The following is a 60,948-nucleotide window of genomic DNA, read 5'->3' on the forward strand; positions in this document are numbered from 1 at the left end:
ACGACATCCCGCAGCTGCCCCCGACTGGGCTGGAGCATACCGGATACCAGTAAGTGTCAAGGGGGGTACTCACCAAGCGTTGGTGGACACCGACTGTAATCAAATCACTATCCACCAACACTTGGTTCAACCCGAAGCTTTGGGCACAGCTTAAATGGTGAGGGTGAAGTGTGTGCACGGGGATATTCACAAGTATCCTGTGGTGACACTTACGATTAAATTCCAGGGGAAAAAGCATAGAGTGGAGGCCATGGTTAGTTCCCGCTTCAACCATCCACTGATTTTGGGGACGGATTGGCCTGATTTTAGAAATTTATTGAAGGGAATTTGTGCGGATGGGTCCTGCACTAAATTAAGGAGATGTGAAATATGTGATGCTCTGGCAGGGGAGGCGGAGCCAGGGCCGTCCTCGACAGCTCCACATCATGATGATGAGAGAGGGGGAGAGGCTGTAGCCCCTCTCCTTATCAGGGAACTCCCTGAGGGTAATTTCCCTTTGGAGCAGTCGCAAGATGAAACCCTCAAACACACCTTTGACCAAGTGAGAGTGATTGATGGTCAACAACTCCAGTCAGACATCGCCCTTTCATATCCCTATTTTGCAATTATAAATGAGTGGTTGTATAGAGTGATGCAGGACACTCAGACAAAAGAAGATACAACCCAGCTTTTGATACCACGGAGCCGTCGGGAAGTGGTATTCCAGGCAGCTCATTATAATCCCATGGCAGGTCACTTAGGAGAAAGGAAAACACTGAACCGTCTAATAGCCCGTTTTTATTGGCCGGCATTGGCGGCAATGTCCACAAGTAGTGTGCGGCATGCCGCGAATGTCAGCTGGTTAACCCACCGGCCACCCCAAAAGCGCCATTGCGCCCCCTTCCATTGATCGAGGTCCCCTTTGAAAGAATTGGAATGGACCTCGTCGAGCCATTAGAGTGGTCAGCACGCGGACATCGCTTTGTATTGTCCTAGTGGACTATGCAACGCGATATCCAGAAGCAGTGCCTCTTTTCAACATCTCAGCACACAGTGTTGCGGAGGCACTTTTCAAAATAATCTCCCGGGTGGGGATTCCAAAAGAAATCCTCACTGATCAAGTTACAACATTTATGTCACGGACACTATGCGAGCTGTACGAATTATTGGGCATTAAATCGATTCGCATCAGCGTGTACCATCCACAAACAGATGGCCTGGTGAAACGATTTAATAAAACCCTTAAAAACATGATTCGTAAGTTCGTGCACGACGATGCTAGAAATTGGGATAAATGGCTCGACCCCCTGTTATTCGCAGTACGAGAGGTCCCACAAGCCTCCACTGGCTTCTCCCCATTTGAGCTGCTGTATGGTCGGCGCCCACGCGGTGTGCTTGATGTCTTGCGAGAAGCCTGTGAGGAGGGACCTTCAAATAGTAAGAATGAAATTCAATACGTTCTTGATCTTAGAGCAAAACTCCACACTTTGGGTCAACTAACACAGGAGAATTTGCACCGGGAGATAAAGTGCTTGTATTGCTTCCCACATCGAGCTCTAAATTACTCGCCAAGTGACAAGGACCCTTTGAGGTCACACGACGAGTGGGGGATCTCGATTATGAGGTTAAACGAACCGATAGAGGGGGCGCATGTCAAATATACCACCTCAACCTCCTGAAATTGTGAAGGGAGGCGGTCCCTGTGATGTTGGCTACGGTAGTTCCGGAGAGGGTGGAGCTCGGGCCTGAGGTGAATTCAAAACATAAACAGTTCACCCCGGTCACTTGCGTAGACCACCTCTCACCGAGTCAACTCGCATAGGTTGCCAGGTTTCAACAGGAGTTTGCGGATGTGTTCTCCCCTCTACCAGGTTGTACGAACCTCATTCAGCACCACATCGAGACCGAGCTGAGGGTCGTGGTACGTAGCCGCCCCTACCGATTACCCGAGCACAAAAAGAAAATTGTTCGGGAAGAATTGGATGCAATGCTCGATATGGGGTTAATAGAAGAATCCCACAGCGACTGGTCCATCCCAGTTGTTCTAGTGCCTAAAAGCGAAGGGTCTGTACAGTTCTGTGTGGATTATAGAAAAGTCAACGCGGTGCCTAAATTTGACGCATACCCAATGCCTCACGTTGATGAGTTGCTCTATCGGTTGGGCACTGCTCGATTTTATTCGACATTGGATTTGATGAAGGGTTATTGGCAGATCCCCTTGATACCAATTTCCCATGAAAAAACAGCCTTCTCCACACCATTTGGATTACACCAGTTTGTGACACTTCTGTTCGGTTTGTTTGGGGCCCCGGCTACATTTCAGCGTCTCATGGACCGAATCCTCAGACCGCATTCAGCTTACGCCGCTGCCTATTTAGATGACATCATCATTTATAGCAATGATTGGCAGCGGCACATGCAGCTCTGAGGCGGTTCTGAGATCACTGCATCGAGCGGGACTCACAGCGAACCCAAAGAAGTGTGCGATTGGGCGGGTGGAGGTACGGTATCTGGGGTTCCACTTGGGCCACAGGCAGGTGCATCCCCAAATTGATAAGATGGCAGCGATTGTGACCTGCCCGAGGCCCAAGACCAAAAAGGGGGTGAGACAGTCCTGGGGCTGGCTGGCTATTACAGAAGATTCATACCTAACTATTCAGATGTCACCAGCCCGCTGACTGATCTCACTAAAAAGGGAGCTCCAGACCCGGTCCAGTGGATGGAGCAGTGTCAGCAGGCGTTCATGCAAGTTAAAGCCGCACTTTGCGGGGGGCTGCTTTACATTCACCCGATTTCTCTCTCCCTTTTGTTTTACAGATGGACGCTTCAGACAGAGGGCTGGGGGCCGTACTCTCACAGGTGGTGGAGGGGGAGGAGTGCTGTACATTAGCCGCAAGCTCTCATTGAGGGAAACTAAGTACAGCACCATAGAAAAAGAATGTCTTGCCATCAAGTGGGTGGTCCTCACTCTCCGATACTACCTGTTGGTGTGGGCCTTCACCCTCTGTTCAGATCATGCCCCACTCCAATGGCTCCACCGCATGAAAGACACCAACACGCGGATCACCCATTGGTATCTGGATCTTCAGCCATTTAAATTCAAGGTGGTCCACAGCCCGGGAGCGCAGATGGCTGCCGCCGATTTCCTTTCCAGAAACGGGGGGGGGGAGTGGTAGGCAGGCCGGATGCCTCCCCGGCCTGAGTTGGGCGGTGGGGATATGTGGCAGTAGGGGCGTGGTCAAGCGTTTGTCTGGAGAGAGAGAAAGCGGTAAGGGCACTTGCACCTGAGCTAAATTATGTCTAACACCTGTCTCTAATTCAGTGAGCACGGGGAGAGCGGCGTAAAAGAGCCACACCACCAGCAGGACTGGAGAGAGAGTCTGGGTCGTGAAGGTCTTCTAATACTAAAGAGTATTGTGGAGCTAAAGAGTATTGTGAAGCTAAAGAGTATTGTGGAGCTAAAGAGTACTGTGAAGCTAAAGAGTACTGTGAAGCTAAAGAGTATTGTGAAGTTAGAGAATACTGTGAAAGTGTGAAGCTGACGTGTTGTGGCAACCCTGTAAAAACCCCAAGCTACGTTATTAAAAACTCTCCTACCTGAGGTGAAGAAACCTGGTTCCCCGTGTCCTCCTTGAGTAAATCTTCTACATGACATTTTGTTTTAATCTTTGTCTTAGATCAAGGATGAGTTCAGGAGGATAATCACAATTCACCTGGAGCAAACCTTTTTGGGAAAACTGAACTTCTACACTCCAAAACGCCTGGCCATGTTTGAGATGAATGGTTGTGAAGGGATTTTTTTTTTTTTTTTTTTACATTTATTCCTTTTTCTTCTATGATTTCAGATGATTGTTGTGTACATTCTAAACAGGATGTGTGTGGGAACTGTTAAATAGTCACTTCCACCCACAGAATTACTTCATTTATAATCGAAGACAACATGCAACTAAATATCTGTGCAGTATTTTGATCACTTCTCACTGATTTGTGTATTTGACAGAATGTCAGCGAAGACATGATTAAAGATAGCTTCACTGAGCATGTGATGAAGATCATTGTACTGGGCAGCACGGCTGCAGAGGAAGATGCCACCCCTGCCACATCTCCAAAAGTTCATTCTTTGTGCGATGGGTGTTATTTTGGCTTAACCTTACCGTTTTTGTTCTTTTAACCAAACTGTATTTTTTCATCAATGGTGAAAACATTGAATAAAAAATACTGTTAATACTGTTGACCAATAAACACGTATAATTTTACATCTTGCGGGTATACTTATGAAAATGTGTATATTTTAATGATTATGAACTGGCCCCGTTCACTTTCATTTTAAGTGCCTTTATGTAACTGTTTTTTTTTATTTATTTTTTTTATAAATGCTATCAATTGAGCTTAATGTTTACTGAAACTGGAATCTTTCTTTAATTCAAATTGCATTCAAATGTATCCAAATAATTTTGAAAACTACAAGGTTAAATGTGACATTTCAAAATGTTCACAATTCCTATACACTGAAAAGACGAATGATGAATGTTAGAACCTGATTTCACTGAAGTCAGAGAATTAAATGAAGAACCCTCTGTTATGATATATGAGTGGACTGGCCTCAAAGCTGGGTGTGTACTGGCTATTAAATTGCATCTTATATGCTTTTAAGTTCAACACCCAACAGGGATGTGACTAAAACAATGGAAACAGCAGAAGAATTTCAATTTAAAGAGATGTACATTTGTGTGAGAACTTCCAAACCAAAGTTATTAAAACCAGGTTTTCATTCACTGTGAGAAAGTTTTTCATGTCATATTCACTTAGTTCAATCGGCCAACTCACTTCCTGTGAGCATAATTCGTTTTTGAATTCAATGTATCTAGGGGCCTCTGAACTGTAGGGATGGACCCCATATCAAGGTTTTTTTATCTACTGGGTTTGATTTTCTTTTGTAGCTTTTCTTTTTGTCTGCGGAGAAACTAAAAGAGAAAAAAGAAGAAACGTCACCCTCTCATTTTTGTCACATATTTATTCTGCTTCTCATTTTCAATGTCTACAATACAACTGCCTAATTTTTTCTTATGCAAATAACTGAGGCACTTTGTATTTCTAGAGCAAAACAGATTGTGAATGAATGACTCAAGAAAGGAGTCTGAAACAACTATTGAGGTAAGTAATTTTGATGACTAACAGGACTAGCGAAATGTCAAGAACTGAATGGGTGATATGGGCCAAGCAAATCATGACAGTGAATCATCCCCCTCAGCAGGACCTAAACAAAGCTCCACTTTTCACTGTTAGTCTCAGCGCCGTGCAAAGGATTGTGCAGCCTATAGATGCAAGGAGGGAAAGGAGGGGCAGGAAGGGAGGGAAAGGGGAGGCACTAGGACCTGTTGGCTCCTGCAGTGGAGATCAGGGGAGTAGCTGTGGGACTCCAACTTTTACAACAATCAATTTCCCTTAAGAGGGAGTGGGAGCAGGGCTGAAGTGGATGGCATAGGACCTGTATACTAACATTTTTAAACACTGAACAGCACTGGGCTTTGGGGATAAACCTTTGCAGTGTGAGAGCTGGAATACAACCAATTTTTTAGTTTGGGACAATTCACAGACTTGTGAGGAGAGCAGCCTTGAGGTAAGTTTGGAATTATAAGTTTCGTGGAATGCTCGTGAATGGTCTCATAACCTGTCAACATGCAAAAGAGAAGCTTTTTATCTGAAATGAGCCCGTATCCAATGACAGGAAGACTCAAGGTGCTGTTGACAAGAAGAGTAATGCACGCATTGAAAAGAAAAAAAAAACTTGACTGATATACTAGATGGTATCTAGAAGGGAGAGAGACAAACAAGAGTAGGGCTCACTTTATCAGATTGAAAAACTTGAGGGGAATTTGGAAAATTATTGTTCGAAAAGCAGAAAGATTGAGAGAAAAAAGAGACAAGAAGGGAAAAAATCCAAGTTGTTTCTGTAAGTCTACTAATTTTTTGGACAAGAATATCATGTGGTATTATGAGATCTCAAGTGTTTGTTGTTGTGGTGTGAGATGATATGTAGTAGGCATAGACAATATGAAGGTCTACTAGGTGATGTGGATCTTCAGACTTAAGAGAACTATTCTTCCCCTACATTTCCCAAGGTAGAGACCCCTAAAACATCAAACTTTTTCTTTCCCTCTTTCTCATGACTTGGCTTTCCCCCTTTCTGTTTCTTTCCATCTATCCATCAAGCCACTCATGTTACACAACCAGAGGGGTCTCACTATCTTTGCCTCATTCCTCTTTGAGACATGGAACATGTTACACATTTTTATCATTTTCATCTGGGCAGAATAGGTGGTTAACCTGTCACCCGGCTTCAGAAACGCAGTTCAAGCCAAAACGTGCAAACAGTAGGGTTAAATCAACACCAGCGTGCTGCACAGGGAGAAGGAAAGTTAGAAATGTATGAATATTTGGCAAAGTGATGTAATAGATTGGGACATATTTTTTTTTTTTTTTTTTTCTGGGAATAATTAAAATACAGCATGTCTTTTAATACTCAAGGGACTCAAAACCATACCATGCAGAATGGGCCAGGCAATTTTAGTCAACATCTATAAAAGATAAAGCTCCACTAGAAGCATGCACAGGGATACAAAACTTAAATCATAGGTGCGATTACATATCCTACATAATGCATCTTTGAAATTCCCACAGAACTGTGTATGTGTGCAAGGGTCTGCTTGTACCCAGGTTAACGGCCCCCCTTGATGTCCTTAGTTTGGATAGAACCCAAACTCTACTTGACACTGAGTGAGTGAAGCCTTTCAAATTCCCAGATGCTCTTGTCCTAAAGCAGATGGACAGTGCTATTTTCCATCCATACAATGATGTCGGCTATTATTATTCATGAGCAGGGTCAGGTTACCCATTGAGCCTGAATTAAAGGTTCCTCTCTGTAGATCTGTGCTCACGTAGCGTAGCATGCCGCTGTGGTAATGAGAGGTAATGAGGGCTTCTAATGAGGCAGGTGGGCCACTGCCAGCAACTCCCATGGGTGTTTAAGTTACCCAAACCGACAACTCAAGCCTATAGTGTTTATTACCTTTAAATGGCATATATTAAATGACTGTATGCCCTGATCAGGGTGAGACAATACTGGCCATCTGGTCAAACAAATTAATGGGGCAAGATGAGGTAGGTCTCATTCTACTCACCCAAAATTCCATGTTCACAAACAGAATACTTTTGCAGACCAATAGCTACTCAAGAACACAAGTGCTCGACCTGGAAACCTAACACAAACATGGACTCCAGGGTGTCGTTTGACTCCACCTGGCACCCATCTGAAATGATCAGGAATATTTAGTATCTTCTGATGGATTTCAGAGGTTGAACAGCCAGAGAGCTCTCGTGTGCACTGCCAAGACACACTTGATTTGGAGCGCTTCTGTTTAGGATAAGCTTTGTTTGTTTGTTCAGAGAAGACTGACCTTCGACAGAAGGAATAATTTAATGCCCCACAAGAGCTTGAATATCGTTCCCACGGTGATTCATGCAACATTTGAGTAGGAAAGTGAAAGTGATAAATTAATAGAATGACTGTTAAATGAGGTAGTGCTTTGGAATCATTCAATGTCAGTAAAGACCCAGGTAAAGAAGTGCTTATGGATAACTAAAACATGTGTTTGCAATACATGACTGTTGGTAATCTAATGGTTACAGTCTCTATGCTGTTAATGCAGAGTTTGCTGATTATTACCTATTATTGTCAATTGGAACTGGTGGGTTGCTACACAAAAATTTGTTGCAGGTCTGCTCTGATTGGGATGTCGACAGCAGGCAAAATATCAATGTTAATGCAAATAGTAAAATGCTACTAACCATCTAATCTTGCATAGTTAGGATAGCAAAAATAAGGCTTATAAACTTGTAATAGAGGAGAAAATGACACAATTTTGACAGATTTACCTAACACTAGGTAATATTGCTAATCAAATATATGGATAAGTGTTTATTCCATGAGTTAGTCTGGTAATAACACTTCTGCTGTTGTTTACATAATTGTACAATTTCTCACTCAACCAACCATGCAATATTTTGCATATTGTTGGGATTATTCAGTTCATCGTAATATTAATAAAATAGTTTGATTTTTTTTCTACATTTTTGTTTACTTTTGTTTAATATATAATTTTGGTATTGTATTGGGGGTTGTACTCTGGATGAACGTGTCAGTTGGAGTAAATGAGATCATGCAATTATATCCAGATATTAAAAAAAGGAAAAAATAAAAAATAAAAAAATAAAAAATTCAGGTAGTCTTGAAGGAAATGTTGGTTTACAAGCCCAAACAGATGCTTGGATGTATTCATGAATCCATTCGCAACGTTTTAGTTTGTCAACTTTAAATAATGGGGCCAATAAACCTATAAACACGCTCCAAAAATGTGTGTCTCATTAAAAACCCAAGTGCAATTTCTGTCAAAATGTTTACAGGAAATTGTTCCTCTTTTCCAAATGAACATCATAAAATTATGTATTACAACTTTGAATTTCAAAGCCATGAGTTTCAATTTAGAGAGTTGAACTCTTGCACTTTGTTTGCAGGAATTACACAATTCTGATGTTGCAAATTCGTTTTGTATCACATTTATATAATTAAGAATGCACCAAAGGTGAAGTGTGTAATTTCTCTGCCACTAGTGGCACCAAATGGGATTGCAAAAATAATGTCTGTTTTAAGCAGGTTTCCCAAACACTCCACCCACTTTAAGCAGGTTTCCCGAACACTCCCCCATCCTCAGTGTTAATCTCGTCAAACAAATTACTGATGAAAATGTTTGTTGACAAATGTTTTTTTTTTGTTGTTGTTGTTGTTGTTGTTTTTGTTGTTGTTTTTTCAGCAATCACGAAGATGAGGCAAAAAAAAAAAAAATTGGCTAATACGGTACTTAAGTATATTCTATATAATATATTGTTTCAGGGGCTCAGGTTTTTATGACATTTTTCTTATTTTGTTTAATCTTACATATTATACATATTATTCTTATATATGTTTGAACAATGCCTAGTCTTAGGTCCTAGTCTTTTCGGTGCCCTAATCAAAATTTTATGTGGGGGCCCCCGTCAGTGTGTTCGTAACCCCCTACATTTTATTTAGACTTTTTAAAAAACGATAATGTTTTTATAAACTTTTATAATCTATGAACTATAAAAACTAAAACATAAAACAGATCAAAGATAATAAACCTCTTTACTATCACAGTACACATCATTTCAGAGCAACTTTACAGAAAATTATGTAATTTCTTAAAGTACTCATTGAACAGTTTCACTGAAAAAACTTCATTGAAAATTGTGCCTTAAAAATTATTAAAATTGCCTTAAAAGTAGTACATCACATCATGGCTTTAATGGAGAGAGAAACAACAACAACCTCATCATGCTGCATACTGCCACATATGTGTACATACGTGTATATGTATATACAGGTTTATATAAAACATTGAACATATGTGTACATGTGTGTATATGTATGTATATGTTTACATAAAAACATAGAATCATCCCATTTATCCCTACACCTGTATGTTACATAAAACCCATCGATGTTATTTTATGTTATGTATCGTCTTTGTTCTGTTCACATGTTCTGTCTGTACATCCGATGCTCTTATGTAATCTCCCTGTCATACATCAGCATATTATAAAGTGGTTTAATGAAATGGCTGGTTAAAACACATGATTTTATATGTCAAAACTATAATTTCTTGGTTGGAATGTCAGAGGCATTAACTCACCAGTAAAAAGAGCTAAAGTTCTAAATCACTTACATAAGCTGAATGCAGACATATGCCAACTTCAAGAAACTCATCTATCCAGAACACAGAAAACTACAGACAAGGCAAAATACCCAAGTATACTCAGCCTCAAAGAAAAGAGGGGTCACCATTCTTGTTCATAAAAGAATACCTATTCCCCATAAAACAACTATTACGGACCCGGAAGTATGTTTCGTCATTATCAACGTGTTAGTAAACAACACCAATATAACTTTCACCAACATTTATGGCCCCAACTCAGATGAAGACATTTCCATAACTTCTTCTCAATGCTGTATAACTTTTAAAAATCCCCTATCATTATCGGAGGAGACTTTAATCTAGTTATAAATCTGTCATTGGATAAATCTACCTCTTCATCTTATCAGAAAAAAATGGCACTCTTTCGAAATAATCAAGCAATAAATGTCGGAACTTGGACTAGCGATAACTGCAGACTTAACAACCCCACATCAAGAGAATACACGTTCTTCTCACCAGTCCACCAATCTTATTCACAAAGTGATTTCTTCCTAACTAGCAACTCTTGTGTCAAAGATATATCCAATACTGAAATTCATCCAATCATTATCTCAGATCATGCACCAATTACCTTTACCCTTAATAATAACAATACCATCAAACCTACTCATAGATGGCGGTTCATTACATCACTGCTGAAAGATAATGACTGTAATTGGATTAATATTTTAACAGAGAGAGTGCAACTTTCATGGAAATAAATGACACACTGGGTATGTCTGCTTCTACATTTTGGGAAACAGCCAAAGCTGTACTAAGAGGGAAAATAATTTCATATTCCACACACAAATGTAAGAAAAAACTACAGCTACAAAATGACTTGAATATTTTTTGAATATTACAAAATACTCATGCAAACAATGCGAATGAAAATACACTTGACTGCAATAACAAGGCTGGGAACTATTTAGCAAACCAATGTAAAGGTAATAAGGAATAATCACTTATATCAGCCATTAGAAATTCAGACGGGGATATGGTTCATACTCCCCAAGCAATAAACAAAACTTTCCTCACATTTTACAAAGAATTATACACTAGTGACAAAGTAGATCACTGTAAAGAAATTGAAACATTTCTGAGTAATATAAATCTCCCCAGATTAAATAAAACCTAAGCAGAGACACTAGATGTGCCACTGACAGCGGATGAATTCAGCAAAGTAGTTCACTTATTATCAAATAATAAAGCCCAAGGAATGGAAGGATACACATCAGAGTTCTTCAAACACTTTTGGACAACTATTTCTCCTCTATTTATCAGAATGGTAATAGAAATAGAACACACATCCGTTATCCCAATCTGCATGAACCTGAATTTCAGTCCTTCTCAAACAAAACAAAGATCCTACTGAATGTTTGAACTATCTCTTCTTCACACAGACTTAAAAATAATTAGTAAGACACTTGCTAACTGATAAGAATCAGTCATCCCACATCTCATTCACCAGACCAAACCAGTTTCATCAAAGGATGGCACTCTTCCAGTAATACTCAACGCTTACTCAATAGTAGATATTTGCAAATGGAAAAATAACAAAACAGTGATAGTATCATTAGATGCTGAGAAAGAATTTGACAAAGTAAACTGGAAATTCTTATTTGCAACATTTGAGGGACCAGGCAAGGATGCCCACTATCTACTCTACTATTTGCATTGTTCACCGAACCACTAGCTGCCGCTGTCAGACAAAATGAGAACATAACCGGTATCTTGATTAATAAAATAAGCCACAAAATCTCATTGTACACCAATGATATTCTTCTTTTTCTACAGAACCCAAACATTTCACTTCAAGAAACCTGCAAGCATATTAATCACTTTTCAAAGATATCCAACTACACTATAAATTGGTCTAAATCTACAATATTACCCATAAATGGAATGTATTGTAATAATATGAAACAAACCTCCCCATTCAAAATAGGCAACATTACATACCTAGGAATACACATCTCCTCAAACTTACCTGATCTATTTACTCTAAACTTCATACCACTCATAAAACAATAGAGGATGATTTAAAGCATTGGATGAACTTGCCACTCTCCCTCGCAGGATGGATCGCTACAGTTAAAATGTCTATTTATATCTACCCATTATCTCCTCATCTATTAAACATCACACTCTATATGAAAACTCTATAATTAAAACAACACTATTAGCATGGTGGAAAGTTAATAAATTGGCAGGCCACACTACAACTCCAAACTCACCTTTATGCAATAATCCTGAATTCACTATTAAAAAAATGACCTCTCCTTAGTTTAAAATGGAAAGAAAATGGTATTGCACATTTACACCATCTATTCAGAGACAACACATTCATCAGCTTCTCAGAACTAACTAAGAAATATAATATAGGTAAAGAGCAATACTTATAATATCACTAAATTAAAAGTGTAATAAATTCCAAAATTAAAATACGGAATCTGCCGAACCTACCTCCAATTGTTGCAAACATAAAAAACATAAAGAGTTCATCAAAACTAGTCAAAATTATATTCCCTAATATTGTCCACTAACTCTAAATATTCAGTACCTATAATTTAATGGGAAAAGGACCTTAACATTAACACAGACAGTAAATTCTGCGAAATTATTTGCGAAAACACATTTAGAATGACTAGAAACACAAACATACAATTAATCCAGAATAGAGTCATACAAAGATGTCATATCACAGAGCACATCATGTTCAAAATGGGTTTTTCTTTTGAAAAAATTGAAAAATTGGAAAAACAAAAACCAGCTGTCTATTGCAAATTGGCTATCCCTTCTTTCAGACCACATTATGAATGAAAAAAATGCAGCAATACTTAGAAACCAAAATAATGACTTTCAAGAAAAATTTCTCCCCCTACTCAATGCCTTGAACTTACCACTATCCTGAAGGTTGAGTTATGCAACTCAAACTAAGCAACAACTATATAACAAATTATCTTTATATATAGACTATACATTAAGAAATAATTTTCTGCTTTTTCGGAACCTCCAATTTTTTTTTTTTTTATTTTTTTTTATCTCTATAAAGATGAATGTAGGTACTTTACTATTATCATCATTATTATTATTATTACTATTATTATCATTGTTGTTGTTATTATTTTTCATTCTACAATCCCTATCTCCCACTTCTCCTCCATATTTTAAATCCAAATTTCCCACCCTTATTATTAATATAAAAACAATGGTATAACTATTATTATTATAATGATTGGTATTGGTTTTATTGTTCTCTCCTCTCTCTCCCTCCGCTTCCCCGGCCTGGCGCCCAGGTTTTTTATTTATTTATTGTTTTCATTCCAGTGGAGGGTGGCGCACCCCTTGGGTTGGCTGTTGTGGTGGCCACGGGTTACATATTATGCTATCTAGTTGTATATGTCTTTGTCCGCATTTTTTTTATTTATTTATTTTTTTTTATTATTATTTATTTGGTTAAATGTTTATTTTGTGAATTGTATTTGTTTTTGGTTTTTTGTGAGTTGAATATAGCAATAAAATGTAAAAAAAAAAAAAAAAAAAAAATACTACATTCCTTCATGCTCTCTTATTTCACATTCCTGACACATTATTTTTCCTTTATTCTGCTCGTAATGGACAGGTTGCTTCACTTCAAATCCATAGCCATATCTACTTCTATGTTATGTATCTTTACCTGGGCTATTTTGAACATATTTGACAGCATAGAGGCCCCCTGGCTTAGGCATAGGGACCAAACAGGTAGCGGGGAGTAAGAATCTGGCAGGGAGTCAGATTTTGACAAATATATATATATATATATATATATATATATATATATATATATATATATATATATATATATAAACTTAGGTCTGTTACAGTTTGATACATGTTTTTATTAATTTGCACATTATTGTCAACAAAATTTTATTTTGTCGACTAAATTATATGGCAGTAAAATTGACTAAAATTAATGTATATAACATACTGACTAAATTTAAAGGACATTTTCATCAAAAGACAAAAATTAGGACTGAAAAAATATAATTAACACTAGTCAGAATGCCGGGCTGGTTGGTATGCTTAAAACGTTTTTTTGGTTTTGACATAATTGTCCATTCTAGAGAAGCTGATCAAAATATGTCTATGTAATTTGTCTTTTTATATTTTAATATATAACTGAATATTTTACAAACACTGGTATTTTCTACTTAAGGCCAAATCCATACAGTATCTCTCATTAATTTCAACCAGCCAACACACAAACTTGTTTCGTCTAATCACAGAGACCGAAGGCAATTCAGAAACAAAGTCTTAAGTACACAAGTGAGGATGACTAATGACTCATTTTCGGGTCGGCAATCGCCACCAAAATAACAATTGGGAGACGTTTGTTTAGCAGATATTATATGTTCTAACTAATTCCAACTCAACCAAGGAGCATGAAGCCATCACCAGTTCCCCACCCACTATATCGGTGCTTTCATTTCGTTGACAGATGACATGTTATTGCAGTGCTTGTCTCTGCATGAGGTTGTCTCCAAAACATACACACAGAACAGACAGCAGAACAACACATACAATCACCTGACTTTGAACTTGCTGCTTTCCTCTTTTGGGCCCTGACTTTGCGTTACTAGCTTGTCTGTTGCTACTGCAGGTGGGTGAGTCGACATGTAATTTCATGTTTGAGATTAACAGATGATTCAGACAGTTCTGAGAATATTTAACTGTTATTGTATGGCTTAATGTATGGCCCGTTTACAAATCTTTCCAGTGATTACCAACATGTTCAAAACAGTTCTAGATGCAAATAATATCTATCTGTGGAACTGGATGAAATAAGATGATATCTACTTCCTATACAAAAATGGCCATTGTTTTTTTATATTGCGTATGACTCATTTCCTCACATTTTACTCATTCATAGACTGAAGATTAAGTAGATTTTGTTTTGAAGATTAAGCGTATACTTTCTGCACTAATAGCATCACAAACCAGAATTGCAAAAATGATGTTTATTATAGCACGGCCATTGGTCTGACAAACAGATAGTCCCTCCCCAAACTCACACCATTTTACACACCAGTCAGGATGCTCAAACAATCATTGGAATGTTTTGATAGCACCGCCTATAAAGGGCTTATCTAGGCTTGTTAATCTCGGATAGAAGAAAGTATTTTAACATCGAAAACATTACATACATACCATTAACAAACAATATTCAAAACATGAAGATTAAGCTCTATTCATAAATGGAAACATTAGTGAAAGATTTTTATCAGTTAAAAGGCAGAAATCATTTTTGTTTGTACTGACGTAGCATGACTTTGAAACCAGCCATAGCGGCCATTTTGACAAATGGAAACCGAGTGTCTGTCCATGCGCTGATATAAAACAATGCGAGCGACTTCTTAGAAACTTCTCAGAAAATAAATTAGACAGAGTATTTACGACATTGTGATCTATGGGATCTACTCCAACCCCTCACATTTCCGCTGTGTGTGGCCTCGGAAGAATTATCACGCACCTTTAAAACGTATGTCTGACCAATCGTGTCTGCTTGAACCTCATAGCCTGAGTCATGTTAATGGCACTCACAGCTGCTCAGCATGAATGGTTGTATGGCTATAGAGCCCATTTCCTGCAGTCATAAACGCTCACTAGCAGAGACCTGTAGACACTGGCGTGTTGCCTTCTTGCCTACATTTAACTCTATACAATTCAGTGAAGGTTTGATGTTTGCTCTCATGCAAATACTGTAGATTCTGTAATGATGAGCTTGTTTTTTTTTTTTGTTTTGTTTTTTAAGACCTGAATGAATGATGTTAGCTCACTAGCTTTGAACACCTTATTCCAAGAACCATTAGTCTGTGTTGTCAGACAGTGATGTGATTTTCCTCGTAGATAAAATCATTTTTAAAACAGTGTTATCTAGGATTAGAAAATCATTTAGTGCTTAACCTTTTAGGGCAGGTCTCTGATGCATGCTAAAAAAATATAACCGCAACCCAGAGAGATCATCATTTGCTCTTTTTTTTCTTGACTTTAAGTGGCACTAAAGATCCCTGATTGGAGTCTTGAGCTTCAAAATCAACAAATGTTTGTTTATTACATGGCTCTCTGGAATATTTGATTCTGATTGGTCAATCACTGCATTATGTGGTGAAATAATTTTGTATAAAGATCATTAAACTGTATAATTGACCACTGTCCCAGGCGATCGATTTCCTACTGTACATAGTGCTAATGCTAGTTTCATGTATCTTGTATCACTCTGTGGTCTCTTTCTTCTCAATTGAAAAGTCTGAAACTAAAACCAATACTTTGTCAATGTATTTATTTGTTTGGTAAGTAGCCAAATGTAAGACGGGTAATAATCTCCATAATAAACAGAATAATTGCCTCCATTTTGCATTTTTGTCCTGATCACACTGTCAGGGTTTATTTTGTGGTAATGACAGTCTGACTGTATGTTATCTCTTACTAAACTCATGGAAATTCCCAGTTATCCAGGACCCTGTTCTTAATACATGCTGTATGAAGAGTTGAATTTAATTGTTTGAAGTTTTGGCACAATCTTGGATTTGTCTCTCCACTGAAGCTCAATTTGTGTTTGTTGTCAAAGCAACAGGTCCATAAACTCAAACCTGCTCTGGAGCAGGATTATGTAGCATATGCAGGATTAGATATTGGCTTTTAAATTACGTTCTACCCATTCTAACAGCTGCATTCTAATGATAGCACCCTGTTGAAGTACATAATAATTTAGTAATATAATATAATGGAAAGTAATACTTAAAAAATAAGTATACAAGTAAGTGTGTTAATGTACACTCAGATCAGCAGTTACAGAAATACTTAAACATGCCCATCGAAATCACTGAGATCACATTTTTTTCCCCATTCTGGTGATTGATTTGAACATGAACTGAAGCTCCTGATCCGTATCTGCATGATTGTATGCATTGCACTGCTGCCACACGATTGGTTGATTAGGTAATCGCATAAATAAGTAGGTGTGCAGGTGTTCCTAATAAAGTTTTCAGTGAGAAGTGTTGGGTAACATTACTTTTAAAACTCGTTAGAATATTAATAATAACTTAAATAATTACAAAGTTATTTTTATGGAAAGTGTTACATTACTTTTGCGTTACCTTTGAGTTACTTTTTTCTCACAGCCACTTTCTCTTCTGCTATGCTATGTATTCCATACAAATAAGCCATGCATTGTATACAAGAGACATTACAGGTCATGCTAGCTACTGTACAACACTCATGTCAAAACAACATAGTAAACAAACAGATGTTTAGAAAGTAGGTCTTCACGTCATATTTATAATAAAGAATCAATAACATGAATATGCATGATTTGTTTTTAATGAAGAATAACTACTGTCTTACCTAATGCAGCAAAGTTGAATACTTGAACATGCATCATATCTGCCATCATGTGCTGTGCCCATCGACAATGTCAGAGTCAACTTAAGATGTTTTTCAAAAGTCAGGATAAAATTCAGTGGGGAATACCAGCTTAACATATTCAAGGAATAAGTCTGATGAATAAATGAATATTTTTTCACTTAAATTATCTCAGTGCATGCTTGTTTTGTGTTCATCCACGGTGCATACAGACGCCACGACTTCAAAGGAACATGTTGATACAACTTGAATGGAATCGTTTTTAATGCTACCAAAATGTCATAAAAACGGTTTGTTTCATGACTACTTGTTTATTATAAAACAAAAACGAAGAATATTTTTTAGAAAATAAGACATTTTCTCTGCGTACACAAACCATGTAGAACTTTGCTTGGTGTCACTGATCCAGAGTCAGCTTTTCTCATCCCATTCTCCCAGTTACAGGGAGCTGTAACACGGAGCAGTCCAGCTGCATAAGTCCGTGAATTGAGTGAGTATTTCACTCTGTGTATCATGTCATGGCCAGTGGAAGGCTAGTCTTATAATCCCTTTGCCTAAACGCGTTTACTGATTTTTTTAATGCAGTGTGTATTAACACATGAATCAATCGCATTTCACTCAACTGAATGTTGACTTCATATTATGCTAAAACACGAAATGCGCATGCACGTTAGCGAGTTGATTGGCAGGCGATGTCTGTATTTAAAAGGTGGTTGGCTCTTTTACCCGCAAGATGGGATTTCCTTTCTACATTCATTGACTGTTGGGTGCTAGATCTCCTTGGTTGGGCATTCCAATTTCTCCCATTCATTTAAATATATGCGACTCGTCTCTCTCTGCTAAATAGTCTCTGGTCTCACACTCTATAGAACTACAATACCCATCATGCACTTTGTCTCCTCCCCAAAGTTTGCACTTTTTCTCCTGATTTCTTGCAATACAGGGACAGAAGAGGTGTACAAAAGCAATGCGTTATTTTATTTAAAAAGTAACTCCGATATTATGGTCTAAAATAAAATATATTGCGCTACTTTACTCGTTACTCAAAAAAGTAATCTGATTACATGACATGCGTCACTTTTATCATGTTACCCCTAACACTGTCAGTGAGTGTATATTAAACATTTAAATACATAGGAATATAATTATTTAAATTACATTTATTTTTAAAGGTGTATAGAATGTCATCACATTGCTATTTCTCGTTGCAAACCAATCGCTGCATTTTGATCATAATACTATATATTCAGTTCCCTATATATTTTTCTAATCAACATGAAAATATTCAATCATCTCAGACCAGAAAATCTGGCACATGTACCTTTATCTCATATTTGTTGAGTAATGTATGAAAAAATGTGCCCAGGTCATCATACAGTGCATTTTGGGAAATTTGTTTAGAAGCTTCGGTTTTTGGTTTTTCGAATGTATAACATGTTTATATCTCAGCTCCATATGGCATTACGCAAGTTGTCACGTGAGCCTAAAGTGTCATAGAAGCACCACAAAATGACTTGGTTGCATCAGCAATTGACTGTTTCATGTCTAACTTTATTTTTTATGACACTATCATTTAGTTTTAGGTTTAAGGTTTAGAGGTAGGTAGGTTTTTTTTATTTTTATTTTTTTATTTAAAACTCGACAGAACATTAACTTTCAAAACCTTATCTATTTGGGAGCAAATTTAACTTAGGTGCCACTTAGGTGGCATTTCAACTTGGAACTGTTACGATACGTGAGGATGTAATATAATTTTGAAAAAGAACATGTTTGTTTTTTCATTATATGAATGACCCAGCAGAGGACTGACTCTTGCCAAGGCTGTGAAAGGAAGAATTTACGGTATAGTAGTATTATACCATTCACTTTTACATAATGTATAATTATGCGTCCTAACCGTGTAAAAAGCAATAAAAGTTATCTCCTCAAAGTAATCATTTTTGTCCTAATGAGCCATGGCTGCACAAGTGGCCAGCGTTAGGACATTTTGTGGATCTCTTGGTTTCTATTTCTAAGGCGTTAAGCTGGGTAGCCCATAACATCTCATTGGTCCAAAATCCTGGCCCACATAACTGTACATTAAACATCAAACATGTTCTGATTGGCTGTGATTGTGCATCGTCATGCAGCAGTTTTTATTTCAGTGTGGACAGATGAATTACTTGTCACTGGAAACTTGTCACATGTCACCTGCTTAGAACATAGTACAATTCCACTTTTTTTTATTATTTTTTTTTACCAAAACCAGGAATCATTGTGTTAGCCATCTAGCAGTGTGCTGTGCATGAATCCTTATGTATTTCTTGGCTGTCAGCTATGTTAATTTATGTTATGATGAGTGCAGACACCAAAAGGTCATGTTTAAAGCAACTGTTTTGCATAGGAACAGCCACAATTGAAGATCTTAAACCCATTGAGACTCAGTAAAGAGGAACAAGCATAGCTCCCCTCCCAACAGCGTGACGACAAGCATTCTTGCTTGGCAACCCCATCTCTAATTCCAGAGTGAACAATCAAATTCTCACCAACTGAGGGGAAATATAGCATAGCATTGACTAAAAAATAGCTCTGTGTCATGCAGAAATTGTTGAATGTCAAGGCTGTAAAACTCTAGCATTGTGGAAAAGACATTAGTCTGACGTTCAAGGTCTTCCCACCAACATTCATTCAGGAATAGAAAAAAGAAAAAGAAAAAAGAGTGTAACATTTTGTATGATTGAACAGTAAGCAAAGTGCAAAGTGTTTCCTGGCCAACTTAGCTCTTGAGGCCTGACTGGCTAGCTCGTGCAATGACAGTTTAGGAGAGTTCATTAGAAAGACTTTAAACACCGTCCCACTTCTGAAATTCACAGGCCATTAAGCTGTTATGGGCTTCTTGGGACAAAAGAGATAATCAAATGTATTCCCAAAGAACATGGACCAGGAACTTACTGAAATCTTGAGTTAAGCTGATGGTTCAGGTAACTTTGTGCAGCTAAAGCCGGTGTCATATTAGCAGACTCCAAACAACTTGATTTTGGCCAAGGGTGTCACACATCGATTTTGTGGATTTATATATTTTTTTTTTTTTTTTGTAAAGTGTGCTTTAATAGAGATGGGGGAGTGACTTCCTTGTGTCAAAGATGTCACTTCACTCACATTTGATTGGTTCAGTATCTGTTAGCGATCTGTTACCCAGAACAAAACCTGCCACAGAGCAGGTTAGTATGGAGTTACTATGGCGAACACTGGTAAACAGTCCACCCACCTTCATGGTACCTACAACCAGGGCTCGAGTTGAAGGGGGATGCGAGGTGAGCCATCCCCCTTGTTGCAAGAAATACCAAAAAGCATCCCCATTTTAAAACCACCATCCCCCCTAAACATCCCCTTTAGATCAATTGTGTCATGTATTACTTAGAACTAATCATGCATTTTGTTCTTGATGGTTACACCACATGACAATTTTAAAGTTTAATTTTTATTTTTTTATTTTTTTTAAATGCTATAAGGTTTTCACAAATTTATGAAACCAAATTTGACACAAAGATTACATTTCTAAGAACTTGACACAAATGTTTTAAACTAGATTTTTAAAAGATTTCTCATTTTAACACCTCGGCCAATCTTATTTGTCAATAACCCATAAGCATTAGCTTTCTGATTTCAATAGTAATTTTAGTGTAGGAGAACTTTGGGAAAAACACTTGGTGACAGAATTACCATGGATTACAAACTGCATTTGTGATATGCGACTGAGTGCAATTTGCGAATGAATATGTTCAGATCAGCATGATGTCTTGTCAGTTCTTCAGTAAAAGAAAAAGCTTACTGGTCACTTAACGAGAACACAAGAGCCTCTCCCGGCAACAGAACGATTATTTCTAACAATGTTGATGTGGTTTTCCAGGTGCTGGGACCATTAACTCGGCAGGTAGTCCTGTAGGTCATGGGATTTACAACGTCCCACTGGTAGATGCTAATGCATGCTCTGTCTCTCACCTACTGGCTTCATTTATAACATAATTGGAGGGTAGACCTGAAAATCACCGGAAAAATTGGCTAGTGTGATGCCGGCTTAAACTGCTGACTACAGTGGATTTGCTTCAGGACTCAGATTTTACACTGGACCCAATTCACTACCAATGTTGTTTGTTGTACAACAGTAAAAAAACAAACAAACAAAAAAAAACATTTAAAAGTATTAATATTACCATGAACTGCATATGCCCAACAATTTGCAAAAATTATTAACATGGCTGTGTAGGGAAGTAGAACTGTTTGGTTTCTAAATGTCTTGAATTTTGATGGTTTAATGCTTTCGGAAGGAAATGATTTACCTCACAAAACACATTGTGGTTGGCACAAATCATGTTTATCCTTGCAAGTAATCTCATATTCGATGTAGTCTATGTCATATTTTCTTTGCTGTTGTTCACTGTTTTTGACGATGAGAGCATGTCACGCAACCTGTCCATGTTGGCATCTGACTAATTTGCGCCAAATACAATTTTTAATGAAAGCACAACATTCAATATCGACACATTTTTGAAGGGTTTTCTGGATTTGTGTGCAAAGATCTTTATACACTAAAGCAACTACTAAAGAAATGAATGCCTCTCATTGGGAATTAAAAAGTGGTATTGCAACACACTATAATGGCAATCACGGTTGTTGATTTTCCTGAATGTGCATACAGAAACGAACTGCCATGGCTCATTTGAGATTGAAGTTAATGTTATTAAGTTGAACTGTATGTCGTGAACAATGAGTACAGATGTGTTAACACAGTTGTTTTCAACCGGTCGGCAACGGCAATGCATATAGCAGGGAAAAAAACAGTGCTACTTGCAAATGATAAATGTGTAACTAGCAATGTAATCGTGCTGAATAAGGAGAGCAAAATAAATAGGTTTATAAACTTATAAACTATAAGATAGTATTTTGGCACACTTCATCTGTCATTTGTTATAAGCAAATTAGGGAGATGCCAAAATAGACTGGTTGGGTGACATGCTGTCAGTCTTGAAAACCACAAACAAAACTGTGCGATGTACAAGAAAATACAATATTAAACTTGCAGTAAAGATTATGGGCTCTGTTTTCATGATGCACAATGACATTGCGCTGCGTCTTATCCTATTTTCATGAGAGCTCTAATTCTAAGCACAATTTTGGTGCCATGGCCGTGGGTGGGAGTGCTTGCGCTATCTGTGGGCAAATGCACTCAAACTGTGGGTGTATTGTACATAAATTAAGTGCCGCAAATCGAATTTACAGAAATTACACTTGACCAAACCCATGCACGCTTTGCGCCCACTATTTCGCCAACCAATTAACACATAAGACTTAGCACATGGTTGTCGAAAATACCAAAACTTCATGGTCATGCACACTGTCTTTGCGCAAATTACGTATCGCATAGTACTGCGCTTAAAACATAGCGGTCTTAAAATAGGGCACAAAGATTGTTTGTGCTCCCTTCAGTGTGTTTTATGCAGTGAATTATTGGCTGCCAAAATCTGTATTGTTTAAAGTTTTCTTTTATTTATTTAACTATATATCCATATTAATACATAGAACACTTATGTTTACCTTTGTCCAATAAACAATTTTTGTGCTGTGTTGGGTGAAAACCGATGGGTTAACACTCCTGCAGGGTTCCCAGTCATGAAAAACCTGGAAATAACAGTAAATTTTAAAACTGTGTTTTCCGGGCCTGGAAAAAGTCATGAAATTAATAAAACCTGAAAAGTCTTGAAAAAGTGAAAATTGTAATATTGCTCTTGTATTTAATACAACTTAAGGGCATAAGGTCCAATTTGTGAATGAATTGTTCTTTTTGAGTGGGTTGTTTTGCAATGAATTCACAAATCAGTCTGAATTATTTGTTGGTGCATTGGCCTGAATCAAAAAAATTTTTTAAATATCCAGTAATCACAAACTGAAAAGATCATGGAAATTCATTAGATAAAAAGGCTGGGAACCCTCATCATTGAAATAAACTATTTTAGACCATTGGAATAATCTCTTCAATGGTGTAGTATTCTATTACCTCATCTTCTTTGCATAATGTCGGTGATGTTTATTGAGATGTCTTTGAACAGTTATCCCTACTTCCTCATGCCACCATACAATCTTAACCTAACTCTTGCTTCAATTTGCAATTTAATAGCCTCTTAACAAAACACGCCACAATTTCCTGAAATAGACTGATAAAACATTCGCCTTGGGCTTCAAATGTCTATCATTATGACTTTGAATCAGCTGCTACTGTTCACTCTCATAGTATTTAATAATCTCAGCTTCCTCACACAGCTATTTTGAATTGGAATCATAAGATGTGATAAAGATGTGAACAGGCCGTTTTCTTACCATTGACATCATCTCATTCACGGTATTGCATGAATATAAAGTCAGACATTTTTCGGAACTTTTCTAAAATCCAAATCAGTTCAATAAAGACAAAATCTTGATGTGACAAGATAAATGTCTAAATTGCAACTTCCTCATTTTATTTTCAAATGTCACTCATTTTTAAAGGTGACGCGTGTCACGAGCTCAGCACACAGGCATGTCAGAGCCTGAACTTTATTTCCCCCACCAAATTAGTTGAAGTCTGCGGTGTGGGAATACTTTAGGTACTGTATGTTAAACACCCATGAGGTACCATAAATGTTTCTCAGTTACCCAGTTTGTAAGGTTTAACAGAAGAAAAAAAAAATGTCGACTCCGGCAAGAAACACTTCAAACTAAAGCACCATATATGTGAACATCATCCCATTTGCAAAGAATAATGTAAATGAAAATACAGTATAAACAGTAGGATAACAAATTAGACTAATTTCATTAAAAAATGACCAGATACAGTACAGTTTGACATGATTTGTGATGACTCATTAGATTTATAGGTAGGGTAACTTTATGTTTGTGCTTTCCGCCACACTCAAATTCAGCAAACGGATTCAAGCGCTTATATGCAACGTTATGATGGAAGGACTGCATGTCTGAAGTGCTGCGAAACAGTAGGCCTACAATGTGTTTAATACTATTAATAAAATATTTTTTATTGTAAAGTTTAAATAGGGTTTACAAAATGCTACAGGAGATGGATAGTGATACTGTAGCAGATAATAACACAAACACAAATAAATAAACAGCAAATGAATAATTATTTATTTTTATAATTTATTTACTTATTCAGTAGGTATTGTTGAGAATCAAACTAATTTACAAAAACAACCAATTACTGAATCAAATGCTTATATGAACTGTTAAACTGGTCAGCGATCTTTACAAATTATTAGTTTTGCTTTTGTTATTGTTGTTTTTGCTAAATTCAATTTCAGACATTTTAAAATGATAATTCGAAAATGAAATTTGACAGTATGGCATACAATTTAATTGCACTAGGGAACTTTTAGCTATAACTAAATATTAAACTGCTAATTATATTAGTAATGGACCTTAATACCATGATACTGGTACTTCTAGTGTACACATACATTTTTCATATGTTTGGGTAGATACATATAATTTGAGAGATCTATGAAACCTCTAAAGACTGGTCGGAAATGAAAGCATAATGGTAGTTCTATCTTAGAGACTCGTAGTAGTCTGGTATGTCATTCGCCCATTCATATTTTTGTTTAACCAATCAAATCGAACCTCTCGCTTTATAAGTCTGTAAACAGCCTACCATACTGCTGCCTACAGTGTGCCTTCGTGGCAACCTCCTCCACCCCCTCCACCACCATTTGAGTCCCTGTCCTTCTGTGGGGGGTAGGCTCCTCGCCCCTGCCATCCTCCCGGCAGATTTTAACTCATAATTCTCTCATTGACCATCGGATGAGGGCTTAAGCCAAATAACCTTATTATCATTCTCTGTTTTATCAATTATAATAAACTACTTAAATGCAATGTTGTATCGAGTCTTTTTGGTAGAACTGAAATTGTCTGAACCTTTGTAAGGGTACTGCCACAGTGGACCGAGTTCAATACTAAGACAGAATCCCACAGTGAAGCTCTCATTTATCTGTTAAAATTGGAGAAACTTTGTCCAACAAAGGCAATGGCAGATTCATTTACCGTATAAATGAAATCCAGATGGGACCAACAAAAGTTAAGCCATTTGCACTCTGTTTATGTGGCTGAAATTAATTATCATCAAAGCTCAGTATGAAATAAAGTGAAATACATCCAACTAATTTACTGATTTGTGTTTGTGAATCTTTACAAATCACACAGAACAGAATGAAACAATTATAATGTCAAATTAGGTAAGCTAAATGCATTCACTGTATTAAATATGATGGTGTTAAAAATATTTAATCTCATTCATTATAATATCAATACAAATTACCTATGAATTCCATTATTCTATGAACCTCAGAATATCTGTAAACATTTATACATCTCTAAAGCTAATCAATATGTTGATATTGTTCATTGATATTGTAGTGTAAGTTACTCAAATAAAAATAGTAATCCAGTACAAATGACTCATTACTGCTCTAAAATTGTAATCATATTACTTTACTGATTGATTAATTGGAAAATTAATCACATTACATATTTCTTTACTTTTAAGTTACTCTATAACAATTTTCACAGAATTTGTTTTTGTTTTTCAGCTCAACGATTTCAAAATAATGTCTATATTTCCTCCATTGCCACGGTTCCTTCAGCAGTCACAGAATCACAAACAGACATGCATTACATATGTAACACATGGTAACGTTGTTGGCTGCTGACAATGATGGCAATGACAAAGATGACGTGAAGATGAAGAACACAAGTGCAGTTTATTTACAAAAGTGAATGCCCAAACTATACACGTGAATTAAACAAACTTGACATAAACATCTATACTCACATTCACATTCAATACTTGACAACTAGACAATGAAAACATGAGGGCTTAAATACAAGACATGGGAGAACATAAACCAATGAACAACCAGAACTGATAACAAGACAATAAACCAATGAAAACATGACACATGAACATGGAGGGAAAACAAGACATCACATGACTAGGGAACAGGAACTAAACTTTTCAAAATAAAAGACATGAATCAACAAAATACACCTGACACACATACATTATATCCATACATAACATGATTTTATGTCTTAAATAATATTATTTTAGAAATATGTGTAACCCAAGTAATGCATTTAAAAGTAATTAACCTTACTGAAAGTCAGTAACTGAAATCTGATTACAATAATTTAAAATATAATGTGTTACACTACTTTTTGATTACAAAAGTAATTAGATTAAAATGACTAATTACTTTGTAATTAGATTACACCCAACACTGTATACGTACAAACTGACAATAAAGGAATTAGTGTATTAGTTGTAAATGCAAAAAAAAATAAATATATTTTGAAAAACATAGATGGTTTAGCTTTGGCACAAATCACTACATTTCCACTGAAGGCTAATAGTTCTTGAGAACTCTGTGGAATGCACAGTCAAAAAAAGTCTATTTATTCTAAATGCAAACAAAAAGGCAATTCAGCCTTTGGTACATTGCTCCAGTAAGGGCAATTTGTTTATTCAAGGATTCAAGTGAAGTTGTTGCTTATTGGTATAAACATCAACATTTCCTTAATTCAGAATGATGTCTTTTTTTGTTACTTAACATACACTTGCATATCGAATTTTTAAATGTTCATTTTCCATAACAACCAGAGGTATTGGTAACACAGCACACAGCAAAATCAGAAACACCTCTTTTTTCACAAAACGCAATGGGTCGATTTGGCTGCTGCACTAATATGAAAACAAATGAACTAATGTTCATGTTGGCATCAATCACATGGTACAAAGCCATACCAACTGTAGGGATTGAAAAAGTGGGATTGGCTCTCTGAAACAGTGCTAATGTTTAGATTTAATCAAGAAATGGTTATGTCATTCTAAAGGCAGTACTCTCAATTCTGACCAAGACTTTAGGAACCAAGCATTGTTTATGGTTCAGTTCTCCATCTGTTTAAATTGTCTGGAAAAAAGCCTCTAGATGATCTTAGCTGTCAGCCTGTCCAGGAAGCTTTAAGGTTTGTTTGAGAAACATATGGCTGTCCACCGAGCTATTGGAAAACTCACCTCAAGTGATTTCTCATGCTCGAATGCTTTGACAAAGATAACAGCCTGTACAACCATCACAGTGAATGTGCCATGTACAACAAATATATATATATATACTCCAAAATGAATCCATTATTTTACTGAAAAATATGTCAAATTTGGTTCTACACTGCAAAAAAAAAAAAAAAAAAAAAAGGTAAATAAGTAAATAACATGCGCATATCAGACAAACTAATAAAGGATCATAGTGCAAAATGACACAGAAAATAACACAGATAATTTATGTGTTAGTTCCTATTTTTTTTTCCCCACTCAAATAAAAAAAATTCCAGACAAGTGCAACCATCTAGCGAACGTTCATGCCCTAAAAAAATTTCAGTTACATTTGCACAGAAGCAAGTAAAAAAAAAACGTCTTAGTTACCATTGTAACCTCCGTTCCCTGATGGAGGGAACGAGAAGTTGTGTCGATGTAGTGGCACTAGGGGTCGCTCTTGGGAGCCCCAAACACCTCTGATCTTTGAGAAAAGGCCAATGGGAATTGGCGAGTGGAATTTGCATGCCACTCCCCCGGACATACGGGTATAAAAGGAGCTGGCACGCAACCACTCATTCAGGTTTTGCGTTGAGTAGCCGAGACAAGGTCCCGGCCTTTTCAGCGGGTAGTACAGCGTTGTGGCAAGAGGGACACAACGTCTCGTTCCCTCCATCAGGAAACGGAGGATACAACAGTAACCAAGATGTTCCCTATCTGTCACTCACTCGACATTGTGTTGAAGGCGTATCTACAATGGGAACAGGCTGCGCCAGTCGCAAACTTTTCTCTCTTTTTTTCTCTCCCCACAAAGTGACATTTTATTTTCAGCTGGGGCCATATGTATTCACATCGGGGAAGGTGTTCTTTCCCAAGAGGAAAAGACATCCTGCCCGAAGGGGAGGTTAACATGTGGCGAATACGTCACATAGGCTTACCAGCCGCATGTGGAAGAAGCCCTGTGGTAGGGCGCTGTGCGCAATGGTACACCTGGCCAGCTGCCCACACACTTACCTGCTCGTACCTGTCAACACACAGGACGAAACCGGCTCAACCTGGAGATTATAAAATCTCGCAAAGGTATTGGGTGTTGCCCAGCCCACTACTTTACAGATGTCTGCTAGAGAGGTGCCATTGGCTATTACCCATGAGGATGTCACACTCCTCGTGGAGTGTGCTTGTAATCCCAAAGGGGAGGGCACGCCCTGGGCTTGGTATGCCAAAGCGATGGCATCCACGATCCAGTGGGCAATCCTCTGTTTGGAGACAGCGTTCCCTTTCTGCTGTCCCCCAAAGCAGACAAAGAGCTGCTCAGAGCATCTAAAGCTCTGCGTGTGGTCCAAGTAGATGCACAAAGCATGCACCGGACACAGCGATGACAAGGCTGGGTCTGCCTCCTCCCGGGGCAGCGCTTGCAGGCTCACCACCTGATCCCTAAAAGGGGTCGTGGGAACCTTGGGCACATAGCCAGGTCGGGGTCTCAGGACCACGTGAGAGAACTCCGGACCGAACTCCAGGAAGGTGTCACTGACAGAGAACGCCTGCAGGTCCCCAACCCTCTTGACGGATGTGAGCGCAGTCGGAAGGGCAGTCTTCAACAAGAGAGCCTTTAGCTCAACTGACTCTAGGGGCTCAAGCGGGGCTCTACGCGGGCCCGGCAGGACCACGGAAAGATCCGACGAGGGAATGAGGTGCGGCCTAGGAGGATTCAACCTCCCAGCACCTCTAAGGAACCTGATGATCAGGTCGTGCTTCCACAGGGACTTACTGTCCACCACATTGTGGTGCACTGCTATAGCGGCCACATATACCTCCAAGGTGGAGGGGGACAGCCGCCCCTCCAGCCACTCCTGCAGGAAGGAAAGCACCGGCCTGACTGTGCATCTCTGGGGGTCTTCACCTCGGGAAGAACAAAAATTTGCGAACAAACGGCACTTCAAGGCATACAGCTGCCTTGTAGAGGGAGCCCTGGCCTGAGTGATCGTGTCTACCACCGCCGGTGGGCCAGACGTGGAGATTCCAGAGGTCTGTGCATGGGTGCCAGATGGTGCCCCATCCCTGAGAGAGGAGGTCCTCCCTCAGGGGAACTTGCCAGGGAGGGACTGTTGCGAGGAGCGTGAGTTCCGAGAACCAAGTTTAGGTGGGCCAGTACAGCGCCACTAGGATGACCTGTTCCTCGTCCTCCCTGACCTTGCACAAGGTCTGTGCAAGCAGGCTCACTGGGGGGAACGCATACTCGCGCAGCCCCCGGGGCCAGTCGTGTGCCAGCACGTCTGTGCCAAGGGGAACCTTGGCCAGGGAGTACCAGAGCGGGTAGTGGGAGGATTCCTGGGAAGCAAACAGGTCTACCTGTGCTTCGCCGAATCGACTCCAGATCAGCTGGACCACCTGGGGGTGGAGTCTCCAATATCCCCTGAGCAACACCTGCTGTGACAGCGCGTCCGCTGTACGGTTGAGGTTGCCGGGGATGTGAGTAGCCCACAACGACTTCATTCGCTGCTGACTCCAGAGGAGGAGACGGCAGGCGAGTTGCGACATGCCTTGGTAGTTATATACACTACCGTCGCTATGTTGTCCATCCGGACCAACACATGCTTGCCCTGTATAAACGGCCGGAGCCTCCACAGGGCCAGCAATACTGCCAGCAACTCGAGGCAGTTGATATGCCAATGCAGTCCGGGAGCCTGCGGCTGCGTGCCCGTAGCACACGGTGCCCCAGCCTAACTTGGAGGCATCTGTCGTAACAACGACAAGCCTGGAAACTTGCTCTAAGGGGACCCCTGCCCGTAGAAATGCAAGGTCTGTCCAAGGGCTGAACATGCAGCAGCAAATCGCCGTGATGGCCATGTGATACGTGCCGCGGTGCCATGCCCATCTCGGGACTCGAGTCTGAAGCCAGTGCTGGAGCGGTCTCATATGCATCAACCCGAATGGCATGATTGCTGCCGAGGATGCCATATGCCCCAGGAGCCTCTGAAACTGTTTCAGTGGGACCACAGTTCTCCACCTGAACAACTTCAGGCAGTTCAGCACCGACTGCGCATGCTCGTCCGAGAGGCGTGCTATCATAGAGACTGAGTCTAACTCCATAGCGAGAAAAGATATGCTCTGAACCGGGGAGAGCTTGCTCTTTTCCCAGTTGACCCGAAGCCCCAACCGGTTGAGGTGCCTGAGCACCAGCTCCCTGTGTGCACACAACAGGTCTCGAGAGTGTGCTAGAATCAGCAAGTCTTTGCGATATTGAGGATGCAAACTCCCAATTCCCTTTGCGGGGCAAGGGCTGCCTCTGCGACTTTCATAAAGACGCGAGGCGACAGGGACAGACTGAAGGGGAGGACCTTGTACTGATACGCCCGGCCATCGAAAGCGAACTGCAGAAAGGGTCTGTGCCGAGGTAAAACCGAGACATGGAAATACGCATCCTTTAGTTCTACTGCCGCGAACCAATCTCGATGCCGAACGCCTGACAGGATGCGATTATGAGTCAGCATCTTGAACGGGAATCTGTGCAGGGCCTGGTTCAGTACTTGCAGGTCCAAGATTGGCCGCAACCCACCGCCTTTCTTTGGCATGATGAAGTAGGGGCTGTAGAACCCCTTCATCTCGGCTGGAGGGACAGTCTCTATCACGTCCTTCTGTAGAAGGATCGCAATCTCCGCACGCAGGGCAGCGGCATTCTCGCCCCTAACTGAGGTGAAACTGATGCCGCTGAACGCGGGCGAGGAGCCTCGCATCCCGAGCTCCTGGCTGTGCTGAGGGAAACATCAAAGCACTTACCTTGCTCTGCATACCCACCAAAGGACCGGTCAGTGACGGGGGAGGAGGCTGAGCTCCCTCGCGGGTCATCACGACCACCTGGCCATGGGTGTGTGTGTGTCGCGGCCGGGTGCGTGAAGGCGGGGAGCCCGCGTTCGTAGCGCCCTGGCTGCGAGTGTTTGATGTACGGCGATATGTGTCTGACTGCATCAACCCGCTCTCCGATGTAGCGACTGAGAGTTCATCCTGCTCTCGAGCCCTGAACGAGACATTAAACTCTCCCTGAGGTGAGCTGCCTGTCTCATCCCTGAACTTGACCGGGGAAAACGAGCATACTGGGGAATGGGAGGTCCGTGGGGGATTACCCAGCAGAACCACTACCACTGGGGTCCCCAAATCGCCGCCAGCGCTAACCGTCCCGGCCTCGTACCCATAGGAAGAAGGACCGGGGAGCGGCTGGAGTGGCTTTCCCCAGGAAGAAGGAAAGCCGTGACTGCAACATTGCCATGGTCATGTTCTTGCAGTGAGAACATGAACCATCCACAAATGCTGCCTCAACGTGATTATGGCCCAGACACGTGAGACAGTGGTCGTGGCCGTCAGAGGCAGAGAGATAGCGACCGCATCCAGGAACTACACACAGACGGAAAGGCATCTTTAAAAAGATGCTCTCCGTCAGTGCACACTCTTTTTTATATACTCTTTTTTGCAAGAATATACACTCTCTTAGCTGTCGAAGCACCCAGGGGCATACTCTGCACTAGTCGTGCACGAGGGGGAGAAAGCCACTGAAATGTGCCGTATATCCAACAGCATATGCTTCTCTTTGTGAGGTGAATGGAACGGCAGTGGAACTCCCTGCTCAACACTGCTCGGCTCCGAAGAAAAAATCTGAATGCGTGGTTGCGAGCCAGCTCCTTTTATACCCGTATGTCCGGAGGAGTGGCATGCAAATTCCACTCACTAATTCCCATTGACTTTTTCTCAAAGATCAGATGTGTTTGGGGCTCCCAAGAGCGACCCCTAGTGTCACTACATCGACACAACGTCGAGTGAGTGACAGATAGGGAATCACTGTTTTTGAAATTCAGAAAGCATAGATTTTAGCAGACAAATCATTCGACTTCCTGTTGCCGATTTTCTCATGAAATCAAGTCTGCATAGTGCAATATCTTTTTGTCAGTTAATGCATAGGCTGATTTCACTGAAGAGTTGGTCTGCATGTGCTGATTTTCAATAAATTAGAATTTTTGAGTAGAAGTGGCAGCATGTTGGCCGAAAATCTGACGAGTCTGTTTTAACCGAGATGCTCTCACATCCTAAACCTATTTCATGCTACTTCCTGTTCACTGATGTACTTTCTACAAAGCAGCAGCTGTGTTTAAAATACGATTTCACAGTTCTCCCAATGGTGGGCTTTGTCTTCAACCTAATTTATGATGTACAGACAGCCATGTGTGTGTGTCTGTATATGGATACAGTATGCAGTGTATCCATATGTGTTTGTGCAACTCATCATTAACATAATGATGTTGGTATTGCATCTGGAAGGTTTTATGCTGCTCATCTCTCCAAGAGAAAAAAATACAATAATTCCTCAGGCCGTATGTATCTTGTGGACATTTCCTTTCCTGAGTTCTGTGTGCGGAGGTCACATTTTCATGCATATTCCCCAAAGATTACCATGAAAGATTTACTTTATGTAAACTTTGACTAACACACGGATGTCTCAGATCATGGTGCAGACATAGGTCAGGGCTTTTCTCTCAGGTATTTACACAGCTCCTTCTGCTTTAATAGTTATTACTATGTATTCAGTTTGATTTTTGGAGTTAAACCTGACCAAGTGATTTCAAAACGTTTTGATGTTTAAAAAATTATAATAAAATAAAAGTAGAATTATTAGCTAAGCTCAGACTGAGTTGGCTAGTGATACTCATTTTACTGTTGGAGCTGGATGTTTACAGTTATGTGTTGACCTTTCTCTGTAAAACTATTGGCATTATGTGGAAAAGAGCTGGGTGAAGATAAACAATTATTCTTTGTGTAGAATCAAGGCTGATCTTTTCTGCAGGATGCAGAAAATCACACATACACTGCTACTTTAATGAATGAGCGCTTTCTCAGCCCTTGATGTACGACAGAGTGGCCTCTGGAGGGTGAATTGTTGGCAATTCCAAGTATTCACGAATGTAAACTTTCAGACATGCTGTTATTCAGATGAATATGCAGGTTTGTTTTACAAACGTGTCTAAGAATTACACGTGTATGAAGTATTAAGTTGCGCATTTTCTAGAGTCAATACGGAAGTTACCAGTGTGTCACAATGACCTTTTGATATTGACAACAGAACTATTAATAACCGTTTTCAATTCAAATAAATGTTAGCAATTCACAATTAATATAATTTTGGTAACACTTAATAAAATATTTCATTTATTTAACATTAGTTAATGCATTTGGTATCATGAACAAATATTTAACAATATATTTGTACAGCCTTTATTAATTATAATGTTAGTTAATAAAATGACAATTGTTCATTGTTAGTTCATGTTAGTTTATAGTGCATTAATGTTAACTAATACAACTTTTGATTTTAAAAATGTATTAGTATATGTTGTAACTAACATTAAGTTCATTAGTTCATGTTAACTACAGTAATGTTGTTAAATAATGTTAACAAATGAAACCTTTTTGTAAAGTGTTACAAAAATTTTACTGTGTGGGACATAAACAAATAACTGCACAATATAACTTGCAAAAGTGTGGCAAAGGGCACTTTTTTATAAATCAGTATTGGCCGATCTTAGTGTTAAAAAAATCGCAGACTGGTATCGGCCTCAAATTTCCTGATCGGTGCACCACTAGCAAAAACTCTTTGTGAATAAAAAACAGTTTTCATCCAATGTGTTTCAGAGAAAAAAATCGTCACTTCCACGGAAATTGGTGCAAAATGGAAATGAAAGTGGTAGCCACTGGGGAAGCCACTGGGACTATTTTATTTACTGCGTTTATAATGTGTAGACAAACCTAACCCTAGGGTTACCCTAGCCCTAACCTTAACCTAACCCTAACCTAACCCTAACCTGAACTCTGTGAATTATTCAGTCATGTGACTTTTTGACACGCATCTGTATTTATTCGGTAAATGTGTTTCTGTAGTAGTTTATTCGCATGTCTCTAAAAAAAAAATAAAAAATTAAATAAAAAGCGAGCGTTTTAGGCGTATTTTGGAAATGTTTTTTGCATCTTGGTTTTCATCCTGCATTTTTATGTGATATTCCAAAATTACAATATGTGGATGGAAGCCATATTGAGAAGGGTTGTCATACTAAATTAAGAGTAGCATCATGCAGTTTCAAGTCTGTTTGTGTACATGAATGCACATATGTGTGTGTGTGTGTGTGTATGTGTGTGGTTAATGCAATTGCAAATGGTTTCATTAATCCTTTTAGTTAAAACTAGGGCTGTCAATCAATAAACATTTTTAATCGAATTAATTACATGGTATGCCGATAAATTAATCGAATTAATCGCAATTAATCGCATTCATACATTTTTGCTGAGAAAGCCCCTCAAATAACAATAATTCAATATTTAATGATTAAATAATTATAGTTATTTTTAAATAATTATATATATATATATATATATATATATATATATATATATATATATATATATATATATATATTATAAAAAATAATAATTAGATCATTAAAATGACATTATTTTGGCACACAAGTTAAGTATTAAAAAGGCCAATACAAAAAGTGGCTTTAGAATGCAATATATTGTTTATTTCTATATTATTGAACATACTGTAAGCCAATTATTGGTCTACAGTTCACAGCAATCCATTTTGAAATTGAATTCATCAATGAGTCCGAGATTTATTATAAGGGCTTGTCTAAGGACGCGTCAATGTAAACTTGTGTCAGACGGACACTTTGGAGAGTCTCGGTTGCATTTTGTCATAAACATACCGTTTTTTAAGTCTCTGTGTCAAGTTAAATGAAGTTTGAAACTTAGAAAAATATGTCTTGAGATCCCTGTCTTCAGATTAGCGATCCATCAAGATGTGTTTGAAAGCAAGAACGTGTTTTTGTCTGCTGTTGGAAAGTGCAGTTTGTTCTCTGTCTGTTTGAGCTGTGCATTGCCTATACAGTGAGTTTCGCTTACTGCCCCCTGGAGAAAACAGGTGGTACTCCATGCTTGAAATGCTTATATTTATATTATGGTCTTTTTTTATAATTTTATTTATTTATCACACATTATACACTTGCACATATACAGTGAAATTCTTTTTTTCACATATCCCAGCTAGGCTGGGGTCAGAGTACAGGGTCAGCCATGATACAGTGCCCCTGGAGCAGATAGGGTCAAGGGCCTTGCTCAAGGGCCCAACAGTGGCATCTTGGTGGTGCTGGGGCTTGAACCCCCAACCTTCTGATCAGTAACCCAGAGCCTTAACCGCTGAGCCACCGTACATTATTATATATTTTGTTATATATAATTAATCACACATGTTAAATCTACAGCAGCATGTCAGGACTGTTACTACTAGTACATGTGCAACATTTACTACAAATATAAATTAAAATCATTTCATATTTTAGAGCCATTATGGTGTGTATCAGACTCTGTTCATGGTTATAACTGTCCAGTATAGCTCTGAAACACTCTTACAGTGATTACAAAAGATGAAAAGAGTAAGATGCATAAAAGCAGAGTAATCAGATGTATTTATGTCCATTTAGATGAGTGTAGTTTAGTAAGAGTATCCCAACAATGACAATGTGTTTAGATGCATTATTTCGTCTAAGAGAGTAATTTCATTGGGTTTTATTTATTTATTTATTTTTAATTAAGGACTATAGACAACAGGCAATTGTGAAACTTTTGCGAAATTCCATCTGCAATCAGTGACTGGTTTAGCACACACTTTTGATGGATACTTGGATGGATAACCAATTACTCTTTATTTAATTTCTTAGTGTGTCATTAGAGAGTATGTTTATAATTTGGTGCCAACAGCAGCAGCTCCAAAATTTTGTTTGTTTTGTTAGAGACCAACTCTAATGCTTAATTTATTTTTCTCTCTCTCATTCTCCATTTCTCTGCCTCACTCTGTCTCTCGCCCGCTCTCTTCTTGTCATTTGTTGATAAAAAGAGGCCATCTGTCTTTAGCACTGCTTCATTATCCGTTGTCAGCACCTCACAAGAGCTGTATGCTTTTCACAAAAGACACTGTTGACACTCACAACCAAATCTTTTAACAGGCCGCTAAACGTACTGACATGTGTAGCATTCAGTAAAGAAATGAAATTGAATGTGCCTGTTTTAACCTTGATTGATGTTAAATCATTTGAAGTGGTCTAGTTTACAAGATATGAACTGTATGTTCTTTCTAAAGAAAAGGTTTTTTTTTTTTTTTTTTTGGTGCAAATTTATCTGCTTAAATAGTTATTTTACGAGTTTTTTCTTTGTTTCTTATTGTTTTTATATAACCAGAAACATTGAAAAATATATTGATTAAAAAAAACAACAACTAAGCATCACATTGCAACAGGCTTTCTTTAGTTTCCGCTAAAGATGTCACATAATGGAAAACTAGTGTACTGCTTACTGCATACTGCTCAGTATACACTAAATATGGCCTACTTAAAAAAAAAAAAATGGCCGGCACATGTGCCGATAATGTGCACAGACAAGAACCACTTCCGCGGGTCAAGAACATTTTTGTGGCATGCGGTCAGGCCGCACGGCTGTGCTGATGAAGACATTTGCGTCACCCATAATGTGCGCCGAGCAATCAGCAACACGGACAATTGAAGTATACTTTAGCCTTAAAACACTTGCATGTAAATGCAAACAGTATTCGACAAAGGAGTATGTAGTATCATGGGGCAATTTTTTGACATGGTTGTATTATCTGGTGTATTTTCTTTTGTGCGCACTCAAAGTTGCTACTTTCCTATCAATAACAAATTACATACTTTTAGTATTAATACTGTCCACATTTTCAGCAAGTAAAGACCACTTGACTGTAGGGTGAACATGAGCAGTGATCATCTGCGTAAAAATTTTTTTCCAGGGACTGTTAAAAACATTTGATCTGTAAAATAATAATAATAAGGATATATAACTGTAAGACGCTGTTATAATTAGGGGCCAAGCACTGAAGCTGCCTAGACACCTATTGTATCCGTTCCATTGTATCCGAGTCTATGGCAGCCCCATGAAGGGTTTTGAGGAAAGTTATGAAATTTGGCACACTGATAGGGGTGGGTATGCTTAGCCCCCAGACAAAATTTGGAGTCTCCAAGACAAAGTCTATAGCACCACCACCAAAATTTCACTTTTCTTTTGCACATAACTTTTGAACCGTTTGGTCGAGAAACCAAATTAATTTTCCTCTTATTACTCTCCTCATGGAGATTGTAATGGACCCCTTGCATTAAAACTCTATTCATTATAGTGGCTGTCATCTTATGATGTAAATGTTTTTGTATGTTTGTTTGTTTCTTCTCCTACAAATCTTGTAAAAAAAATTTTCTCAAATGATCTACAGACTGACCTGCACAAAAGCTATCAAAAGCATTTTGATTCACGCAACCATTACCACATTACACTGTACAAATTTAAAGAGGTCAGCATACAGCAAGAAGTGAGGTTGTATCTCGGCAATGCTTTGTCCTATTGAAACAAAACTTAGTATGCTTCATTAGGACAATGATCTAAAGATACATGTAAAGTTTGGTGACAACACCACCTATGACTCAAACAATATAAAAAAATTGATGTTTTTCCAGTAACTTGTGAACAGTTTGTCCTAAATCATGAGGTTGGTGTCTATGGATTCCTGAGGTCATGAGAATTTCAACGATACAAATTTTTACAATATCTTCCCTATCAGCTTTCCACCATTTTGATTTTCTTTACAAAGTGGTGTATCTGTTGAATGCTTTGTTTGATCTGAAAGCAAACTGGTATGTGTCTTCGACATCATGTCCTGAGGTTACCTGAGCAGTTTGGAGACAGTGCAACATAGTGATCAAAATGCTTAGTCAGTTTAAACAAAACTTTTTTTGGATCAATGCTTTCTAAGCATTCTATTCTAAGTCTTCCAAAAATGGCACAAAAAAAAAAAAAAAAAAAAAAATCACATTGTTTTTTTTGTTTTGTTTTTTTAATTCAAAACCTGCATGAACAACAGCAATATCTCAGGAACATTTTTGTGTGCTGACTCTCAGCTTGGTATGTCTCTTTAGCAACTGTCAAACTTGTGGCAGTGTGACGCAGAGGTAGGTTTGCGTACCTGTGTGTCATGCAGATCAAAACGACACCAGTTTAAGCCCAGCTTGAGGCAACTTGTGAACCATTGAGAATTTGTAATGTACATCATATCTACTTTATGCTTTCTGTTAGTGTTGGACACATGCTGCACTTTAAAGAAATGTGCTCTTTTAATTTAATGACGTTTAAAGGTGCTGTTTGCATGCCATGATCTTATCTTTGTCCCATCCAGCCTCTATAAAATGATTTACCAAGCCTACCTTAAAAGGAATGTTCCGGGTTCAATACAAGTTAAGCTAAATCGAAAGCATGTGTGGCATAATGTTGATTACCACAAAAAATAATTTAGACTCGTTCCTCATTTTCTTTAAAAAAAGCAAAAATCTTGGTTACAGTGAGGCACTTACAATGGAAATGTATGGGGACAATAAAAGTGAACGTGGCCAATTTTGGGTGGTTTAAACACAGAAACGTGAAGCTTATAATTTTATAAAATAAATTTGCTTTAATTCTTCTGTTAAAACTCATGTATTATTTGAGCTGTAAAGTTGTTTAAATAGTCATTTTTACAGTCGTTTTAGGGTTTGTTGATATTACATCATCATGGTAATGAAGTTGTAAAACTGGTTATAACTTTACGCAGAAAAGGTTTGTAAGTGATTTTGTCACACTAAAATGTTTACACACATATCCTTAATGTCTTGTGGCTATACTTTTGAAAAAGTCAGCATTTTAATGTTAATAAATTGGCCCCATTCACTTCCGTTGTAAGTGCCTCACTGGAACCAACATTTTTGCTTGTATGTGCAGACTATGCCCCTGGGCGCTTCGACAGCGCTATTAAGAGAGTATATATCTCTGCAAAGAGTATATTTTCCTCTATTAGAGCAGCACATTGACTTGAACGTCTTTTTAAAGATGCGTCTTTTTAAAGATGCAGTTCCGTCTTTGTGTAATTCCTGGATGCGGTCGTTATGTCTCCGCCTCCGACGGCCACGGGCGCTGCCTCACGTGTCTGGGCCGCGCTCACACTGAGGCAGCATTTGTGGATGGTTCATGTTCTCATTGCGAGAACATGACCATGGCAACGTTGTAGTCGTGGCTTTCCTTCCTCCCTCCGGGCGACGAAGGTCACGGCACGAGCACTCGGGCAGGTGATGTCCACCTTGGTGGTCCAGGTGGCTCAACCACAGCCCGAGCCCAGTTCTCGGCCCCAGCGTAGAGCCCCACGCAGGAAGCCAACGCCCCCCACCTCACGACCTGAGACAGACGACCCAGGGAGGGAAATGTCTGCTGCTACCATGGAGCTGGTATCCAGACCACTCCATCCCCCAGTGGAGGGCCGGGAGGTAAACCTTGTGTTCCCTTTTGTTTTGTGTTCGCTGCACCCCAAACGGGATGCGGTACAGACATTTTAAAAAAAGAGCGGTTTCCTCACTCCTTGGGTCACACAGTCGGTGTTTACGACCGCCGTTATCACGCGACCGGACACTGAGCACCTGCGACTTGGACGTCGCAAACACGGGCCCCCCGCCTTCGCACACCCGACCGCACCACACTCACACCCACGGCCAGGCGGTTGTGACGAGTTATGAGAAAGGTCAAAAAGTCCCTCCTCCCCCGTCGCTGACCCCATCGACACCGGGTACTTGGAGCAAGGTAAATGCTTTCGATTCAGAGGCATCCGCTTCACCTCAGTGCAGGGCGAGAACGCCCCCACCCTGCGTGCGTAGATCGTGACACTTCTGCGCAAGGGCGCGATAGAGCCTGTCTCTCAAGCTGAGATGAGGAAAGGGTTCTACAGTCCCTACTTCATCGTGCCAAAGAAAGGAGGTGGGATGCGGCCAATCTTGGACCTGCGAGTTTTGAACCGGGCCTTACATAGACTCCCATTCAAGATGCTGACGCAGAAGCACATTATGGCATGCGTCCGGCATCAAGATTGGTTCGCGGTGGTAGACCTGAAGGATGCGTACTTTCACGTCTCGGTTTTACCTCATCACAGACCCTTCCTACGGTTTGCTTTCAACATTGATTTCAACGACTCAATGGCTGATTCTAGTACACTCTCGAGAGTTGCTGTGCGCACACAGGGACCTGGTGCTCAGGCACCTCAGCCGTCTAGGGTTTCGGGTCAGCTGGGAAAAGAGCAAGCTCTCCCTGGTTCAGGGCATCTCTTTTCTCGGCATGGAGTTAGACTCGATCTCGATGATAGCGCGCCTCACAAGTGAGCGCACGCAGTCGGTGCTGAACTGCCTGAAGTCATTCAGGCAGAAGACAGCGGTTCCACTGAAACACTTTCAGAGGTCACGCCGCTCGGGTTGATGCATATGAGACCGCTTCAGCACTGGCTTCAGACTCGAGTCCCGAGATGGGCATGGCGCCGCGGCACACATCGCGTGGCTATCACGCCACTCTGCTGCCACTTATTCAGCCCTTGGGCAGACCTTGCATTTTTGTGGGCAGGAGTCCCCCTACAGCAAGTGTCTAGATGCGTCATGGTCACCACAGACACCTCCAAGTTGGTCTGGGGCGCTGTGTGCAACAGGCACGCAGCCACTGGCTCCTGGACAGGACCACAGCTGTGTTGGCACATCAACTGCCTCGAGTTTCTGGCTGTACTGCTCGCCCTGTGGAGGCTATTGCCGTTGATCGCAAGCATGTGTTGGTCCGGTCGGACAACACAGCGACAGTAGCATATATAAATTGGCAAGGTGGCCTACGCTATCATCGCATGTCACAACTCGCCTGCCTTCTCCTCCTCTGGAGTCAGCAGCGGCTGAGGTCACTGCGGGCTACTCATATCCCGGGCAGCCTCAATGCCACAGCGGACGCGCTGTCACAGCAGGCGACGCTCAGCGGAGAGTGGAGTCTCCACCCCCAGGTGGTCCAGCTGATTTGGAGTCGATTCGGCAAAGCACAGGTAGACCTGTTCGCTTCCCGGGAATCCTCCCACTGCCCGCTCTGGTATTCCCTGATGGGAGCCCCCCTAGAGACAGATGCGCTGGCACACAGCTGGCCCCGGGGGCTGCGCAAATACGTGTTCCCCCCAGTGAGCCTACTTGCACAGACCCTGTGCAAGGTCAGGGAGGACGAGGAACAGGTCACCCTTGTGGTGCCGTACTGGCCCACTCAGACTTGGTTCTCAGATCTCATGCTCCTCCCTGGCAGATTCCCCTGAGGATGAACCTCCTCTCTCAGGGACGGGGCACCATCTGGCACCTGCGCCCAGACCTCTGGAACCTCCACGTCTGGCCCATTGACGGTACGTGGAAGACCTAAGTGGCCTACCACCAGCAGTGGTAGACATGATCACTCAGGCCAGGGCTCCCTATACAAGGCAGCTTTATGCCCTGAGGTGGCGTTTGTTCACGAGTTGGTGTTCTTCCCGAGGTGAAGACCCCCAGAGATGTGCAGTCGGGTCAGTGATTTACTTCCTGCAGGAGAGGCTGGAGGGGCAGCTGTCCCCCTCCACCCTGAAGGTGTATGTGGCTGCCATAGCGGCACACCACGACACAGTGAATGGGAAGTCCTTAGGGAAGCACGACCTGATCATCAGGTTCCTGAGAGGTTCCCTCATGGGATCTCTCCGTGGTCCTCTGTTTGAAGTCGAGCTGAAAGCCCTCTCTTTGAAGATGGCCCTCCTGATTGCGCTCACCTTCATCAAGAGGGTTGGGGACCTGCAGGCGTTCTCTGTCAGCGATACTTGCCTGGAGTTCAGTACGGTAGACTCTCACGTGGTCCTGAGACCCCGGCCGGGCTATGTGCCCAAGGTTCCCATGACCCCCTTCAGGGATTAGGTGGTGAGCCTGCAAGTGCGGGAGGAGACAGACCCAGCCCTGTCGTTGCTGTGTCCAGTGTGTGCTTTGCACATCTACTTGGATCGCACTCAGAGCTTTAGACGCTCTGAGCAGCTCTTTGTCTGCTTCAGCGGACAGCGGAAAAGGAATGCTGTCTCCAAACAGAGGCTTGCCCACTGGATCGTGGATGCCATCGCTCTGGCATACCAAGCCCAGGCCGTGCCCACCCCTTTGGGAATACGAGCACACTCTACAAGGAGTCTGGCATCCTTGTGGGCACTGGCCAGTGGTGCCTCTCTAGCAGACATCTGCAGAGCAGCGGGCTGGGCAACACCCAATACCTTTGCAAGATTTTACAATCTCTGGGTTGAGCCGGTTTCATCCCGTGTTTTGTCAGGTACGAACAGGTACGTTTAGTCATACGGAACAGCTGGCCTCCATGAGGCGAAGACGTGTGCTTCTTCTCCCATGCGAGTTCATGAACCTGTGAACCCTGGATGTCCTTCCTCCCTAGCCCTGTGGCTCGTGAATTCAGTGGAGGAATTCGCAGCTGGAACCAGTACATGTGCTAATATGTTCTGTACTGGGGTAGGTGCTCCACAGGTTCTGGTTACTCCGGTAACCCCCTGTGATATATTTTCCGCGGTACAGTCTCCCTGTCAGCAGACCCGCATCTCCCTTGGGCAGAGCCCTCTCTGCCCCCGGTCGCTGTGTTGTAGAGCTCCTCCCCTTCAAAGCAGGACCTACCACCGCACCTCTTCCATGTGTGGCTGGTGAGCCCATGTGACGTATTTCCACATGTCACCTCGCCTTCGGGCAGGATGTGGTCTCCGCAGGGTCTTTTACCCCTGAAAAAATAAGAAAGAGAAAGAACCCCTTCCCCAATGCATATAATAGTGTTAGATGGCCCTAGCTGAATCTAATACTCTGTGGAGAGAAACATAGAGAGAAAAGGCTGGCGTGGCCTGCTCCCATGCTAGTTACGTCGATTCCCCACCTCTGGGATGTGGGGAACTACATGATGTCTTGTGGGGCATTGGGGGAGATTACGTGCAGACTGATGCACCTGCTATTACGCATGCAGCAGCTTTCTTGCACCTGCATCGGCAGTTCACGTAACACAGTCCAGCGTTTTTCTATAGGGACCCCTAGTGTCACTACATCAACACAACGTCGAGTGAGTGACAGAAGGGGAACGTCTCAGTTACTATTGTAACCTCCGTTCCCTGATGGAGGGAACGAGATGTTGTGTCCCTCTTGCCACAACGCGGTACTAGCCGCTGAAATGGCCGGGACCTTGTCTCGGCTCCTCAGCACAAAACCTGAATGAGTGTTTGCAAGCCAGCTCCTTTTATACCCGTAGGTCCAGAGGAGTGGCATGCAAATTCCACTCGCCAATTCTCATTGGCCTTTTCTCAAAGATTAGAGGTGTTTGGGGCTCCTAAGGGCAACCCCTAGTGTCACTACATCGACACAACGTCTCGTTCCCTCCATCAGGGAACGGAGGTTACAGCAGTAACCAAGATGATTTAGTCCAATGTATTTAAATGTCACAATTCCCCCTCTTTGTCATCATTGCTGTGTTTAGGTAAAGTGGCCCATGTGTTCAGCTAAAATGGGCCAGTGAATCTGTTCAGCAAAACCATCAATGTGAACAAAGAAATATGCTCTTTAAATTAAATTAATATTAAACTCATCCAGCCTCTATAAAATTATTTGCCCTGCCTCCTTTAGCACTTGCATCAGCTCATTTTTTCTTTAATTTCCTTTTTTCTTGAAATTTTTGAACACTCTCATCTCGAAACAAAATCTTTTTTTTTTTTTTTGTACAATATAGCCTGAAGTCATGGCATACAGTTCTAAAATGCTTAAATTGTGCTTGGCCCCTTCATTGCTGCTTGCAGCTATATTTATAATAGCAGTAATTAAAGTAGTCGTTCTTAGGCTCACATTTCAAGTTAAGATAAACGAATCTCTCATATACTATTACTTAAGTCGTACATGTAAACAATGTCAGATGAAATGGAGTAATGCAGATTAAACAGAGTGTTGCTAAAACAAACAATTGCATTATTGGAGAGGTATGATGTAAAAATGCTCGAAACATTAATTTGTGTATAAAATGTACGCTCATAAAAGAGAATGCAGTGAACAATGTCTGCTTCTGTATTGGGGTTATTAAAGGATATAAACTGCTCATAGTAGAATGAAGAGGCTTGTTTTATGAGGCTCATTTGTGGCTTTCCCGATGCTATTAATCATAAATTAAACCTCGTATGAAAACTGGGAGGGAGCATTTAACTTATCCAAATTCATGTCAGGAATTCCTATTAAAGGGAAGTTAACATGTCCAATTGCATTTTGTTTATTTAACATCAAGATTTTAGGTTAAAATGTATATATATTTATAAGGAAAGGTCTATATCTTAGGTCCTGTAACTAGTCACCAATTCTTTGAAGTTTTTCATCATTTTTATTCACCTTCTTTGCCTTTATTGGTTCATTTTAAATGGTCCCACGGTGTGACAGATGAATTGTTTAATTTAAAAATACAAATATTGAATCTTGTCTCTCAGTTAATATGAGCTCATAAAGACTACATTTATAGTCATTTTATAAGAACTTTAATTTTTTATTTTGTTTTGCAGAATTCACGAAGATTGCAGACTGCCCCACAATTGTTGTTTAAATTCACTGCACACTATTACAGCTACAATTCTTATGTAATTACTCTTAATTGTTCATTTTAATTATTTTTATGCATGTTTACCAGCCTGATCTTATGAAAATATATGATATGGTGAAATTTTTCCAAAATTATATTACGTGGTGTAGTCAAAGTTGTTGTTTTTTCTCCCAAACAGATGAGGTTTTTTAATGAGTAATGCTCTATCAACAAAACCGACCTCCCTACTCTAAACCTTAAACCTAAACCTAACCGATAGCGTCATGAAAAGTAAATGTGAGATGAAAAACAGAGAGTTTTTAAGGTAGATGATGCTCTGTTGAATTTTAAATCAACAAAACTGGTCTGCCTACCCTAAACCTTAAACATAAACCTAACCATTAGCATCATAAAGAGCAAATGAAAGATTAAAAACAAAATCCCTAACGCAATCACCTCATTTTGTGGTGTTCTATGACACTTTTGGCTCATGCATCGCAAGTGCAACACTCTATCATTTGAGCTACTTCGCAACTTGATTGCATCCGAACAAGCTTGTAAATGTAGTTATGTAATGCAAAGTTTAAAATGTATTGCCTTACAGGTCATGCGCTTTAGTAAAAGTATTTAGATATCAGAAGATAGCATTGTGTGAGGAACAGGGTGAAAAGTAAGTGATTATAAACTGAAAATCTGCCGTTTTACTGGTGATTTGTGTGAAATTGAATACAAGTCATCATCTACAGGATTAACCTAAAAAATTGCAAGAGCCATGGTTACCAACATAGTTCAACGATTTGCTGTTTCCCAAAACCATAGTTCCAAGAAACATTTGCAAGCTGCAATGAAAAGTTGAGTGGTTGGAACTTCAACTCTATACCTGTGGTTAGAATCATAGTTTAATGTTTAGTTTGCTGTGTGGACATTATTTGACTTTGCTGAGGCTTCTATATCTTTTATTCCATATATATATGTATATATATATCTTTCATTTGGTCAAGACTTTGGTCTGGTTTACATGCAATTAAGAAAACAACTTATACCGGGGTTTTACAGAAAGCGTTGTTCTGAAACGTCACGAAAACAAATGCAGTCGTTTAAGGGATTAAAGGCTTTTAAGAGAAAGCACTTTCATACACGATTTCAGTTGGAGAATACACCTTCTGTGACCATGTTAACCAACATGTAGCATTTTTGGCTGTGTTCCAAATGGGATAAATCAGCCTCCACAGGGCACATCAAAGGGAGAACTTCATAATAGGTATGCTGTGAGATAACTTCAAACTGAAATTTCAATAAAAATGGCTTAAAAATTCTATTCCAAATTACTATTATTTTGAAGCTCCACATATTTCAGCCATTCACTGATCTTACAGTGGATGGTAAAGACTTTGAAGGGAATAGGGCATAGGGATGATCACTTCTGAATACAACGCACGCATTTGAAGAATGTGCATGTGCGTATGTGCTCAAGTGTGTTGGGGGAACCCCGGAGTCTAATGTAGAGGGAAACCCCATTAAGGTGCAATGCATCTGTCTCATTATGGTTCATGGCGATTTCGTGTCTTCAGCAGATTTTTCATATTAAACATCTTTCTGGTGTATGTGTAAATGAGCTATTATAATAAAATTTTCATGGAGGTTATTCCCCCCGTGTAACGTCATTAACGACAATTCTATGTTGTTGAACCAATGTAGTTCGAACGATGAATGTGTGAAATAGCTACTATGGTTTCGTGACTAGCTCGTTAATTTCTCCAATGATGCATCGTACTATGATGGTTAAGCAGTTATGTCCGGGATAGGTACCCCGTATGGGAGAAATTTTTACTTGCTTTTAGCGCCACACAGTGGACATTTCACATTGTAACTGCCGTCATACATGTAATGAACCTTGTAATATTATTTTTCAAAAATATCATCCGAGTCATGCAATTTTCATTAGATCAGGCTGCTTAACACTTATACTTGTGGCTATACTTCCTCATTTAATTTGGTGCAAAAATATTGTAACATTTATTTTAAAGCAAAAGTTGGACTGAACCCTAAACATTCCTTTAAAGTTTGCTTGGTAGATCAGTGTGAAGATGCTTGTTTGTTCGTTTATAGTAATTCAGTAACCAATTTTCAAACAGAAAGATCAGCCAACTCATGTTTATATCATTTTTTCACATCAAGATTTTTTTTTCTTTCTCTAAGCTAGAGTTGATATTATTTTGGCACTGTTCAAACCACATTAAATAGTGATTTTCTATTATTTAAAACACCACCACATAAACAGTGCAATCCAATGCCAGGCACAAAGGAGTAATGGCAGTGGTCTCCTCTCCTTGTGTGTCAAACTTCTAACTGAAAGCAAAACTTTAGGTGACATCTGGGCAATATCATACATGTGAGATCTACCCCAGATGCAAACTAAGGGTGTGGCCTTCAGTTTGAGAGCTAGGTTCAGCAGCTGCAATATCCACAGAGCAAAAGATTCAGTGTGTGCGGCAGTATCATTTCATTGTATTTTAGTGCTTGTTCCATCTCATTCTGTTAGTTTGCTTGAGAGTTTACTTGATGTCTTGTAGATGACCTGTAGTGACCATGCAACCTCTATATACTCCAGATGTATGGATGAAATGTTAGTACACTGTTGCTCTCTAGTGGTGGCTGTGAAACAAACTCTTTCCAAGGCTGAGGTCAGAATGGCATACTACCATACTACGCTTCTATTTCTGCCGTAAATACCGTAGGTGTGACAGAAATAGTATGAGTAGTATGGTAGTATACCTTTCTAAATTCACACACAGTATACTACCTAGTTTTAAAAAATCATAGGCAGTACAATTTCTTTTACAATTTTAAGTAAAACAGTAGGCATTATCCTGCAATAAACCCTTAAAATAGAAGTGTGCTACATTGTGGTCACAAGAACTCTTTACATAGCCAGTGGTGTTCAGTTATCTATTAAAATGGTTATTTTAATTTTCTTCACGTGATAAGTCTTAACTTATCTAAGTAAACTATTAACCATTTCAAGTCAAAAAGATGCATTGTTGGATACAGTATCTCATGCAGTGTGCTCTGTTATGTTCAGCACATATTGCCAAATTTAGTAGATCATCTGGGCAGTCTATGCATAGAAAATCTGCATACTGTACACAGTATATACTGTATACTATATAATGCAGAAATAGTAAGATTAGCATGTAAGCATGTGTGCCTCTCTTTCCCAATTTAAATTGTATTGTGCATTATTATTAAAATGCACAATACATTAAATGCACATTTATTATTGCTATTTGCAGCAAAACTTTGTACAATCAGAAATTGTGCACAATGAGTAAAATTAAGTAACAGTAGTGCAAATGGAGTAAACATGTTATATTAACATTATAAAATAACAATAATAAAATTGTTTTAATAATAATAATAATAATTACATCTAATAATATTAATATTAAAATAACAAAATAAAAGCACAACGCAAACCAAGAAAGTAGGATATAAATTAAAGTAGCAACATTAATTTAACAAGTACTTAAGAAGGCTTAACTAAAAAAATAATAATAAAACTTAATGTTCCAAATGTGACTACCACCCCTGGAGTCGTGAGTTCGAATCCAGGGTGTGCTGAGTGACTCCAGCCAGGTCTCCTAAGCAACCAAATTGACCCAGTTGCTAGGGAGGGTAGAGTCACATGGGGTAACCTCCTCGTGGTCGCTATAATGTGGTTCGCTCTTGGTGGGGCGCGTGGTGAGTTGTGCGTGGATGCCGCGGAGAATAGTGTGAAGCCTCCACATGCACTATGTCTCCGCGGTAACGGGCTCAACAAGCCACTTGATAAGATGCGCGGCTTGACGATCTCAGACGCGGAGGCAACTGAGATTCGTCCTCCGCCACCCGGATTGAGGTGAGTAACCGCGCCACCAGGAGCACTTAGAGTGCATTGGGAATTGGGCATTCCAAATTGGGGAGAAAAAGGGGAGAAAGACTAAATTAATTAATTAATTAATTAAAAAAATATTTTTTTCCAAATGTGATAGATGGCCTCTCTATGTCTTTATTTCCCACACACACACACACACACACACATTTCCGTACATGTAGGCCATCACACAAAGTGTGATCAGCTGAAAACCTTGGCGTGCAGACTGCTGACCATCTGGTCAGTATTTCTCTTTTGTTTATCAAATTTGCATTTTGCTGTCCATTTGTATGGTCTGATTGTGAATATTGCACATTATTTTCCATATCCCACCACTGAATTTATATTAGAACTTCAAGAACATACTGATGGTGATCTGTATTGTGTTTTGATTGTATCTGCATTGCATTTTTATCATTAGCACCATTATATATATTCAAAAACCCAAGGATCTCAAAGTTTGTTGTGGCAGCATTTAAAACCATCCATTGTGCTTCTGATAAGGCAAATCTGAGATCCGTGTCTCCCGATGGACTATGACAACACAGACTTGACATTGCAACTGTGCATTGGCTTTACTTTGTAAATGCATTACAACACTGTTTGGAAACAGGCTTGTCTCTCTGGAGCGAATTTAGTAAGCCATTTTTGCATGCCGTATTTCAGTGCAAAAAGTCTTATTCACTAAGCACTCATCATACAATTTAACCAGGCATAAAATGTGCTGTAATAGTGCTGTGCCACATTGAAATTAAAGTAATCCGTGTATCATTCGTTCATTTAATATTCAATTTGGAATTCAAAATCAGAAAAACAAAAAAAGGACTTGTTATTTCATTATTCGTTTACAAAACCAATATTAAAAATCAAATAATGACTTGTTTTTCATAATTTCGATTTAATGCTCAAGTTAAAAATAGGACATTGGAAAAATAGTCACAGGACACTGTGCATTTTGATTATTTGATTTCACTAATATATGGCTTGAATATTTGATTTGCACATATGGGTGGACATGAAAAGCCCCTTTCTTCTGATTGGTCAACCTGCACCGTCGTCTTCCTCAATGCTTTGAGACAGAATAAATGTTCTCTGCTGTTTAATTGTTCAGATGAATTCCTCTCAGTTAATATTATATTCTTTACCATTTATTCTCCAAAACTCACCACGTTTATTGCAGCTGAGCAATCTCTCTCATCAAGTAGCCAGACCCAGTGCCTACACATAACCGTAAAATGTTCACTGAATGCAGACAGGCGCTGTGTCTGAAACCACCCCTATCCACTATATAGTGCACTATTTCCAGTGTCCACTATTTTGTAGGAGTGTCTAAATTCTGAGTGAGCCACTCATTCCCTACTTTTGTTCACTCATTCTTACACACAATGCACTCTAATTTCATTTGATGTACACTTGACGACGGTTAATTGCCCATAATCCACCGCGGGGAAGACGTACAAGCTGGGAGTTTACTGCTTCCTTCACTCCTGCAATGTTTAATTCATGCTAAATGCTGAATATATTAAATTACTTTTTGACAAATCATTACTTGATTAAAATAACATAATAACATTTAGAGAGGCAAAACATACAGATACATTTTAAAATGTCCTCTTTATTTATATTTTATACAGAATTTTGCCATTAAGCTGAAGAATTATTTTTTACTAAATAATTCACTGAGGTGATATTATTTTAACTCAGGAAACTGCACACAGTGGAAATGATAATTCTGTGGATGATGTAAATATTCCATTATAACATGTAGGTTATGATCATTTGGTCGGATGAGAAATGCTACCCAGCTTCTATTGGAGTTTAAAGATACTAAAGTATAACAAATAAATACAATAATGTGCATTTGATAATTTGACAGTATATATTAAAAATGACAACCAGAATGAATGGTAGCTCAGCGGTTAAGGCTCTGGGTTACTGATCAGAAGGTCAGGGGTTCAAGCCCCAGCACTGCCAAGATGCCACTGTTGGGCCCTTGAGCAAGGCCCTTGACCCTATCTGCTCCAGGGGTGCCATGTCATGGCTGACCCTGCACTCTGACCCCAGCCTAGCTGGGATATGTGAAAAAGAAGAATTTCACTGTATATGTGCAGATGTATAATGTGTGATAAATAAAGAAAATCATAATTATTAATAAGAATAACAAGTAAGGCCCAAGTATTTTAAAAGTTCATATGTGACGTTGTTTCTGCGACAGCCCCAGAGATCCGACGCTTTGTGTATACATCAGTGTCTGAACTCACTCACTCATTTCGTTCACTCACTGCTGAGATAGTGCATTAACTGCCATTCACTATATAGGAAATAGTGAATGAGTGAATGATTTCGGACACAGCTAGGGTTTCGTCTTCATGCGATTCAGCATTAGGACAATCACTGCCACTTGACACAATTTATAAGAGCGATACACACACCCACACACACACATTATTAAGATGTTTATTAAGATTGATCCCTTGCTCTGTATGCCAAATGTCTTCTCACAGTTATTCTTCTTGTTTTATTCATTTATAAGTGGTACCATGCAGTGCAGCTGATCAGTTGGGCACCGGTGGTCCACACTGCACTAGACAGTCGGCTGGCATTCGCAGTTAGGGTGACAAGGCAACACTTTAAAACCCAGGACAGTCCCGATTTTACAAGTCATGCACCGCATCACGGTGGACTTACAGTCAGGACACCTTTTGTCCTAATAATTAGTCTAAGTCAGCTACAGTTTGATTGCTTTAAATAAGCATTTTAAATTGACATCATTGTTTTGTGCGTTTTTAAAATGAGAAATCATCAAAGAGTATTGAAAGAATCAGTTTATTTTCATTTTTACATATTGCAGTGCAATGAACAAAGCGAGATGCGGTTCAGGGAATATACAGACTTAATGTAGGGTGCATCCAAGACAGATGAGCATTCATGCTAGTGAATTATAACAGCAACAACAGTAAATAACAAATGATAAATAATAATATTATTATTATGGAAGATATTATTACATTTAATATTGAATATAAGACAACAAGTATTTACATGGTAGCGAAGAGGGCAGTTTTGTGCGCCTTTTACTATCGGACAAATCTGAAGGCTATGTGTAAATGCTGACTTTAAATTCACTGGTCGAGCTTTCATGAACTTCCGAAAGCATAATTTCCATGATGAGTAAGTCTCTCACACCTAAGCTCCCAGAGTGGGGTAAAGTTAGTTTTAGGATCGATATTTTTTGATATTCGGTTTCTCGTACCCACGCTCTCAGCCGGCAGCAAGTTGGCAAAGATTCCGCACACTTGGCTTGTTGTTATGGTATATAAATTTAAATGGAATATAACTATAATATACATAAAACCCTGCACTCAGAACTGTCAGTTGGTGTGGCGGCTGCAGAATTATGACTGAAAATGTGCTTTCATTGCTTATCGTACTTAAGGAACTGTCTGAAATTTCCACTTACAATTAAACACAGGCGGTGTCCAATCACTGATGTGCAAGTTAAACATAAAACATTAAAAGTACACTTTTACATTCCAAATGTTTTAGTAGGTTGCCAGTTAATAGATTGAGCTACTAGAGGTGAGATTTTTACAGTAAGTCCAATAATATGAATATGAATAATATGAATACAGTATTAGATTATTTAAAATAAATAAATAAATACATAAACAATTCACCAAAATGTTATTTTCACATTCCAAATGTTGTAGTAAGTTCCCAGTGGATAGACTGACATACTACAGATGAGAGGTTTACAGTAAGTCCAATGAGTACAGTATTAGATTATTTTCGAAAAATCTTAAAAAACTAAAATTTACCAAAATGTTATTTCACATTCCAAAGGTTGTAGCAAATTGCCAGTAGATAGACTGAATTATGACAGGTGAGATTATTATAGGAAATCCAATAATATGAGGACAGTATTAGGTTATTTTAGCATAAACATCATACAAATTCCTGAAAATGTTATTATCACATTCCAAAGGTTATAGTAAATTCCCAGTAGATAGACTGACTAACTGTAAAAATCTCACCTGTAGTAAGTCTATCCACTGGGATCTTACTACAACCTTTGGAATGTGAAAATAAGGTGAATATCGAACCTAAATTAACTTTACCCCGCAGTTAAACGTAAGCCTATATGTCTTTACAATGTAGGCATATGCTTCAATAGTCTTATGAATGTATGGTTATTTTCATCATCTCATTTATAACTATGCCTATTCAAACCGGAGCAACGTCAAAGACAGCAGGTTTATGTGTAGGGCTGTCTGATAAATCTGATTACTTGATGAGAGAGATTGCTCAGCTGCAATAAACGTGGTGAGATTTGGAGAATAAATGGTAAAGAATAGAATATTAACTGAGACGAATTCATCTGAACAATTAAACAGCAGAGAACATTTATTCTGTCTCACAGCATTGAGGAAGACGACGGTGCAGGTTGACCAATCAGAAGAAAGGGCCGTTTCAGGTCCACCCATATGTGCGAATCAAATATTCAAGCCATATATTAGTGAAATCAAATAATCAAAATGCATAGTGTCCCGTGGCTATTTTTCCAACGTCCTATTTTTAACTTGAGCATTAAATCGAAATTACGAAAAACAAGTAATTCTTTGTTTTTTAATATTGGTTTTGTAAACGAATAATGAAATAACAAGTCCTTTTTTATTTTTTTCCGATTTTGAATTCCAAATATGAACATGAAATGAACGAATGATACACGGATTTAAAGTGCATACATGCCTCAAATTAGGCTTATTATCAATTTGTACATTAGGTACAAAATGGGTAGTCACGATTGTGGGCTGTCTCTGGCGTTTTTGCACTGAAAATAGAAGCCAGGCCTGATGACATTTTGCAAGAGAAAATGTTGACTTTGAACGATCTTGTTTCATCTCTATAATCACTTGCAGAAATCAACATTATGATGAAATTCTTGCATTACATAAATAAACAAGCCAAATATTTACTTGCTTCATTTTGCCACAGTTAATTTGTAATGATTGCCTCGTATTTGTGGTGTAAAATATGGAAGAGTTTGATATATATATATATATATATATATATATATATATACAGTACTGTGCAAAAGTTTTAGGCACATAAGATGTTTCACAAAAACATTTGTCTTAAGATGGTTATTTATATCTTCAGTGGGGACACAGTTTGTCAGTAATTGAGCTTTTTAAATGAATTCCTTGTGTATTCATTAAAACAAAAGTCCTAAAAGTCTCCACATGTGGCAGTTTTTACTTTTAAACCAACAATTCATAAACCATAAGGTCTCCACTAATGGTAAATGTCTAATGAAACACTCTCTGGTGTGTGCTTTTAGATGGGGCAGAGGTCTCATAATGAAGTGTAGAATATCACACGTTTAGTGGAATTACACAAATGACACTTTGGGTGGTGAAATATTACTGCCAGGTGAAGTGACTTTTGCTCTGGGTGAAAATTTTGTATGTGATTAAATTGCATGCTTTAAGTCATTACATCCCTGACAATAATAGAAACTGACAAACAGGCCTTTTATGCGGCTTTTGTAAGCTCTGCAGAATATGTATCACTAACTTGTCATTAATTATATTGCCTTTATTGACATTTCCATTATTTTTATTCATGTATGCAGTTTTGAAGGAATATATTTAGCCCAAGGAACTTACGGTATTCACTCAGATGTTGTTGTACTAAAAGAGCCATGTGTTTTCCAGAAAAAGCAGACACACCAGCCAGTCCTGATGGCAGGCTCTTGGGGGTCAGCCTGCACTGGACTCTGGCTCTAGCAGCCCACTGGGACCTCACTTCAACTAGGAACATTCCACAGGTCAGTGAGTCGAGATATTAGACATAGCCTGCACCACACACACACACACACACACACACACACACACACACACACACACACACACACACACATACATAGGCTTACTGGTATGGAATGCATCTAAAGTTTAATAGTAATTTTGTGATTCATGAGGCAAAAAAAAAAAAAAATGCATATGGATGATTCTCACAAAGAATAAATGTAAGGAATTATATTTTGAATAAACAACCATTAAGGTTTTTGGCATTGTGACATCATTTTCATGACAATTAAACACAATTTTCATGTTTGCATTACAAAACTGTATTGTACATTAACAAGCTTTATCAACTACAATCAAACTGCTTGGTATCTGCATTGCACTTGCGATGCATAGGACTGGGGTATCCTGAGTCCTGAAGAGCATTCAAGTCAACACGTGAGCTGAAAGAGTCATAGAAGCACCACAAAATGCCGTAGTTGCTTCAGCAATTGTGTTTTTTATCTCACATTTGCTTTTTCAGATGCTATCGGTCAGGTTTAGGATTCAGGTTTAGAGTAGAGAGGTCGGTTTTGTTGATTTAAAACTCGATTGAGTATTAACCTTAAAAACCTCATCTGTTTTGGAGAACATTTAACTCGCTTGTAGATCCACACCTTATAACTGTCGCAATACATGTAACGAATCACGTAATGTCATTTTGCAAAAATTTCGCTGAAGTCACGTACATTCGAAAATAAATAAATAAATACTTCATTCAATCGTGAACAGTGGTTCCACATTGAAATTAATTTTCTTAGCTTAAAATTACTATGTAATCTCAACACAAACACTTTGAACTGCTTTCAACTTGACACACCGTCTTAAAACGGAACACACAAGGCACGAGAAAAAGCAGCAAGATGCGACGCAACGACCAAAGATGGATGCAATAGACCAACGGTTAAAAAATAATGCAAACGGAGAGCAAGAACGTGTCTCGAGACCCTTGCATTCACTATTCCGTTGTGCTCCTTCTTGCTGTTTTGGACACAAGAACGTGTTATGAGAACGGCCACACAATAAAGGAGATTTTGGGGAGATGTGAACAAGCCAAAAGAAATATTTTATTGCATCATTTCAATAACATTCACATTTTTCTTATTTCTCTACAAACATTTTGCTTCAATTATAGTCTTATAACTGCTTGTACTAACTTAATTTGATGTTTTCCACTGGAATTCTGAGATTTTGCTCTGCTTAAATACAGCTTCCCTCAGACAGCTGCGTCTGAGCTTGTACCTGAGGTAAAGTTCGTCTCACTGTCAGGGGTGGTGGGAGGCAGGCAGAGAGGGAAAAGAGCCAAGATTAGAATTCATTATCATTACCATTACCATCTAACTAACAATGCCAAACGTTAGAATTTAGAATACAATATAAATGCAAGTTTCACTGTTAAACCTACCTGACAGTGTCATGGAATATTGAAGTCTCTTTCCCTCTCAGTAAGAAAACTCTCGAAGTCCAGGGTTCCAGATGTCAAAAGTAATGCTTTATTGAGCAACACAACAAAACCTGAGATGCCAGCATCTGAAATCACACTTCAGGATCATGCATATTTTATACAGATTTTGTTCCACCTTCTCTCTTTGATTGATGGCCTCTTCATCCAATAAAATCATCTTATGCCACCCCCCACCCCCCAGTTTCGTTAACTTGCTTCAGTGTTGGCAAAAGCATGACTATTTCATTTTATATGCATAAAACACACTGTAATCACTTCATATGGTTACATATTTTATATTGACTAACAATCATTACTTTCTGCATTAATTTGATTAGTATATTAAATGATTTCCCTTATTACAGTTGTTGGTTACACACATTCATGTAACATGGAGAAATGTATGTCCACCCACATACATATGTTTCATCTAATTTCTAGCACTAATTAACGCACATGGATCCTCTGCCTCTTTCAGGCTGGTACCAGGCAGTGCCTGGCTTTGTTCTAATTAAAACATTAGATCATCCCTTTAGTATCATTACACACATTTTTTCTGGGTCATTCACAGAAAGGCTGTAATTCTCCATAGAGAAGTCAAGTTGCATTTTTCCATTGATTCGCACTTTGATTATTAAACTGAGTAAATGATAATTAACTCAATAAATGAATGATTAAATATCTAACATATTGAATAATATTCATAATGCAGTTATTCATAATGCATTGATTACACATTGTCATTTTTAGATCATTGCATATTGCATACATATGAATTCAATTATCAAAAATGGATTAACTGAATGATTAAATAAAAATATGCAATAACAGTTGTCTACTCCATTATGGACTGAGCGCAACACCAGGCACAGACGGAGGAGGTGCTGACACTTACAGGAAGATTTTTTTCCCTATTAATGCTCAGATATGTGACAAAGTCTGCCTATGTGTGTGTTAATGCAAATAATTACTGAGGTTTATGAATGAAAAAAAAAAGATTATGAATACTCTATTATTATTATTTTTTTGCTACAATATCAAGATTAAAATATGGTTACTGCAGTACAATCATGTTAAATCTTGAGGTTACTGTTTTACTTAAAATACCATTGTTGAGCAATGATCACTGTAGTAAAAGCATAACTTTCGTAATAAAGCAGACCGCGAGGGAACACAAAACTTAGGACGCCAACACATCAGAGAAAGCTCGGAAGCGTTTGACGGAAAGTAATATGTCGCATCGACTTCGTACGGAGTGTACTGTGGAAACAGCTGTTTCAGTTTGAATTCAAGCGGACAATTATAGGAAACCAGACAGCTGACTTTACACATTTAAAGTGGGCAGAATATCAATTGCTTCGAATAACATATGCAGTCAAAACGCATTTGCAACTCATGTTTCTGTAACATCCAACTGAAACAACAAACTAAAAACGTTCCACAAACAACTTGTGGGAAATCGAACACTAATTAAGACCAGCAAACAATACCGTTAATTGTTAAATAATGTGATAATTAAAAGAGCTTCCCTTAATTTTGCCGATGCTCTCTGCATTATATAGCGTCTTTCAAAAATGGCGCTCACTCGTGTCATGTGCTTCAGCCAGGTTTGGGTGGGGGAGGGGAAAGCTGTTCCAGTGCACGTACCCTGACACAATGTCTTAGATATTTTGAGTAATTATACTTAAATTCTGTTGTTCTTTTACTATATTTTAAAATATTTTAACAACTGTTGAAAATCTATAGTGAACACAACATTTTGGTTAAAATCAAGTAAAGTTATCATGATTTTTAGAGTAAGGTATACTATTTGATTTTACAGTGTAGTCATCTTGCACAAAAACACATAAATAACACTTAATTTTAACATATTTTGAGACAAACAGTTCTAGAATTGTGTTGTTATAGTTCATTTTAACAAGTAAACTGAACAAGCAGCAAAAATCTTTGTGTGTGTGTGTGTGTGTGTGTGTGTGTGTGTGTGTGTGTGTGTGTGTGTGTGTGTGTGTGTGTGTGGGCAAGTTTAAGTGGTTTACGAGGACATTTTTTTAGGTTACAAACTGGTAATTACAAGGGTATTATGCTATAAATGTGGTTTATGAGGACAATTCTAGTGTCCCCATAATTCAAATCACTTAAATATACTAAACGATATTTTATTGAAAATGTAAAAATGCAGAATGTTTTTTGTGAGGGTTAGGTTTAGGGGTAGGGTTAGGGGATAGAATCTATAGTTTGTACAGTATAAAAATCATTATGTCTATGGAGAGTCCTCATAATGATAGCTGCACCAGCATGTGTGTGTGTGTGTGTGTGTGTGTGTGTGTGTGTGTGTGTGTAACTTTCACGTAACTACATTGCTGAATGTCCTAAGTTGTAATTCTGCTTTCACTGTCTATTTGTCAGCAGGACGAGTGCCCATGAGGTCGTTGACGCTGGTCCTGCTCTTCCTGATCAGCGTCCAGGCTGCACTCAACATGGAAGGCTACACCCACGCGCAGGGGCCAGCCAATGAGCACGCAGCATCGGAACATTCATACAGGCCTCATGGCCAAACAAAGCATAACTCACACTACGATGACCTAATCCCAAACGTGGACCCAAAACTCTTCAACAAGCGCCGTTACCACTCACCTCGCGTGCTTTTTAGCGACGTGATCCCTACGGAAAGTGAAACAGGAGGTTCCAGGCACCCACGTGTTCGACGGAGAGCTAACGAGTTTTTGCATCGTGGCGAGTACTCAGTTTGCGACAGCGAGGAGCGCTGGGTTGACAACTTGACCCGTGCCACAGACCTAGCAGATAATGAAGTCACAGTGCTGCCACACGTTCGCATCAACAACGTCGTAAAGAAGCAGCTCTTCTTCGAGACAACTTGCCGTGTGTCTAAGCCCAGCATGTCCCCCAAGCCCGGTCAGGGAGCCAGTGGCGTTAAAGCTGGAACCTCTAGCTGCCGCGGCATCGATAACAAGCACTGGAACTCTTACTGCACCAGCACGCACACATTTGTGCGGGCACTAACATCCTACAAAAACCAGATCGCCTGGAGGTTCATCCGAATCAACGCTGCATGTGTGTGCGTGCTAAGCCGCAAGTCATGGAGGAGTGGAAAGTATTGACTGGTGTCTCTGCCAATCTGGTGCAGCCTCCTGTCTTAAGTCCCTTCCATCTGTCAGTGATAACAACCTTACTGCCAACAGCAGTGTCCGAGAACGCGCCGCTTTTCTTTTACTCTATATGTCGAAACCCAATTCCTTCCTACCCTACCTCACTCTGTAAATTATTGGTCGTTTAAGTTATGAGGACTGCATGACATATTTATATAGTTTATACAGTCAGAATATAAATATAAATATATATGTGTGTATATACAGTATACATGAAAGTAAACTTTTGTTGTGTTGTTGATGTTCTTATTTATTAAACACCTCACTTCAGTATGTCAATGCAAGACTGCTTTCTCTTTTAATTTCATTTAATAATTGCAGCCTTAGGTGTGATATCTATTTTTTTGTAACAATTTAGACATTTTAAAAAGTTTAAAATTAAAACTGAGAACCTCCCATTGAATGAAGGTTAACCACTTTCACACAGCTCTGATGGAGCATTTGCATAAGATGCTGAATCAGTTTGAACTCAAGCATGAGTAAATTGGCAAATTGGGTTTCTGAAAGCACAACTATTCCACTTCTCTGAAGTTCAACAAATGTCCAAGTCAGAATGTGTCGCAGCAAAGTGGCGCATCTCTTTTGAAAACCCTTGAATTTTTTTCTTGTGAGACACCATCCCCATTGAAATTACTGGTTCTTTCTCTGTTCCGTTAACTGTTCCGTTTAGTACCCTTAGTACCTATAAAAGTAAAAATGTTTGACTGCGAGCCCATACGGACGCATTTGACACGTGCACACTGTGACTGCTTTATGATATTCTTCTACAACGGCAGGCGCATGTGACGAAAAAGCACAAAGATGCGGCCTGTCCGAGTGTCTTGAAAACTAAGCTGCACACGCCCTTATAAAAATCTAGAGTTCTTGCAAACTAACCACAAATTTGCCACAATTTGCTATTCATTATTTTTACATGCAAATGTGATTCGCCGCAGATTTTTGCCAGAAGTTTGTAGCTCTTCACCAGTAGTGGTGAACCTGCAGCCAAACTTTGGCAACAATGGACCATTTCCCAGAAATTTGTGTCAAATTTGCAATCAACTCTCGAATTTTGCAAGGGTGGACACTCCCCACATACTGTGCTGAGGACGAAATTTGCATCACTAACACTGTTAAGTGCAATTTCCATGCCTGGGAATGCGCAACTGGGTGAGAGTAGGAGTGTTCGCGCTATCTGTATGTGTATGCATACAAACAGTGTATTCACAAAAACATATATGGGAGCTCCATGTAAATGAAGTAGCACAAGGCCTGTTTTTCTATTTTTTGTGAGAAATAAGTAATTGACCCTCGGACTTCTAGAGAACCACGTCTATTCTTAACGCAAAGTCTAAACTTGTTCAGAACATTGAATCTTTTTGACACCTGCGCTAAAAACAATCTAGATGCAGTGCAACGAATAAAACAGAATGCAGTTTTTGTGTTTTTGAAACTTGAAGTTCTTTTTAACTTGGCACAGTGTTTAAAATGTGCCGGTCCTGGAAGAGACGCTGAAGAAACAGCGAAACGCGATGCAACAGTCAAAGACATTCGTCCAGCATGTGTTTACATAGGGAAATTATGGTAAAACAGAGCAGACGCGAGCAAAAGCATGTTCGGTGTGAATGGCCCCTAACTCATCCATTCAGGCGTGTCTGTGAGTGAGAGTGCAAAACAAGTTCGGTAGGTCTGTTTATTTTTTTCATTAAATAAAAACCCAAACCAAACCCGACCCAAATCCTAAGTCCTACTTGAAAAACGACCCAA

The 60,948-nt window shown here is 39.3% G+C and overlaps 1 protein-coding gene and 1 long non-coding RNA gene across 3 annotated transcripts; one reads left to right on the forward strand and one right to left on the reverse strand.

Annotated features, from left to right (window-relative positions):
* Positions 1-5,443: 5,443 nt before the first annotated feature.
* On the forward strand, positions 5,444-59,473 carry LOC127419730 (neurotrophin-7-like). Of its 2 annotated transcripts, none has more exons than XM_051661394.1 (3): positions 5,444-5,599; positions 54,460-54,572; positions 58,442-59,473. In XM_051661394.1, the coding sequence occupies exon 3, from the start codon at positions 58,456-58,458 to the stop codon at positions 59,152-59,154; it is 699 nt and encodes a 232-aa protein (XP_051517354.1). In that variant the 5' UTR covers positions 5,444-5,599; positions 54,460-54,572; positions 58,442-58,455; the 3' UTR covers positions 59,155-59,473. The 2 variants fall into 2 exon arrangements, with proteins under 2 accessions (XP_051517354.1, XP_051517353.1); XM_051661393.1 differs by having other exon boundaries at positions 58,445-59,473.
* On the reverse strand, positions 54,468-56,111 carry LOC127419734 (uncharacterized). The gene is made up of 3 exons (XR_007893718.1): positions 55,997-56,111; positions 55,749-55,853; positions 54,468-54,600 (listed from the first exon to the last, which is right to left on the reverse strand). It is a non-coding gene; the product is annotated as an uncharacterized LOC127419734 (long non-coding RNA).
* Positions 59,474-60,948: the final 1,475 nt, after the last annotated feature.

The sequence above is a fragment of the Myxocyprinus asiaticus genome, chromosome 29, assembly GCF_019703515.2.
Source record: "Myxocyprinus asiaticus isolate MX2 ecotype Aquarium Trade chromosome 29, UBuf_Myxa_2, whole genome shotgun sequence".
In the NCBI taxonomy this organism is placed as follows: Eukaryota; Metazoa; Chordata; class Actinopteri; order Cypriniformes; family Catostomidae; genus Myxocyprinus; species Myxocyprinus asiaticus.

Bases quoted from the DNA above. Each gene is read 5' to 3' on its own strand.
- LOC127419730 (XM_051661394.1), top strand. From the start codon at position 58,456: ATGAGGTCGTTGACGCTGGTCCTGCTCTTCCTGATCAGCGTCCAGGCT.